General features: G+C 32.2%; 3 protein-coding genes and 1 pseudogene across 3 annotated transcripts; all 4 read left to right on the forward strand.

Moving 5' to 3' along the window:
* The first annotated feature begins 21576 nt into the window (after window positions 1-21576).
* LOC125072580 (glucose dehydrogenase [FAD, quinone]-like) lies at window positions 21577-26113 on the forward strand. The gene is made up of 4 exons (XM_047683211.1): window positions 21577-22002; window positions 23161-23318; window positions 24204-24318; window positions 24782-26113. Exons 1-4 carry the CDS (start codon window positions 21577-21579, stop codon window positions 26111-26113), a joined length of 2031 nt encoding a protein of 676 aa, XP_047539167.1.
* Window positions 26114-29873: 3760 nt separating this feature from the next.
* On the forward strand, window positions 29874-33062 carry LOC125072581 (annotated as a pseudogene).
* Window positions 33063-35357: 2295 nt separating this feature from the next.
* LOC125072582 (glucose dehydrogenase [FAD, quinone]-like) lies at window positions 35358-58099 on the forward strand. The gene is made up of 4 exons (XM_047683212.1): window positions 35358-35972; window positions 55325-55482; window positions 56429-56543; window positions 56774-58099. The coding sequence occupies exons 1-4, from the start codon at window positions 35358-35360 to the stop codon at window positions 58097-58099; spliced, it is 2214 nt and encodes a 737-aa protein (XP_047539168.1).
* A 4964-nt stretch (window positions 58100-63063) lies between these two features.
* On the forward strand, window positions 63064-71693 carry LOC125072583 (glucose dehydrogenase [FAD, quinone]-like). The gene is made up of 4 exons (XM_047683213.1): window positions 63064-63207; window positions 69306-69463; window positions 70173-70287; window positions 70371-71693. The coding sequence occupies exons 1-4, from the start codon at window positions 63064-63066 to the stop codon at window positions 71691-71693; spliced, it is 1740 nt and encodes a 579-aa protein (XP_047539169.1).
* Window positions 71694-72089: the final 396 nt, after the last annotated feature.

Raw genomic sequence — 72089 nt, forward strand, 5'->3', positions numbered from 1 at the left:
AAAATAAAAAAAATAGAGCGTGTATCTAAACGATTACGACGTAACCCTGTTAATTCTACAGATACGCTAATACGGGCAAGTAGCGTCGTAAAAATGATATATCGTCGCGCATTACGACTGAGTCACATGTGCTGCAGTGGTTTGTTTTCGTGTTTACATTTGTTACGTGTGGGGTCGGCTTTATACAGGTATATGAAGTGCTACCATGATTTGAAATATATACTCCATTATTGTTATTCATTTCGACTGTAAGGTCTAATTCCGGTTTGATTCAAAACACTGATATATCCTATCGGGAAATTTTTACTACGATTACAAAGATACTTTTATTAGATTGTGCCTGTAAAAATTGTGTAGTCGTTTAATCATAATATACAGAATAACCCTCTGTTTTTTTTACGTTCAATTTTGCATTATTAGCAGCCCGTAAATGTCCCACTGCTGGGATAAAGGCCTCCTCTCCCTTTGAGGAGAAGGTTTGGAGCATATTCCACCACGCTGCTCCAATGCGGGTTGGCGGAATACACATGTGGCATAATTTCATTGAAATTAGACACATGCAGGTTTTCTCACGATGTTTTCCTTCACCGCCGAGCACGAGATGAATTATAAACACAAATTAAGCACATGAAATTTCAGTGGTGCCTGCCTGGGTTTGAACCCGAAATCATCGGTTAAGATGCACGCGTTCTAACCACTGGGCCATCTCGGCTCTTACGTTCAATAATACGATTAAATATACACCATATATACACAATATATACAATGTATTGAGAAAATGTAGAGTCAAAAGAAGATCCGTTGTTATGATACAGAAATACCCCTAAAATAACTTAGTTTGTGGGATCACCGATATGTCTTTGAACAGATACTTTAATATATATAATCCTTCTGTACGTGTAACTGAACTCTTCGCTTGGATTGATTTTCATGATATTTCGATCTGAATGTTTTAAATTAGACGAAACAAATGACATTCCTATTTTAAAAAATAACTACCATTTTATTAATGTTTATGATGTATCCAGACGAAATTAAAATATTAAAATGAAAGCGTGCCACCTAGCGGACGCTGGCTACAACTGGCAACTACGTCACACATCGCGTGATGTCAGGTGGTGTGCTTCGACAGATTCGTGGTATCATCGGTCGGTTGGTCGCTGCACACATTTATTGCCTGTTTCTAAACCGATACAGATTCACTGAACTATAAATACAACTACAACGGAAGTCTATGTGTGAGGACTCCATTTATTTTTAAACATTTGTAGGTATGGACAAATGGGCCACCTAATGATAGGTGCTTAGTATTGCCAAAGGCAATTGGCACCGAAAGAAATGATATTCATCTCTTATATCACCAATGCGCTACCAACGAACATCCTTTAGACCGGAACACAAGAATATTAATTACTGCAAAAAAAACTTCAAAATTATATTTGTATTAATTATATACATATGTATATTATATACATAAAACCAGAAAATTTTTCTAATTATGTTAATTAGGTATATAATTTTATCATAGAACAGTGAAATATCATGTGACTTTTCACGTATCTTTATAAAAATTATTCAACAAACAAACTGAAGAGACTTATACCAGAATTTATTAGATTAAAGAAAAATCGAAATTCACTACAAAAATGTAATTTATGGACTATAAATTGGTATAAATATTATTGAATGAATTATTTTAAATACGCCAATTACAGCGGTAATTAATTCAATTAACTTTTATACAACGCTAGTTTACTGGTAAGCTGTTTAAATAATATATGTGTATTACAACTGTAATAAAATTAACTTATTTAATTGTCGATAAAACATAAAATGTCAATATTATAATAAAATAATTATATTTTTATGTCATACCTGTTTCGCCAGCGGCTAGCTCACTTTTTAAAGCTCGGTTGTCAGGCAAAAACATTCTGCCACATTTGTGTCAAATGTATTTGCTAAAGCACTTTATCTTCAACCTTTCTCATCAAAGGAGTAGAAATCTTTGCCAGCAGTGGGCACATTAACAGAATGTTACTGCTTTACTACTTACATAATAAAACAAAATTAAGATTTACATCCATCAACACAAATAAAAGCAATGCATATAATATACACATACAATGAGTATAATTTTGATAAAATTAAGTATATATTTTGTTCTAACGAAATGGCTTCCGATGTTCCTTTCGCAAACTTTAAAGACGTTACCGAACTTGCTCACGTACCCAACATCTTGTAAGAGTGATGAGGGAACAAAAAGTCTTAGTTTGATACTAGGAAGTTTTAAGTGCATCTGAGTCGAAGTAAGGACACTTATAACATGAACTTAAGAACTATATTTATCGATGAGCTCCTGCCGTTCAGTCTCTCATTTTGTTCGACAGTAACTTGGAAAATATTTAATGGAGATATATTTGTTTAATTTTTCTAATAAACGGTGTAAACTTGTAATAAAAAATTATCTGAGAGATATCCATGAATCATAGGAAGAAAAATAAAATACAACCGAGATGAGAATGATGAAGATGATGACGTCATTGTTTCGCTCTCATTATCAAATCGGACGCCTATTTGACATGTTCGGAGTGAATTAAGGTGTAGGACCGATCGCTTTTCATGCGTACCAAAGTACGTAAGTATAGGCACTTACAATTTCTGAACTCTATGCTGATGCTGAGAATAATTCGACGAAGAACCCCAATTATTTTTTAATGGTTCGACACAGAAACTTAGAAGCTCGGGATCTGGGGCCTTATAAACTAACCATTAAGTTTTATTTGATACGACAATAAAACATTTTGAATTTAGAACCTGAATGAAACGATAATTATTTTGCTTTGTTATCAAAATAAATAATCGCTAATAAATGTTAAGTAAAGTAGAAACAGCCAATAAATGAGACCTTAAACTTCCTCGATTCCATAACAAAACCCAATGCAATTCCACCGAAATTAACCGTGTAGTTTCATTTTTCCCAACATTTGAACTTGTAATAACGGCATGAAACCACAACGACCGAACGACCACAATTTTATGGACTATGAACAGCGTCGAGCCAAAACTGTTATGGCCCCTTGTAGACGATTTAAATTTCATACTCAGTGTATCCTATTTTAGGGTTCCTTATCTAAAGATTTAATCCTTTTGTCAAGTCTTCATTTAGAAAACAAATCTTTAAATGAAGATGAAAATATATAACAACTGTATGGAGGCCGTCAAATTATATTATAGTCATCGGTCGATCCTGACTCTGTTCACAGTAAATATTACTTCTAGTAATTCCTGGCAAATTGGTATTAGTAGTTTTTTTACTGAACTTGACTAATTGTTACTCAAAAAATAATAAAAAAATCCTAAAAAAAATTAAATAAATAATAAATCCTAAATGTCCGAAAATCCACAACAGCGCGATTTGAGACATTTTCTGCCTCGCACAACCACTCTGTGGAACCAGTTTTGCCGGCAGTTTTTCCAAACCGATACGACTTGGGAACCTTCAAGAAAAGAGCGTACTCCTTCCTCAAAGGCCGGCAACGCACTTGCAAGCCCCCCGGTGTTGCAGATGTCCGTGGGCGGTGGTAGTCACTTTCCATAACGTTTGTACAAACTTTAATTTGGATTAACAGAAACGGCTTTATCATCATCTACATAATTCTTAAAATTTCTTTTATACTTTTAACTACTTAAAAAATAACATACAAAACCCACAGTACGCGTGTTCATTGCACTCTTAGTGGAATTTAATATTCGAAAGATACTTGTAAAAGCACATGATTTTGTGACCTATTTTTGGGATTCCATGCCACCACAAAACGTATAATTTCTTTACACTTTTTGTTGTATCTAAAAAGAAATCTTACATTTACTGTAATAAAATTTGATATTAGTGTTACGTAATCACTATCTTAAAATCAAATGAACGTTTAATAAAATAAACAATCCTTCAAATAAGAAGTCGAAAAATATCCTTTTTTATATTAAAGCTTCGTTCAGATAGTTGAGCGTTTGTATCACGACGACGCGCGTTGGTACATTCAGATGACGAGCGTAGCTCAGACTTTGTTGAATATATAATATGGACGTGGAACTTTTGTATCATAAAAAAAGTATATCATGTTATAGAAAATCTCTCAATAAGCTTAGTTAAGACATTATATATACGTTAATGTCAATTTTATTATTGCTAATATCATCTCTAAATTTGCGTCACCGCGCGTTTACTTAATGCAGTGGTACATCGCGTTGACACGCGTTCATATATAATATTATAATTTTATACAACATGAATGTCTAGACGCACAATTTTAAAACGAGCGTCAGTTTTATTCAACCGTGAACATAACCTTAAATATAAGATTTAGACGATAATATGAATAGCTAGGAATTATATTAAGGGAACCGTGAACAGCATCGGCAGCGTTATTCCGAAAAAATATTCGACTTTATTAAAAAAACTCCTCGCATGGAGAATTCCGCAATTTTGCTACGAAAATGAAAACTTTAATTTCTTATACGAAATAAGTAAAATAAATGTCGCAATTTTCGCCCACTGTATTACACATTAAAATTTAAAACAAAAGTGTTCCGTAGCTGAGAATGCACAATATGCATCTTTCACACAAGCGTCGGATGTGTGACATTTTATTTAAGTTTTTGTTGAAATACGAAAATGAAAGTACATCGCATAATAGGAAATCTAGCAGATGATACGTTGAATACATCCATTCGTGATACAGATAACAAAAGGAAAACGCGTAATGTGCGAAACATTTTAATATGATAATAATTATTCGACTTTCTTCTTGGTCTAACTAATGAACTTTTGACTCTCAGGTCTTAACACACTGAGTTCAAACCAATATTCGGGATAATAAAATGTCGTTGAGAATATTCTGTCGAGTAATTCTCAATCGCTTATAGTCTGAATGTCAGCAGTACTCAGCCTCCTTATAAAGCATGTAATGTCTTTGGATATGCGCCTTTCCGTCCTTATCAGATACGCCAAATCGGATTATAGGAGCAAGGTAATAAAGATTGCACTTGTATTTGTATTATATAATGTATCCTAAGCAGTTGTATCATTTTCCTTAACGGGGTAGAGGTTCAGAAAGGAAATAGAGTAACAGCCCCCCCCCCCCCCCCTTCATTTCCCAAATGTTGACTTATTCGCGGGTGGAAAATAATATCAAATAATTAAATCGTCATCTTAAATCGAAATACTGGCATAGTTTTAAATCGACAGTTGGAATAAAAGTTGGTTAAATTCAACTTCTTAGACTAGCTTACAACTTTATTGGTTTTGTAATTAAATCTAAAATCAAATGTATGACTTATACAAGATAATATAAGTGACTTGACAATTGAGTAGAGCTGAGATGTTCCGTTGGTTCCAAATCGTAAAATTAACCGAAGTTTGCTGGTCCAAGTCAGGGCAAACATTGATTTTTCCCGTGCTTGATTTGTATTTATAATTCATCTCGTACTAGGTGATGAAGGAAAACATCGTTAGCCTGCATGTGTTGAATGAGAATTTGGGCCTTAACTCGCATTGGACCAGTATTGTCCAGTATTGCCAATGTTACTATAAGGCTAATCTATTTAATTTGTGGTGTACAATAAAGTATTTAAATAAATAAAATAAATAAATAAATATTGTCTCATAGCACAAGGGACGGCCTATCTTTTACTTTTACTATTTTTTAAATTTTCTTTTTTTGTATGTTATAGGTTGGCGGACGAGCATATGGGTCACATAATGGTAAGTGGTCACCACCGCCCATAGACAATGGCGCTGTAAGAAATATTAACAATTCCTTACATCGCCACAGCGCCACCAACCTTGGGAACTAAGATGTTACGTCCCTTGTGCCTGTAGTTACACTGGCTCACTCACCATTCAAAGCGGAACACAAAAATAGTGAGTACTATTGTTTGGCGGTACAATATCTGATGTGTGTGTGGTACCTACTACCCAGACGAACTTGCACAAAGCCGTACCACCAAGTTTTCATTAGTGATTTGATTGAGGCCTACTCTAGAAACTTTATGTATATATGTTACTTCAATTCTATACAGGTAACATTAAATAAGCCATTGTATATAATAATGTAATTTAATAAATATTTTAATTATATTTTTTCACAAAAGAGAGACAAAAAATATTTCTAAAGTTTAGATGCATTCATGTTGAAAAGAGATAGATTTACATATTTGTAAACAAGAGATACTCGTCATGTATAGAACGTTATTTGAGTGTGTGCGTTCGTTTTATATACAATAGATTTGCAATTTAAATATTTAGGAATACGGAAGTAAAATTGTAAATCTTATTCCTGTTCAATGTACTAAGCTAAGATTTCGTAACGTGAGCTGAAATTCAAAAGTTGGAAAACTAGTTTCAATATCTGTTCTACTAAGTTTCTGAATAACGTTTGCGGAATAGCGTTGACAAAACGGTTTCACGACATTCCAGTGACTACACCTACCATTTGCCCTTACTATTTGTTTAAGATGAAGAAATATATTGTAATCTCAAAACTTTAATGATGAAATCATTACCATGAAAATACTCCATACAACCGATACCGATACCATATAAGTACCGATTGATTTGTACAGTGTTCAAGGGCGAGTAAGACATTTGAATTTCAGGCAAATTATATATGAATATGATTATGAGCCGAGATGGTCCAGTGGTTAGAACGCGTGCATCTTAACCGATGATTTCGGGTTCAAACCCAGGCAGGCCACTTAATTAGCATGTGCTTAATTTGTGTTTATAATTCATCTCGTGCTCGGCGGTAAAGGAAAACTTCGTGAGGAAACCTGCATGTGTCTAATTTCAACGAAATTCTGCCACATGTGTATTCCACCAACCCGCATTGGAGCAGCGTTGGAATATGCTCCAAGCCTTCTCCTCAAAGAGAGAGGAGCCCTTAGCTCAGCAGTGGGCGCAATTTAAAGGCTGCCAATGTTAAAAAAAAAAATTGTTCTCCACTGACTGACGAACAACGCAGATATAATACCGATCTGAAGAGAGATGGAGTGAATATTGATATTTCGTCCTCCTTATGCTCTGATTGACGTATATACTTAGGGAGATAATAATGGGGTCATACCTCAGCTCGAAGCACAGTATTGTCGAAAGCGCTTCAGAAACATGACTAAAGATGAAGCTACTAATAAAAATTATAATGTAACAAAAGTATCTAAAGCCTTTGATTGTTTGTATGTCTAGACAGACTGGCAAAGCCGAGGAAGCATTGAAAAAAATAGAGGCCAACTGTTGGCCACTGAGTACACTCACACTAGTAAAGTAGTAGGCTCGTTTATTTTGGTTCCTGAGCGAAGCTCTATGCTAATATTAAAATAGTATAAGACTGTAAACGTCCTACTGTTTAGCTAAAACCTCTTCTTGTCTTCTTGAGGAGGTATCGACTTTATTCTACTATGCTGCTTCAATACGAATTGATGGATCGTCGACAGCGTAGATTGCTATGATTCCATTTTAGTTGAGCAAGATACAATATGAAACTGCTAAATTTATTTATTAGGCCAAACTGTGAAAATGCTATCTAAGTATACTTGGTGATTAAAACGTAGTATCTATTATTTTTTACTTTTTTATCATAAAATAATACGTGTTATACATTTTATTTAAGTACCATTTAGCTTTATATACTATCGTATATTAATACTTAGTCTGTAATCATTATGTCTGTAATACGAGATTCAATTGTTGTTCTCCTTATCAAACCAGTTACCTGCTTTTGCGGAACTATATAACACACACTGTGAGAGATTCAATAAATAAATTAAATAATAATAAACTATTTGTCACATGAGGTATTTTTATTATTTGATATATCATCCATGCACATGGTAAGGGCATTCCAATTCTAAAGAGACCCAGCATAGTTTTCGTCGAACTAGCTTAGTATCTTATTTTGCGTCAATTTTATATGCAATTGAGAACACTGGCCAAGAATATACATTGGACTATTGGAAATATCTAAATAGCTTTTGAACAATAGTTACAGGAATTACATAGGAAGCGTACGAAACTATTTGAAGATTTTAGCGTACGGGTCAAAGAGTGAGCAAGCCAGTGTGATCACAGATACAAGGAACATACGTATATATAAGGGATGGGGGATAAATGGGACTCTTAAAACGATATTATAACTAGCGTATTGACAAAAAAACGAGTTATAAATATGTATAAAAAGTTGCCATCAGGTCAATGACCCATTAGCTGCATTACACATACTGTTCAAATAATACAGATACACAAAATATTTCTATGATAAAAAACTGCTCAAATTGTACGCCTTCATTAGGCTCGACCTAATTGTCAGAATTCTAACCAATAAGAACATTAGTTAGATTTTTAAAATCTATACTAATATTATGAATACGAAAGTAACTCTGTCTGTCTCTTGATCTTTCCAAACCACTGAACAGAATTTGATGAAATTTTAAATGAAACAAGTTTGAGACTCAAGAACAACGACCGACCAAATTCTACAACGCCAATAAAGCCACAGGTGACAATTAGTATAATATAATATAATTAATACTCTAATCACTTTTTAAATTATAATAGTGTTGCGTATAATTGATTTTACACTTTGTAATCAGCTTAGATTTTTAATGTTAACAAAATCTAGATTTTAATTCTCTAGCATATAAGAATAGATTTTTTTTGTAACATGCTTATTGTTGAACTACTACGAAATCATATTGTTCGACAAGGCCGTTAACGCCGCAGCCACAGATCGAATTTTTTAACTCGTTGCTTAACTAAGCTGTGAAACGGCAAATATATAATTTATATTTTTATATTGGCATTGTTATAAAAATATTACAAACTAGCAACCAGCCCCGGCTTCGCTCGGGTGCAATGCTGATCCTAAATATTTTACAGAATGTCTTACAACGTTCACAGTTTTTCAGTCATTAGACAATACAAACCGCTATGTCCCTGCGTTTTAAATCTGTAATATCTACGAAAATATTCATTCTCTAATGGGCCTTATTGATATATATTAAATGCACAATGTATTTAAGGTACTTAATTGGATAAGGATTAATGTTGTATTGCTTAAAATTGCTCTGAAAATAAGCCATTATTTCTCATAAAAAGTAAACGATAAAAAATGGTTATTGTGGGTTATCCCTAAGAGAAAGACATATGCCATCGCAGATTTTTTGAAGACCTTTTTAAGGTGTAAAATACTGTACTAAATTATTTTGATCTATCTCGTATGGTTCAGCCAGCGTTTGCGATGTAACCGCAAAAAAAGTCTTTATTTACGAAATTAGAAACCTCTAAAATTATCAGTGTTTCTCTACTATATTGTGCATGTATTATACATTTAACCTTCATCTTGAATTAATCTATCTGTTAAAAAAACACATCAAAATCCGTTGTGTAATTTTAAAGATCTAAGCATACATAGGGACAGACAGCGATAAGCGACTTTGTTTTATACTATGTAATCGATAAGGTGCCTTTTAAAAATACATTTAATTGCGGCCGAACAATTAATTCGTATGATTGATGTAATTTCTTTGTCATTTAAATATGTAATAAAAAAACATTGTAGTTGCGTATTGCGAGCGACTGGTCACCATTTAGCGAGCAAATTCAACAATTGGTTTTCGTGTCATCCTGTAGAATAAGTATATCTTTAAAAATGTACTTCAAGACAATAAAGATAGCATACACCAACTCTATTCATTTTAATATATATATGCCCCAAATTAATTGAGGAATTACCAACATTCCAATTTACCCCTTTAAACTTATCACTTGTGTTACGATGACGACGACGACGATAACGGTAGCCCAAGGGGTCAAGATCGATCCTGCGAGTTTTTACATCGCCGTAAACCATTGCGCTATTAATGTTTACTTTTATTGATCGTTTTTTTTGCATTTAACTGCCGCATACTTGTACCAAAACATTGTGGTATAATAAGCTGCAACCTTTCGCCCTAATCACAAGGGCATCCTTTGCTAACACTCTTGAAATATTATTATTCTTCCACGGCATAAGAGTGTAGAGGCTTCCAAATTGCAAACTCCTCCATGAAAACTCTTCGATGGAAAAACCTAATAACTCTTTATCATACCGACCTGGTTTTTGAACCCGGAATCCCGAGATCTGTGACCTAGCCACTAGACTAGCGGGATAGAACAGTGATAATATCAATACACTTATTATACAAACATATTGTATACCGTAATTCGTCACTTACCACTAATGTCGGTATCCAATAAGGAATAGCAAATTACCCAATAATTGAAGATTAGATTGCTTGAAGGCATAAACAGTTGTGGACTTAGTAGTTACGATAGTAATGGAAATTATATCGATCATTACTGGAATTGATACAAGTTCAAACATGTCATGAAAATTAACTTAAAGTATATTAGTAATATCTTTAAAAAATTTCAACGATTCATCAACATGCGACCGAACTATGGAATGCTCTTGTCTTTAATTTTCAACAAGAAAAATAAGTTTTTATTAACTATGTGTATCTGTGAGTCTGCCATAAACGGTAAAACATATTTTTTTTAAAGTTGATTTAATTATTTTATGGTATTGTTTGGTGGACGAGCAAATGGGTCGCCTGATGGCAAGTGGTCACCACCGCCCATAGACATTGGCGCTGTAAGAAATATTAACCATTCCTTACATCGCTAATGTGTCCCTTGTGCCTGTAGTTATACTGGCTCACTCGCTTTTCAAACCGGAACAAAACAATTCTGCTCTTTGGCGGTAGAATATCATGACTGACTGACTGACATGACTTGATCGAAACTATTCTTAGCTTTTTTAAATTAAAGAAAATCTGTAACGCTGTCCGAAGATGTTGTTAACACCTTTAAAGACGTATCACTTTGTATGTTACCCAAGTCAGATATAAATTTTAAGTGCTTAGTGATAAGTTGATGGTGTAACTTTTCCAATAAATAAATAAAAATAAATAAATAAGATCATCTACTCTACTCTGGTTTTAAAAATATATATATATTTATGATGCTAAAGTATTTATTATTCTTGTATACGAAATATTTCTGCTAATATGTGTAATGCTATTTAACTTAGTAAAACAGATTTATTGGTATACATTGGCACAAACAAATTTGACAATTTAGGTCAAACACAATCCAACACGGATTAACAGTATCAAGGTTAATCTTGTACGTAAACGAAGAGACTAAAAAATTAAAAAAAAAAACATGAAAAATTTAAACAGAAACGGGGTACTTCATACGGCGCATGTTTTTTTTTATATGTAAAGCCTTACGCATATTATAATATAATATTTTTTTGTTCTTTTAAATCGAAAGATACAACCATGAAGAAACAATGAGAAAATCAGTAATTAATCTATTCCAACAATTCACATAATTAATGATATCAAATTACATTTATTAAATGAAAATCGATTATACTAGCACAGCGCTTTATTATCTATATCAATCTATAATAATATCATAAAAACGAAAGTAGTTCTGTATATCTGTCTGTTGTTCTTTCATGGCCAAACCTCTGAAGCGAATTTGAAGCAATCTGGTATGGAAGCGAACTGTACAGACATTTATCAAGTAATAAGTCCTATTTACCAATTTTTATTTGACATAAGATTTAAAAAATTCGTTGTGTTTTCCTAATAAATTTCAAATCAAGTCATATCATATCAATATTATTCAAGTAAACTTCACAATGAAGCGTTTTTGAATCGTCCATATTTAAAAACTACCACCGTTTCGGATAACTTTTAATTGAAACAACACTCGACTAAAAATGTAATTGCTTTTATTTTTAACCCATAATGGTGGTGTTTTGTAAGTTGTCCTTAAAAAAATAAAAATAAAATTATTTTAGTGTTTTTTAAATTATTATGTAGCTTAATTTGGATGTCTAACTATCTGATACGCTAACAAGGTATTCAGAATTAACATCAGAATTATAATTTATACACTTCATTTCCCTCCAACGGATAACTTCGAATAGCTGTCATCGAGTGTCAGAGTTAATGCAGTTAACATTAACTATTGAATGAATGTAATGGCTGAATGAACGAATGTACGTAAATAAATACGTACGTATGTAAATTTTTATACAATGTTTAAAGACGTGATAGAACAATAAAATACATTGTCTAATTTATAAGCAATACATAAGATACAACTGATATTGGAAATATTGAATTGTCATAAACTCGTATCGGACGAACTTGTGTGAACTCGTTTCATCTTTATTGGACTAATTTAAACGAGTTTTTTTATTACTTCGTACGATAGAATTCGGAAGTATCAGTTTTGTTGCTCAGTGTTGATATTGTTACGATTTATTGTGTAATCGTGTCTATAGACTTCATGCTGATATATATGTTTTGTAAATAAAAGAAATTCAAATAAACAATCAAACGAAACAAAGATTGAAATGTATTACATTTTTCTTTTTTGGACGAAGTTCTTTTACCAGACTTACAAGAAGAGTATATACAAGTAGAGGATCATGCCCACTTTCCCTCCCTTTCTTTTACTCTTTGTCTCTTTCTATTGTATACGTTTTTATTATTTAAGAAATTTTTTTGAGCGGTAAACCATAGATGAGTTCTGCATCCGATTAGAAACTGTCACGACCGTGACGCATTCGAGTGCATATTGCATATATCACATCTAAGGATTTTAACCATTTTGATATTAAACATCGCTACGAATATCTCTTTTGTTTCAAATATTTTTATATATTAATATTTTAATACCTCATGATGAATTTTATCAATAGAAACGTTTATTTCGAAACTCCATTTTATTTAATATCGCTCTTTCAATTTTGGATATTGGACTTACTCGCTTATATTTGTTTTATTATTTTCCAATGTCCCCATACTTTGACTACAAAGGTACAACGATATCATTTGGAATAAGAGACGAATACGTGCACATATTTCTCGTTTAACATTTCTTGCATGGTTTCCCTTAGAGGTAATATTTTTATGTTTTCGGACCGTTCTACTTGTACGAAACCTGGTATTGCTTTCGTGAAAATTTAATCTGAATGTCTAGTCTGTCCGCGCCGTCAACTTTCATGAAGATTTTCATCTTTAATGAAGTTTATGTTAGTACACGTTATTTTGCTTTCAAATGAATAAAACCATTTACTTTCAAGATGTACGCGATGTAAATCACACGTCACAATCGATTTGATAGCGTAAACCCGTCTGGATAGGTAGTCGTAATATATAGTCAAATAAAAAAATAATTAGTTGTGTTTCGGGTTTCCAATGAGTGAGCCGGTGTAATAACAGGGACAAGGGACATAATGTCTTAGTGCCTCAGGTTGGTTGTGCATTGGCGATGTAAGGAATGGTTAATATTTTGTACTCTGCCAATGTCTATTGATGATGACCACCTACCATCAGGTGGGTCATTTGCCAGTCTGCCTACAACTACATACGCAAGTGTTTTTAAATATATAATATATTTGATTAACCAAAACCAATATTATACTTTATTCAAGAAGGCATTTCACTTCTACTCATACTTCTACTCATAACGTTAAACTCTAGTCTCAAGACCCGTTGGTCTAGTGTATAAGGATGGAGGATGCAGAGCATCCTTAGGTTAGGCTTTGATTTCCAGGTAAAGCCAATAAGTGATATGAGTTCATAAATAGGAAAATGATTGAAACATTTTATTTAAAAATTTAAATGTAATTAGTTTGATGAAGTTCATAGTAAGTACGAGTATCTTAACAATAAATTTGCAATTTTGCAACAAATCCAGTAACTTCCATAATACGATGTAGAAGTTTGAAGGAGTTATACAGGAAACTTACCCGAGAAATGATACTTATAGATCATCTCGATTAATAAAGAAACTTGTCCACGAAGTACTTCATAAAAGCGAACACTACGTGCTAAAGACTCGGAAGAAAGCTAACATAAAGAACCTTTATATTTTCTCTCTTAATCTTGAAAACATTTATTTCCAATATATTTTAAATATTATTTGGTGGTAGGGCTTTGAGCAAGTCCGTTTGAAAATCGGAAGCGTATACATTCCCGTGCCTCGGAAGACATGTAAATCCGTTGATCCTGTGCCCTACCCCTTTCTGGTCGTGTCGAAGTCGTCGTATTATCAAATTATGAGAGAAAAGGAATAGAAAGTCCATCTGTGTTTGTGCACACATTTCTGCACCATATTATGACCTACGTAGTTGGCTGAATTCCCAAGTTTTAATAATCGTTGTGGTCGAGATAAGGTCTTACAAAAACAACTTCTGACATTTATTAGTGTAGAAGTATTATTATAATATTGTTTCTTGACTTCTTGGAAGGACTTTGTGTAAGCCCGTCTAGATAGGTACCAATCGCTCATCATAATATATTCCACCGCCAAACAGAAATACTAAGTATTCTTGTGTTGCAATTTGAAGAGTGAATTAACCATCATAACTTCAGGAATAAAGGATACAATGGCTTAGTACCAAAAGTTGGTAAAACATTGACGATTTTAGGAGTGGTTACTATTTCTTACAACACCGATGTCAATGACTGTCAATGACGTTGAATATCAGGTGACCCATTGGCCAGTCTGCCCTGCCTAATTCATAAGAAAATATATAACTACCACGTACATCGTGAGTATATGTTAAAACTTTATATTGAAGGATAAATAACAACAACAACGACCAATTCTTGTTTTTATGGACCACAACTCTCCAATTTTGGCGGCATTCTTATTCATTTTGATTAATACACATCTTTATATCAAGCGTACTTATGAATGAGAATGAGTCGTGTTTTTTTAAGATGGTCCACGTGTCCAACTTTACGGACGAAAATATTTCGTTGTTTTACTAAAGATCTCATATTTCTCTTCTATCTGTATCTGGTTCCGAAACTACAACAACTTGTATTTATCTATATATTAATTAGCTAGTTCTTTGAGTGATTCATAGTTTCGACGAATTTCTTATATTTTTAAAGAATACTATTACATATACTATACTTAATAAAATTGAAAAGGCAAATAATAAACCGATTCTAAACATTTTTTCACTAGTAAAAAGCTATATAACTCCTGAGTACTATTGGGTGCGTACAATGTCCGTATAAAAAAACAGTAAATCGCTGTGTTTATATTTTATTTTGAACTTTCGTTATTTACATTTCATACAATCTGAACTGCAATGAACTAAACGTGATGTACACTCATGCACACAAATGTCTACTTTTTTAATAATCACTACATAATTAATTGTATTGTCTTCGCTCCATTTTCAACAAAACATTGTATACATTTAAATTGAAACCTACCATATACCGAATAAAATTAACATTCCATTTAACAGAGTATTTTTAATACCGTTATTTAATATTGTCTGAATCCGAAAAACATTTTGTAACACATATGTAAATATTTAGATATATTGTATAAATAAATCAAATGTTTTGTATTAGGTAGGCGGACGGGCAAAAGGGCCACCTGATGTTAAGTGGTCACCACCGACACCCATAGACATTGGCGTTGTTAGAAATATTAACCAGCCCTTACTTCGCCAATGCGCCACCAACCTTGGGAACTAAGATGTTATGTCCCATGCTACTTGGCGGCAGATTATCTGATGTTTTATGATTATCTGATTACGAGTGGATGCTACTTACCCAGACGGATTTGCACAAACCCCTACCACCAAGCAAATCTTCATCAGTTTCTTATTATGACAGTGTTATCGGAATAGAGAGATCGGTACACATCTTTATTTTACGACAAATGTGCAACTGCCATTCTGGCAGCAATCAGTCCAAAATACAATGTTTTATTGTTTTTGATCACGACTGTACATCATCAATGCCATACCTACGTAGTTAATCATTTGTTTTTTCAACATTTGCATAATTTCCCAAAAACAAATAGCATACCGTAAACATGCAGCAGTGCTGTATTGCAGCATATTAATAAGCTTTTATTGAATAATTCAATGACGTCACACTGACAACATGGTCCAATATTTCAATTTTAAATGATAACAAACAAAAATATATTTTAAATATTAGGTCCTCACATAATATGAAATTGGCGTTTTGTACTGGAGGAATATAAAGTACTTTTTTTTGTAAAATATTTGTAAAATATATTTACTTAATCGAAGTATGAACCGTTGTTATCTATGAACTTTTGCCATCTTATAGGAAGTACATTGATCATTTTCCTAAAAAAAGCCATGAGGGCGAGAATCAAGAAACTCTTTGAAGGTGGTTTGGTCTGTCGCATTGGAGTTGATTTTTTTCCTAGTAAGAAGTCCAAATTCCGGAAAAAATTGTAATCTGTTGGAGCAAGGTCCGGGGTATGGTGGATGTCCCAAGCATTCCAATTGTAGCTCATCTAGCTTAGAGGTTATTCGTTGTGCAGTGTGTGGTCTTGCGTTGTCGTGAAGCAGCAGTGGTCTAGAGCGATTGACCAATCTCGGTTTTACGACAAAACGCTAATTTCATATGTAAGGAAATATAAAGCATATCATACTGTTGAAGGTAATCATTACAATCTATACAAATAATCTAAATTCGAAATTGACTCTGTCTGTATGTCTGTCTGTTTGTTGTTCTTTTTCGGCCAAACTATTAAACTGAATTTTATATACAATCCAATCATACAATCCAATTTTACATAGGATAATTTTTATGCCTAACACCCGACGACTATTTTTTTTTTTTTTTTTCGCTGGAAAAACGCGTTACGCGTTTCCCCCACGTGGAAGTGGGGGGGTATGTGGGACTCGCCGGTGCCCAAGATGTTAGGCCGCTAACACCGGAATACCCACTAAAAAACCAGCGGTACCCTCTCCGTCTCATCGGTAGGCGGACACCCGACGACCAAATCCTGAAACCAAAAACGGAAACAATTAGTTATATAAAATTATTTTAAACGTGTGTGTTTCTCTTAACTCCTAAACGTCTGGCTTTTGTTAGTTTTGGTTTGTGTTTGAGTGAACGATGTATGATTGAGATTGTTGCATTGTTGTTGTATGGTAGACTTCGATTGGGTTCCAAGAATATTTTACTACAAAAAAACTCCTGTAATAAGCCGGAGCGGGCAATTACGAGATGACAAAGAGCTAGCAGTTAATAATGGTACATTTTTATATACGTCACATAAATTTTACATAATATATAGCGATCACGTGTATATGTTATGTTTGAAGAATAAAAGTAACTAAGTATTGCCGATTTTTCTTGGACCAATCTACATTCAGAGGTGATGGGAGCTTTACGATTGAATTTAATAGAATAATGATTTCCTTGTAAAAGTCTACTTGAATAAAGTATTTTCTGATTTCGATACAAATCGTTATGATAAGTCACTTATTTTAATTAGTTTAGCGATTCAATAACATTCATCATCCTCCTGCATTTATCTCAATTTACTTGGGGTCGGCGCAGCATGTCTTCACCTTCCATACTTCCCTATCTGACGTCATGTCACAAGTAACATTGTTTCCAGCCATACCATCTTTCACATATCATCGCATTGCAACTAATTTTATTTCCTTATTTTAGCAATAAAGACGGGCTCATGAGCCAATAATAATAACTTATATGTTGTTATTGCCGTCAGCTACTTCAAGTCCACCTGGCTGGATGGCGTCATACACAGCGTTTGCGCAACCGTAATCTCCACTCAAGGAATCCACTGAATACATAAACATCGTCCCTGAATAGCCCACTGCCACTTTAGACTACTTATTTTAACTTTAATTGATATTATGTTATTAACACAACAAATTTAATAGACAAGTTAGCTTAATTGATGTTTGCAGAAGTATTTTACGCTTATATTAGGTAGAAATAGAAGGGGCGATAAGATGCCACTGCCTTTATAATTAAGCAGCTGTTCCGTGCGGTTTCACCCTCGTGAAACGTCCGTCCGCGTTGACTGTTACGCGATATTAACCTTTGTAATAACCTATAATGTTCTTCGAGAATTAGGCTGCCAAATGCAAAGAGAATTTTTATGACAAACAATCAAACAAATAATCATATGCTTCAGCTTTTTATATTAGTATAGATTCGAAAATTAAAATCTCTATATAACAATTATCATGATATATTTATTTCAAGCAACTTTCTTGTGTGGGGCTGGAGGAGCAGGGGTTAATAGTCTATTACTTAAGTCAGTAATAAGCTATCTCTATTCCAAATTAGAGCCAAGTATGCCGTTTTTGCTTTGCGTAACAAACATCCACTATTTTTATAACAAAAAAGAATCAATCACTTCCGATTAAATTTTTTGTCCGTAATAGAAATTAAATATTTTCCGCTTTACAAATACGATTAAATAAATCCGTAATTACGTTTTCCGTTAATTTAAAACATTGTGTATCATAATTAAATTGTTCCGGGAACGATAACTGTGATAATAAAATTATGCTCGTGGTTCAGCGTTATTTTGTTACGGCTGTTACGACTATTGAACGTAACATGACGACTACAATCAGTTATATTTATTTAAAAAAAACAATAGGTCTACTTACGTAACTCGATAATGCCTCAATTACGTTAGTGGCTTGATTGTCTTGTATGAAAATAAAAATAAATATGTTTATAAGTGCAAAAGTGCACCACCCATAGACATTATAAATTAAATAACATACTTTTTTACGAGATTTACGGGACAATTACGGGAAAAAATTCTTATTATTTAAATGGAATTAATCTCGAAAATAACTATTTTAGCATTAGCAGCCTGTAAATTTCCCACTGCTGGGCTAAAACCTCCTCTCCCTCTGAGGAGAGGTTTTGGAGCATTTTCCACCACGCTGCTCTAATGCGGGTTGGTGGAATACACATGTGGCAGAATTTCGTTGATATTAGACACATGCAGGTTTCCTCAGGACGCTTTCCTTCACGGCCGAGCACGAGATGAATTATAAACACAAATTAAGCACATGAAAATTCAGTGGTGCTTGCTTGGGTTTGAATCCGAAATCATCGGTTAAGATGCACGCGTTCTAACCACTGGGCCATCTCGGCTAAAAATAACTATATAACATATCCATTCGGCTTGCAGTCTTAATAAAATTTACACTTCAAACTATTTATATATACGATTATTATTGTTTATATCATATATATATATAAATATCTAACTAAACTGATAACCTCCTTCGTTTCTAAAGTCAGCTAATAATAAATCAACGAACACAATATAATTTCATCATAATTCGAACAAGACGTAGTAATCAGGGAAAATCGCTTGCGGTAGTCTATCATTAGCGCTAAATATTTAATCAAACCAGCCTTGATTGAGGTTTCTTTTTATTGCAACAGATATTTCGCGTTTGATTATTATGTACAATGAGTATCATATGAAATATCTGAAATTTAAAATCCTTTCTTTAAAAGACACTTGAATTTTAACCTTAAAGACTTATCGTTGGGGATTCTATCCAGGAAAAATCACTGGATTTTCTCGAGTTTAACGTTCACGATTTATCGAATAAGTCATAATAAATGTCGACTACTGTAATATCATTGTGACTATTATTAGTTCGTTTATACGCTACTTAATAAGGGGGACATATGTTCAAATTAGGCTTCTTTGGAAGAAAATTAGTCACGAAATGCTTTATGGTAATACTTTGACACTAACTACGAAGAGTTTAAAATTCCAATGGCATCGGAAAAATATACCGACTCAAATGAATCCCAGATCGGATCATTTCGACTAATTATAACATTCTTATCTCAATCTATGAAACGTTTTTGATGTAAAAAATCATTTCTTTAAATTAAAAATAACATGACATACTTACACCAGCATTGTCAAATACTTTACAAACATCTTGAAGTTATGAAGAATTCTAATTTCAAAAATAGACGTACAAATAAAAAAATCAGGTACAATGATTATCGGCTACATTAATTTACAATATTAATGGAATTCTACTACTGAAAAAAAAACCTATAGATTTAATTCAGGGTGAGGAAATGAGAAACAGCTGAAGGCTTTAAATATTTCGAAACAATTTCTTTATCTTAGGAAACTGTAAAACATATTTTCTCTTTAATAATAAAAATATTCAATACTAATATCGAATGAGAAATTATTAAACTAAGATGAAATTTCACTAAGTGCTGTTTTTAAAAAAAAAAATACTAGTAAAATAATAAAACAGAAAAAAAGCAAATATTTGTTTAAGAGACATAAATATGTCAGGGTCCTATGTAGGGATCGTATAGCGAATTCTTAACAAGCAGTTACAAACAAACGCTTAGGTGGGCAATTCTACTAAGCTATAACGATTCCCATACGTTCTCGATTCTATTCCGGTCCAGCTTTCACTATTCTTCATAAAAATATTTCTCAGCTCGGTACTAATCGGAAGCTCTAATCTCTCAGCTAATCGGGACTGATCACTAATTCTAATAGTTTACTATACATTCCCGATTATTTCGATCAAACTTCAACCGAACCACCACTTCATTGTTGTGTTAGTAGAATAGGAAAACGGCTAATTAGAAACAATTATGTTTCGATTCGTTTGCGATATAATTACATTTTGTTAGTAGAATTGACCCCATTGTATTATAGATGGCTATAATCGGTTGCAAAATGTTAAGCAAGCATACATCGCTACATTTAATTATTAAAGCAATTAATAAGATTAGATTGAATTTATTGAATAATATGATATGTCGAGCATATGGGCCACCTGATGGTCTCCACCGCCATAGATAATGGCGCTGTAAGAAATATATAAAATGTATAAATTAATTATATAGCAGATTTTACACAAATAAATAAGCGATGAGTTTAGAATGTCTAATATTTAAGAAGAAACAGTAGTTACGTTCTGATTGCTATATTATTAAAAGGAAAACAATTACAGATATTCAATGAACCTGTTGTCTAAATCCGCAATTTGCTATCAGTAATAGTAACAGTTATAGTATCAGCTATAGTAACAGTTTCAAGTACTCGTTAGCCTTAATGAGAAATTTTCACTTTACCTAGAACTGGATTATGTTAAAAGTCATCAATTTACCGGCATTTTTCCTCTAGTGCCAATTTTCCGCAACTTCTGAAGAAATAATTCATAGTACGTACATTTTTAACACGACAAAAACTTTTATTATTTTCAACAAGTAAATGTCTTGCGACGTTTCCATCGATAAGCATACCTAATTACAATGTTAATAAATTTATTCATAGCTAATTACTTGTTTAGTAATTATTTTTTAAATAACCTCTTTATATGCAGATAAGCAATTACATTTTACTTATCTACACAATATATACATTATATAAAAACAAAATTATTCACTCGGTGGGATTCACATAATTTGCATAAGTGCTCAGTGAAAATAAAAGTTTCAATAGATACGGAACAGATTAGTTTAAAAAAAAGCTTATCAATGTCCATAAAATAATCGCGATTATTTAAAGAGGATAAAATGACTCCTATTTGGAGCCCCAAGGATATAAGCACTGCATGTTCTCATCAGCAAGTTCCTTTAGAAGAATGTTCTCCAACAGGATATATGTTCTTATCCCTACTAACGCAACTTTTCGGTAGTGTATCATACAGTATATCATACACTGGGGGAAATTTGTATCCCAATCAAACTTTCATGCTATCATCATCAACCTCATTTAACTCTTCGATTACTTATCCTATAAATAATCAATCAAATTTGTCACTACCACAAAGCAATATTGGCCCAACACAATATCCAAATTCTTCGAATCAACCTCATTCAATAAATCTTGGCAATGGAAGCTTGTTATCCTCTTTAAATCTTTCACCAATAAAACCCAGTGGACAATATGCTGTTCCACAATTTTTTGCTTCCAATATGAGGCCAAGAAAACACAGGCATATGGAAGAATATGATTTCATAATTGTTGGTGGAGGATCAGCAGGCTCTGTGGTCGCAAATCGATTATCAGAAATACGAAAATGGAGAGTAAGTTACGATATTTATTTTGTTTAATTTAATTTTATAATTAGAAAAAAATTGTTATTTATCGTTTTTAATCTCAATGAATAGCTGCATCCAAGCAAAGGAAAAATCTCTTCTTAATTCTGTAAGAACCTCCTTGAAGCTTAGAGCGCTTGAAACTTTTTTAATATTTACTAAAAATATGATCTTAAAATAGCTGTAGTTCAAAAGAGGCTTAAAGAAAAGTTGTTTTTTAACTTATTAACAAGTAGATTTTAGCTCCAGGTATTTCAAATTATTAATATCCCCATACCTACTAATATTGTTAGTTATGCGTTGCATTCTTGTTCCTGTGAACTAAGGTTGAGTAACACAATACTCTTAAAGATCTCACGATTTATCTGTTTTCAATACACGCGAATCTTATCGAAGGTCGAAGTCTGAGTGCATTTAAGTGTAAAAGGAAAAGAAAATATCAAAACAACAATTATTTTTAATGATTTTCCTGGTCTATCTATAATAATGATAGCAGAGAGCCCACGAGTGCCGTTCCTTTAATTTTCCAATTACATATTTTATGGATTAATCATATATTAGGAATTTAATAAAAATAAAAATAATATGTCATCTGCATTAAAACAGCGTATAATATTTAAATATTGACATAATCATAATAACATTAATGGACTATCACGTATCCAAAATGTTGTTTCTAAAAAATACTTCTAAGCAGCCGCTTCTGACTAAGATCATTTAGATCAATTTTGCTTGCGTGTACTGAGCAAAAGATTCTTTGAAAACTTAAAATTTGATAACTAATTCGAATCCGTTTTCGTTAGATAGATTGAGCATAATTCAATCATACTTCGATCTAATTTCATTCGTTTTAATTAAAATACGTTTATAATAAATAAATTATAGTTCATGAAACACAATAGCTTCAAAAGTTTTAGTATTTAGAATAGAGCAACCCCGTATCAAACTTTGGATTGTCGTAAGATTCAGCTAGCGAACTTTTTTGTTACGCGCATCCATCAATTGTGTGTTTGAGGGTCTCAATCAGTAGGTCACAACCACCAATCGTTAATTGATTACATTTCTGGTTTAAATAATGGGCATGATTTTTGCGTAACATTTTAAGACCTATAAATCACTAAGGGCTTATGACTGGATTCATTATAGATACTTTTACTGGAAGCCGGTCCGGAGGAGCCAGATATTACTATGATACCAAGTCTTGCTTTAATACTCCAACAATCTAGTATAGACTGGGACTACAGAACTCAACCAGATAATATGACTTGTAAGGGGGCACCAGGGCATTCATGCAGTTGGCCGAGGTGAGTCTAAATTATATTATTTACTTGACGTATTTCTTTCATTCAACTCAACAAAACAGACTATCAAGCAGGTCACTTGATACGACTCCTTAGTGGTATTTTCAAATCAAATACTTGTGCATTAAAACCTCTTTTTATACAAACACTGTTTCAATAGATGCCTTTTTCTTAGTCCCAAGTCGGACCAATATGAAAGTTATCGAGTCTTACTGTCGATAAATTCCCAGTAGCATTATAGCCAACAGTCAGTTAAGCCGTAGGTTACACGCAGGTAGCTAATCTGCCTTGGAGAACGCCACGGTGACCAAAATCTCTCAAGAGAGCATAATCATCAAAATCTTTCCGTTAGTATCTAGGTTATACGACTACAGATAATAAGAATAGATTCAATATAGATATAGATAGATAATGTCTTTTAACTAGCTTTCGCATTATATTTATACTTAATACGACTACGAATTTACGACCATGTTTAAATCGTTATTATAGAGATTTGAACATATAGGTATCATTGGTTCGGAATGTAGGTAGAAGTACCAGCTAGAAACGTAGTCACGGTCTCGGCACGGTCGCCGAGGCTGTGATTAGAAAAGTTCTCAGAATAGCTCATACATTATTTTACATGACGTGGTGACCACGTAGTGACCTATGTGAAAAGGTTCTAAACTTATACAACAATAAAAAAATATGTCTTACATTGCAGCAGACCATCTGTTGAAGTGGTATGTACGAAATTACAGACTCAGATATTGGCACTGTCTTCAAAGAAATACTTTATTAAAAAATATACATAAGTATATAATATTTATTTGGTTGGCGATCTTAAAATCCGACGAAGTCTATTTAATTTTCAATTTAACTTAAAATTCATTTTCGATATTACAGAGGTAAAACAATGGGAGGAACTAGCGCCATTAACTATATGGTATACATGAGAGGAAATCAGCTTGACTACGACGGATGGGCAGAAATGGGCAATCCAGGTTGGAGTTACAATGAGGTGATATATATATATCGTATATTTTACTCTTATTTACATTTTATAAAATTATTTCATAACACTTGTAAATGTATAATTACTTTGACAAAAAGGAACACTGAACTAATTTAAAAAAAAATCAACGGAAACAATTACATTCAAAAATATTTTTTATTTTATTTTATTGCCGAGGTGGCCCAGTGGTTAGAACGCCTGCATCTTAACCGATGATTTCGGGTTCAAACCCAAGCAAGAACCACTGAATTTCATGTCCTTAATTTGTGTTCGCGAAGAAACCTGTATGTGTCTAATTTCAACGAAATTTTGCCACATGTGTGTTCCACCAACCCGCATTGGAGCCTGGTGGAATATGCTCCAAACCTTCTCCTCAAAGGAAGAGAAGGCCTTAGCCCAGCAGTGGGAAATTTCTAGGCTGCTAATGTAAAATGTATGTAATGTATGAAAGATGTTTTATAAATTACAGGTTCTTCCATATTTTAGAAAATCTGAAAATAATCGAAATATAGAAGGGAATGATACTGTTTATCATGGAGTCGGTGGACCTCTTAATGTAGAAAGATTTCCGTATACTGATGTAAATACACGTATGATAATAGAAGCTTTTCAAGAGAAAGGAGTACCATTAAAAGACTTAACACTACCAGATAATCTAGGAGTCAATTTAGTACAATCTACTTCTTTAAATGGTCGTCGATTTTCAGCAAATACAGCATACATAAGACCAGTACGCAACGTACGATCTAACCTTGACATTATTGTAAATGCCTATGTAACAAAAGTCATTATTGATCCAAACTCTAAAATAGCTCAAGGTGTGACTTACTTTAAAAATGGTGTTTATGTAAATGTATATGCTAAAAGAGAAGTTATAATTAGTGGAGGATCAATAAATTCTCCAAAATTACTTATGCTCTCTGGCATAGGACCAAAACAACACTTACAAAGCAATAATATACCAGTATTAGCCGATTTGAAAGTCGGTGAAAATTTACAAGAGCATGCAACAACGCATGGTCTTTCTATAGCTTTTTCTAATAAGACCTCTACAACGATTAGTCCTTCTCAACTATTTAATGAAATAAGTAACTATAGAAAACAAGACATTTTTAACGACGGACCTTTATCTACCACAAGTGTTGTTAATGCCATCGCATTTATTAAAACCAAATACGCTCCTGTTAATGCACCAGACATTCAATTTCATTTTGATGGCAGAAATGTAGAAGAGTTCTATGCAGATACTCAAACATATATTCAAACAAGTATATTTCCACTGTCATTCAGCAATGGTGTTGCAATTAGACCGATTTTACTTACACCAAAAAGTAGAGGATATTTACTATTAAATCAGACAGATCCAGTGTTCGGACAACCTTTGATATATTCTGGTTTTTTTACAGTTAAAGAGGATTTAGATACTCTAATTGAAGCAGTCAGATATTCTATAACTTTAGAACAAACAGACGCATTTAAACGTAATGGCGCTAGTATAGTTAAAACTCAACTCAAGGGTTGCGAAGAATACGCTTGGGGATCATATGACTACTTTGCATGTTTATTTACACATTACACGGGCATACTTTTTCATCCGGCTGGAACTTGTAAAATGGGACCATCGTGGGATAACGATGCTGTCGTTGATTCAAGATTGCGAGTGTATGGGATTAAACATTTACGAGTTGTTGATGCATCTATAATGCCTAATGTAGTTAGAGGAAACACAAACGCACCTATTATAATGATTGCTGAAAAGGCATCGGATATGATAAAAGAAGATTGGATGACCAACGTTTAATGTCTTAAAAAATACAATTACTGATTTTTTTGATGTGACACTGTACTTAACAGTTGAATTCAAATTTAAACGTCAATTTTAAGTGGTAATAAAAATCTATAAAATTAATTTTAGGAGGATATAAGAATTTTTAATATTAAGTCTTTAAATATATACAAATATGAATTAAAAATAGTTACTGTATAAATCATGTAATGGTATAAGTCACGTATTAAAGGTTTTCACAATACTATTTTTTCGTCATTATTTATTACTTTCACTAAATAAGAAACTTTTATCAAAATAATTCTTAGCAAAAGACATCAACAGATTAAATTTTATCAATAAGATACTTTATACTCTTTAATTTATACTCCTAATATATATACACATAATAAATAACCAAATAAAAAGAAAAAAGTCGGAGAATCCAACCAAAGTTGCTTCCCGCCGTCTGTACGCTTAGATCTCTTTAACTACGCAACGGATTTTAATGCGGTTTATCAATAAGCAGAGTTATTCAATAAGAAGGTACATATTGTATAACACGAGAACATGCATATCATAACAGATAAAAGCCGAGAAATTCAACTTTGGCCTGGATTTTTATGTATGTTCTTCAATCTAAAAATTGTACATAGATATTTACGGTACCCACGTAAAGATGGAACACTAAGCTAGTAAAGAGGCATTTTGTATTTATATACAAACCGAAATTCTGAGCAGCTATTCAAATGTATGATATTAAAACAGTCACCTACACCTGAAACTACCCGAAACGCTTCTAAAGAGAGTTTTTGAACTCTGGTATATTTTATTTTTGTACTAATATTATGAAACTATTAAATAATTAGGTTTTTAGTAAATAAAGATGTTTTTGCACGTCATATCGTTGAATAATCTAAACAACCATAGTAAAATAACGTTGAACCACGAGCATAATTTTTGTATCAAATTTATCCTTTACAGTGCATTTTAATTTACCGACACAATATTTTAAGTTACCGAAAAACATACTTAATCTATAAATCATTATTAATATCATTATATTTGTAAAAAAAAAATTAAAATAAATCTAGTAAATAGAAAATATTTACCAAGTGATTGAATTCGATTCGTTTACTTTTACTGACGTTTATGCGAATTATTATATTATGTTTACGTGATATTGCAATTTAAATATTGCTATATTTTTAAAGTTAAATATTGGCGATGTATGTCACAAATTGTTATACATATTAAATGTGTTTCATTTCAATAAATAAATAATATATTTCGATAACATCTTATCACATTAGGTGTGGTCACTCCTTGAAATAATAGATTATCTGTACGCTTCATTATGTTAGCCGGCCTTCATGTTCGGAGAATCAGATGGATCGTCGATGAGATCATCGCCTGTCTTGTTGCTTTGTCGATTTTCGCAAGTAGGAGTTCGATCGCGATAACTTTAAAATGTAATGTCTTGATTAATTCACATTAAACATTCCTTATTCTTTTAACTGTGTATAGCATCATGTTATATCAAGTTTCAAATACTAGCCCAGAAAATTTCAGTTGCAATGTCCGTGACCAAAAAGTGGTAATGAAATTGTTAGGTACGAGGCATGGGTGAATTTTGTGAGCAATAACCACCGTAACAGCGTAATTCAATATTGAAAATAACAAAAGAGAAAAGACACTTTGCCTTAAGAAACACTCGAGTTTCGAGCACAAATGAGTGTATCTTCCTAATATATGTTTACATTGAGTAAAATTCGTTGAATTGTATGCACTGTGAGCAATCACGAATATAAATAATTGAACCAGCAAACAGATATAAGTTTGAAATTTTCTAGACAATATTATTAAATTTTTTAAAGATAAATGACAACTCTGAACATAATATAATTAATCTCTTATTTTATCTCTATAACATACAATAGCTTAAATGTATATCAAAGTGTAAAAGGAATCTGGAGTAAAACTCAAGAAAAATAACTCTATATTCTTTCTAACAAAAATTGCAATCTAAACCTTTATAGAAACATTTCATCGACGGTGTTTTTGATAGACAATGTATATCAAAAAGACAGAGAAAAACCTTAAATACATAAAATTAAAAATGCTTAGTGGCCATGATTGCTGTTAAAAAAGCATTAAATCTAACTGTTTACGCCAATGTCAGAGTTATAAGTGTCTGTCTATTAAGATAAGGGTGACAGTGGCAGCAGTTTAATAAAAGATAATACATATATTGTTATCTAACACCGATAACATACTGAAACAATTTATTATTTTTTAATGACACTTCTAAAAGTATTAATAGAAACCGTCACGTGCTCATGGCAATCTTAATATAAGTAGTGCATGGTTCATGTAACATCAACTCAATTTTATACACCCATTCAGTAGTTGCAGCCTTCAATATTTTATACAATACTGAAAAAATTACCGAAATAATAAATCTAGAAATAACAAATGTATAGTTAGTTCCAGGCTTATCTCGTTGTTAAAACTCAAAAAAAAAGTTAAGTCATGCAAAAGCCCATCAGATTTGAATCTACATTTGAATCCCTCAGAACCGACAGTAACTGCGTAATAAAGAAAGATTGTGAGAAATATTGATGCAATATCAATGGAAGTCAATTGTGTGATAAATCATAAATACTTTTAAACTCATAATTAATAAATAGTTACCTAATATATCTCTCGCAAAAATATATTTAATGATAGAATTAATTAAGATGACATTTTATGCATGTAATTCATTTACGAACTTTGTTGCTTCCGCCTATGACTCAAGAGACCCCAAACCAAATCTCTTTATATTTAGAGCCATAGTTCCGCCTATATAGACTACTGTATCTGGTCTAATACAGGGTTCCATATTGGGACCATTTTTATTTATTATTTATATTAATGTCAGTTACCAAATTGAATTTAAATAATCAGTTTACCTAGATCTAGACATGTAGACTATTTAAGGCCATCTATTTACAACCAACGTTTTTTTCTTGATAATGGCTTAAAGATAAAAATAAATAACTTAAACAAAAAAACAAAAGTAATCATAGGATATACGCGTTCATTTTATGAACAGGACCTCAATTGTATTTATAAAATAAATGGAATTTTAATATATTTTTATCAATTACTATAGCTAATTACAATTTAAATTCATTTATTCATGGATTATGTAAAATGCATAGGATTAAATTGTCAGTGCAATATCCTTCGCCTAATACTTTAGATGATTCAGAAAATTTTCATTAGTACTTATACGGGAAATACAAAAAGTAAAAAAGTCATTTACAATTTCAAAAGCTTACATAGCTAAGTGCAGTTCAACAAAATTTTACTCATATATATTAAATAATAATATAGAAAAAAGAAAATGATGCCTGTCTGGATTCCAAGGGATATAAACGCCTCATCTCCCCAACAGCAAGTGCCATTATTAGAATGTTCTCCTACAGGATACATATTTTTGTCACTGCTAACGCAACTTTTTGGAAGTGTATCATATAGTATATCATACACGGGAGCCAATCTATATCCAAACGAAACCCTTATACAATCATCGATCCCAACATCACTTAAACCTTCAATGGCTGCAACTCAAAATCATCCAAACAATGTTCTATCAAATATGTCACTACCCCTAAAAATGCGAAATTCTACACAAACTGCAACTTTTTCAAAAGAATTAGGCAACGGAAGATGGTCACCAACATTAAATCCTAAACCACAAAGTATGTATAGAGAACTAAATACTGTTCCACAAATGAGTGGATCAAGTATGAGACCAGTAATTGTCGATACTGGTACAGATGAAATAAAAGCACAGAGGTACATAGAAGAATATGATTTCATAATCGTTGGTGGTGGATCAGCCGGCTGTGTAGTCGCAAATCGATTATCAGAAGTACGGCATTGGAAAGTAGGTCATGATTGTTTTTTGTTAAATTTTAGTTATAGTTAGCGTGAACATCTATATACTTAGGAAAGTAAGTTCAGATATACATTTATTTCTTTTATCTTGTATTCAGTCTTGTAATTTTTATTTATATCTTGTAATTTTTCACACTCTTCACTTCTAAGAGTTAATTTATATTTACTTCAGAATTTTGGAAATCTACAACATAAGGGGGCTGAAAACCAACTTAAGCTCTATTCACTTTCACCTTGACACAGCTAAACCAGCCTTGCTCTATCTTACCCAGACCCAGATATCCCAACCGACTAATATCACGGTTCTCTCCTACCTGGGGTACAAATTCGAACATTCCTTTGTACCGCGGACTTCACTGCATATATTGCATTGAAAACCAAATAATAAAAAAATATATATAGGATTATTTTTCAAGGGTTTTGTTTGATCCAAAACATAATACAATAAAATATTTTCGATGAAAAAAAATATCACAAAATATCCTCTAATTCTTTCTTCTTCTTGGTTAAATACATGCATTGCATAAATCTGCATGTATTGGATGAAAATCTGACACATGTGTGGCTACAAATTAGTACTGGTGTAATGCGGTGGAATAAGATCCTAACCATCTCCTTAAATGTGTGTCTTAATCTGCATTTTGAAAAAGTCCTATGAAGGATGCTTATAAATATTTTAACTATAGGTGCTTTTAATTGAAGCCGGTCCCGAAGAGCCCGATATTACTATGATACCAAGTTTGGCGCCAGTACTCCAACAATCCAATATAGACTGGAACTACAGAGGTCAACCAGAACATATGTCATGCAGAGGTTCAGAAAGTCATACGTGCGTATGGCCAAGGTAAATGTAAAGACTTGTTTATGTAACCTAACTGACTTTTTACAAATGTGAAAATGTTTCATTTCTACGCTTTTAAAGGCGGCACGTAAAAACACTAAGCCTGATCTGGATCCCTCTTCAATCATATAAAATTTTCGTTTTTTTTTTAATACGGCTTATGTGAGACTAAGAGAATGAGAAAATACTCCTACATTTGAGAATAACGGCGATATGATCTGAAGATCAATATAGTTTTAGTTTGGCTAACCAGACAATTTCAACAATTATTACGTAATCCAAAACCATATTTCAGGAGCAAAAATAGTAATGTTTAAGAATAGACTATCCGATACAAGGTATTATGCATTTCATCCGCTGATCGGTTTTGCGAATAATAGTATCATAAATAAAAAATACAGATACTTATTTTTTTTTATTTGGTAGCAGTATATTTTTTAATTTAATAAATAAAAAAAATTTCATCTAAATGACAATCTCAAAATTCAACGAAGTCGACTCAACATAAATTCATTACAAATTGTGTTTTCTATATTATAGAGGAAAAACAATGGGAGGAACCAGCGCCATTAACTATATGGTATACATAAGAGGAAATAGGCTCGACTACGACGGATGGGCAGATATGGGCAATCCAGGTTGGAGTTATAATGAGGTGATACAAATATTGTATGTTTTATTTTAGCCCACACTTATTAACATAAAACTATTTCATTACGTGTATAATTTCTGAAAAAGAAATAATTAAAGGATAAATTCCACAAAAACAATTAGATTCAATTTTTTTATTTAAAAAAAATGTTTTGTAAATTACAGGTTCTTCCTTATTTTAGAAAATCTGAAAATAATCGCAATATAGAAGCGAACGATACGGTTCATCATGGAGTTGGTGGACCTCTTAATGTAGAAAGATTTCCTTACACTGATGCAAATACACTTATGTTAATAGAAGCTTTTCAAGAAAAAGGACTACCATTAAAAGATTTAACACTACCAGATAATCTAGGAGTCAATTTAGCACAATCTACTTCTTTAAATGGTCGTCGATTTTCAACAAATACAGCCTTCATAAGACCAGTACGTAATGTACGATCTAACCTTGACATTATCGTAAATGCCTTTGTCACAAAAGTCATTATTGATCCAAATTCTAATATAGCTCAAGGTGTGACTTATTATAAAAATGGTGCTTATATAAATGTATATGCTAAAGGAGAAGTGATAATTAGTGGAGGTACAATAAACTCTCCAAAAATACTTATGCTCTCCGGTATAGGACCAACACAACATTTACAAAGCCTTAATATACCAGTATTAGCTGATTTAAAAGTTGGCCAAAATTTACAAGAGCACGTAACAACGAATGGTCTTTCGATAGCTTTCTCTAATAAGACTTCAACGGCTCTTAATGCTTCTCAACTATTTAATGAAGTCATCAACTATAGAAAACAAGATATTTTTAACAATGGACCCTTAGCTACATCAGGTGTTTTGAATGCCATCGCATTTATTAAAACCAAATACGCTCGTGTTAATGCACCAGATATTCAATTTCATTTTGATGCCAGAAATGTAGAAGAGTTCCTTGCAGATCCTCAAATATATATTCAAAGAAGGCTAACACCTTTATCTTTGTCCAGTGGTGTTGCTATATGGCCGATCTTACTTACACCCAAAAGTAGAGGATATTTACTATTAAATCAAACAGATCCAGTTTTTGGGCCACCTTTGATATATTCTGGTTTTTATACAGTTAAAGAGGACTTAGATACATTAGTTGAAGGAATGATGTATTCTTTAACTTTAGAAGAAACTGATGCATTTAAACGTAATGGTGCGAGAATAATTAAAACTCCAATTCAGGGCTGTGAAGAATACGTTTGGGGATCATATGACTATTGTGTGTGTTTATTGATGCAATATACAACCACAATTTTCCATCCAGCTGGAACTTGCAAAATGGGACCGTCTTGGGACAAAAATGCTGTAGTTGATTCAAGATTGCGAGTCTATGGAATTAAACATTTACGAGTTGTTGATGCATCTATAATGCCTACAACTGTAAGAGGAAATACAAATGCACCTACAATAATGATTGCTGAAAAGGCATCGGATATGATTAAAGAAGATTGGACGATCAAAGATTAGCACAATTCATGGGCAAAAAATATCGGAATTAAATGTGTGCTGTTTTAATTTATTCGACGATGTACTTAAATCAACTGGTGTTGATAAAACTAATGTTATATACCTTTTAATTTTTGTAACGATACTTCTTCGGGTTAGTTTTAACAAAAACTTTTTAATTCTATAACACTGCCCTTATAACTGGCCTTACCTGACTTTATGCTTGGAAAAAAAGTATTTATTTAAATTACAGTAAATTTTAGATTTTAGACAAGTTACTGCTTTGCTGTTGTATCTTAAAATATGAAGTACTATAATAACTTATGCCTTACTTCTAATGACTTCTACCATTATATTGTTGCCAGTACATAATCTCTTAATAATTTTGTAAAATTCAATATTGATACAGTCTCAGAGAAATACCATTAACCGACAACTAAAAGAAATACATGAAAAAACGATCCATAAAAACTACATTTCAAAAAAATTTACAAAAATATAATTATTGTTACACTGTTACAGTTTTATCAGAATAATTATATTTGCATCGTGTATTTATCTTTTTGGTGTATTAATTCATTGTAACAATGACAGAATTATTCCATATTAATATATCTTAAATCACTAATTCAACGAATCGATAAAAGACATCTTTTGATATAAAAAAAAAAAAATTCATATAGGATTCGATGGTTATTTTATTTTAAATAAATATTAAAATTTTATTTCTAAAATTAATCAGAACGTGACCTTGAAATGACCAATGCCAATTACGTTGAGATAGAACCGCTTTAGAGCTACACTGAACGCAACTCTAAAAGCATCATCAAAATTAAATCAAAATTTCAAAAGAGATACCCAAACATATGTAAAAAAAATATAATAAATCCAAACAAGAACCTCTTTTTACTCTGAAGTCTGTTAAAAAAGCGTAAACTCAGTATTTACGTTTCTCATACTTTTCATAGTTTAGAGTAGGAATTCATTGAATTTTTGCCGGTTCTCTTTGGTAAATTCGACATTCCGAAACGTGGTTAATTTAATTTTATCTTGTAAAATGACTATTTAAAAATGTTTGCAAAAACCTGCTTGAATAATTTAATTAAAATTAATTTGATTTAATTTAATTTTATCAATCACATATATATTTTGTTATATATCTATCAGAATATATAATATATATCCGATTTCCGATTATTTTAAATACTGTTAATAAACGTGCTAATATCGAATTGGGTCAACAATGTCCTGTAATGATATGACTGTATACAGTTTTGTATTATAAATAAATAAATTTGTAATTACAGAACAAGGGTAATAACAACTTAGTCCCCAAGCTTTGTCAGGTGACCTGATTGAAAAATAAAAATAGCTTATTTGTGGCAAAATATCCCAATATTAATAAGGCTCTTTGCTTTTATTTTATGTCACCGGCAGGCGGAGAGACAAATTAAATTAACCACCACCAACTTAGACATTGGCACCATAGGGAGTTTTAATAATTTTTTACATAGTCAATGCACCACCAGTCTTGGGAACGAAATGTTGAGTCTCTTGTGCCTGTAGTTACACTGGGTGGATGATGAGTTTGTAGTATCTATCCAGAAGGCCTTGCACAAAGTCCGACCACCAAGTAAATAGATATATTAATTAATTTTGCCTGTGGTACCCTAAGCAATGTACACATTAACTGCCTATTAATTTCCCACTGCTGGACTAAGGCCTCCTCTCCCTTTGAGGAAAAGGTTTTGGAGCATATTCCACCACTCTGCGCCGATACTGGTTGGTAGATACGCATGTGGCAGAATTGCGTTGAAATTAGACACATGCAAGTTTCCTCACGATATTTTCCTTCGCCGCCGAGCACGATATGAATTATAAACACACATGAAAATTCAGTGGTGCTTGCCTGGGTTTGAACCCACAACCATCGTTTAAGATGTTCTAACCACTGGGCCATCCCGGCTAAACAAAATGTACAACATGTAGAAATAGGTGTGGACGTTCCTAGTTGATCTTAGAAAATAATCTTGTTAAATAAAACTTATAAAAGAAATTATTTGATTGGCAATTTTATTCAAATATATGTCGTCGTATGCTTTGTTAAATTAAATTAAGAAAAAAAACGTCTTTGATAAGCGTCAGTTTTCTTTACAATCATTTCGAAAGACATGACCGAATTGCACTAAAAACCATTGTATAAAACATTTCAAGTACATAGTAAGCACCCACCTCTTTCACTAACTACACTGCAATCATTCTATTCTTAGCGTTCACGCGAGAAACACAAAGACCTAAGTCTAATATATTTAGTATCATGAAATATTTCTTTTTAAATAAGTGAAGTGATAGTTTCGTGGTACAATGGAGACAGTTTGGCGGCCTGCTGATATCAGCAGTATTTGTCCTGAACAGCAAGCACCTCTGACACAATGTTCGGGAACAGGCTTCATGTTTTTGACTCTCGTAACTCAATTATTTGGCGGTGTATCATATAGTGTACCGGAACTTAAGGAAAATCCATACCAAAGATATTTGTATCCACAAAGTTACCCATCATTTCCAGAAAGTTCCATAAGGTCAACCTATGATTATCCTTTACAAGCCTATAAGTCTGATTTCAATTTTGAAACATTTCATCCAATACCATCGTATCAAGGAAAGAGTTACCAATCAAAATCTTATAACCCGTACAGCCAACCTAGTTATAACGGTTTTAAAAATGACTATTCCAAATTCGAATCTAAGTTACCAGTTTTCGACTTCGATTTTCTAAAAAATTCATTTGATGATTTAATGACTGCTGGAGCAATGCCAGCACAGGTTGAAACGAAGTCAAAAATGGAGTCAAAAAGAACTAAGAGAGAAAGAAGATCAAGAAAGAAGAGACACTCCGAAGAATATGATTTCATTATCATCGGAGCTGGTTCCGCTGGATGTGTTCTAGCAAATCGTCTGTCAGAAGTAAAGAAATGGAAGGTAAATAATATATTTTATATTACGAGTAAACAAAAAATTATAAAAAGATAATAATTATTCAATTTAAACAGTATAGCTTTACTTTATAATATAAAATTAACGTAAATACTACTTTATGTATATAATAATTTAAAAATTAAAAAGTCGTTGCATCATTGCTGCTTAAACTATATGACATAATCATAGAGGTTGATTCCACTAGCGTGTTAAAGCGAAGCAGAAGCGTTTAATTGTTCTTTCCGATCTCTAGAAATAAAACAATGTCCCCCGCTTCTGTCTGTCTGAAAGCGATAAACTCAAAACCTACCGGACATTTTCATACGGCTTTCACCAATGGACAAAATGATTCACGAGAAAGGTTTAGGTGCATAATTCATTGTGAAACTTCGCTAAAATATAACCATACTTGTTGAAGACGTCGAAAAAAAAACATCCGATTGTGAGCCTTAGTGACGTGCGATGCGTAAATTCAGTTACGTATTTAGTACTACCACATAAATATTTTATTTAAAGTCTTATTATACCCGTGTGAAGTCGAAGATATTTATTGAAGCTACTTCTAGTTTCAAAATAAAAAGTAAACGATGCAATCTATCATTTCGACCTTTAAAAAGTTCCTTGAGATAACTACACCAGTTATTCCGTATACCATGTATTTAGACATTAATATTTAAATAAAATAAGGAAATAATTAAATTTTTCAATATGTCATTTACAAGCCGACCCTCTTCTTAATTGTTTTTTTTTATGAAATAGTTTGGCAAACGAGCAAATAGGCCCATCGGAGATATAAATAATCATCTATAATGCGCCACCAAACTAGAGAACTAAGTTATTATGTATCATGTACTCATGCTTCAAACCGAATAATACAAAGTATTGATGTTTAGGCGGTAGAATATATGACCTCTACCCAGATGGGCTTGCACAAAGCGCTACCACCATTTCGCTTAACTCGTTTTAATATAAAAATAAAAAATAATAATAATAATACAAAGAGAATTGACAGGCAATGGCAAGACCGTTAAAGAACCCCAAGCAAATATAGAACATAATTTTAGCAATGTTGTGACCTTACGCTTCACTGCTAATATCGTGACGTAATAATTAATTACATCCCCGCTTCTAATCAAGTGTAAATTACATATTAAATACATAGCTATGATAGATAATTTTAGCGTAAGCGTGAGTGTGTCTGTTCCTTTAGCGTGAGAGCGAAAACCGTTTTTTTATTCGATAAATACTAAGATCTTAAGTAATATACGATCGCTATAACAATGGTAAGCTACTGTAATGAGGTTAATATGGCTATTATTATTGAATATAATGAGTTCCCGGTAGTCTAGTATGAAAAGCTAACAGCAGCATAGGTACAAACCCGGGATAAGGTCAGCAAAAAGTCAAAGGAACTTTCTACCGAGAAATTCTTACAATCATCCTAAAGTTTGGTAAATTGCAGTGTGAATATTATTTAATAATGCTCTAAGTCCTTGTGAAAGTGTCGGGTTGTCAACCCATCGGATTTATAGTGTAAGAAAAAAAAGTGCAGTCTTTCTTAGCGGGAAGTAGTAGGGGGAGGAATGCAGGTGTTGGGTACAATTTTTCCAGGTATGCAGGCTGTAATCTATCTCTGTGCCAAATTTCCTTCCGATCCGTTTAGCCATTATAGTGTGCATTATAAACATACAGCCATCCAAAACTTTTGCATTTTTAATATTAAGATAGTTTTGATACTTGAGCAAATATAATTTCCTACGCAGTAGAGATTCTCTAATCTCTATTGAAAATTCCACTGTAAACGAATTCCGTCAGAAGGGCATCATTACAACTAATGTTGTATGTAATAGATTATGATAAAAAACTCACCTTAAAATGATATGATAATAAGATATAAAAGGGGACACATTAAACTTTATAAGTCGAAAGTATTGAATCAATCCCTTCCACCGCAAAAAAATGGAATTACCTTGAATTGCCGATAAAAACTGTTAGTCATGTTAATTCCTTAATTTATTTATACTTTAATCCAATATTAACTAGGCGGAAAAAACTACTAAAAACGCAGAAGCTAGACAAGCAAACTGTATTTTATATAATCGCAAAATAATATATTAATAAAAAAAAAGGGTTTTTCTATAATATTATTTCGTTGTGTTGTCCTAATGTATGTGTCCTATGTCCAACACTCATCTGTACCCTCAATGTACAATTATAGATAGCGTCAATCGAATAAATATTTACAAGACGAAAATGAGGACATCACGGGACTATTGAAAGAATATATTATAATTAAAAAGGGGTTAAGACTGCATAAGAGAATCTCAAGCCGTTTGCTATTACGGAATACGACTACGACGGTTTTACCCTCAAAGCGCACCAATAGGTGATTCATATGAAATTAAAATACTTTACGTACATAAGCTAGTACTGCTTTAAAATTGATATAATTCGTTTCCACAACATTTTGTCATACAGTAGAACCTCGATTATCCGAAGTAATTGTGACCGAGACTAGTTCTCATAATCGAAATGTGGGACAAGAGCAAACAAGATCAATTTTTTTTTATAAAACACCTAAAAAAGTTTAATACAATTTTTTTTTTTATAAAATCGTTGATTCTTAGTTGACAAACATCTGCAACGCGCCAACGTTCGTATAAGTATGCGTTCGGATGACTGAGGGTTCGGAAAATCGAGGTTCTGCTAATGTTTATTAAATCTGATAAACAATTATACAAGAAATGCCAAATTTTATTATAGAATCGCATATACAATGCTTCTATTGATATATTGACTTTACGCAGACGGAAATTGGGTGTTCTAAGTTTATTATTACATTTATTGTCACTATTAATACCTAATAAGCAACGATTATAATAAAAGCAAAGAAAGTATAATATTGTTGTAAATTTACTTATATAAACTTATTTAATGAATCTCAGAAGCGGATGTAATGATTTAGCTCCAATTTTGTATTTAAATAAAGTTTCGTTTCTCAAATTCATCTTTATAGGAATATTACCTGAAAAAAAAATGCAAAATTTAATGACTGTAAATGTTTGTATTTTAACAACAGATTGTAAAATATCAAAATTACTTGGTTAAAGGGATACAACATCTTAGTTCCCAAGTTTAGTCGCAAATCGCAGTGATGACAGGAATAGTTAATATACAGTATCGACCATTTGCAGCATTAGGTGACAGATTAGACCTTTGCCGTAAATTAAAAAAAATAACTATGGACGGAACGTTCGATATAGATCACAAAAAAAAAATAATATTAATAATCTTTTATATTAAGTTAGTGTTTTTAAAAGCGCCATTCATTATTATCCAACAGCTTATAATCTTGCTGGGTTCATAATAAACTAACTATGACTATACAATTATCTGGTAGCATTTTAACTATAAGAGCTCTTAAACAATAACCCTAATATACTAAAATGTATTGTTAAGGTAACCCTTGTAACGACCAACACTGTCCTCTAAACAACACTGGTATCATTGTATTAAATCTATATTTTAAAGTGTGTCATCGCACATATTTAATAGAACAATTACAACGTGAGAGCCGATATGGCCCAAGGGTTAGAACGCGTGCATCTTAACCGATGATTTTGGGTTCAAACCCAGGCAAGCAACACTGAATCTCATGTGCTTAATGTGTGTTTATGATTCATCTCGTGCTCGGCGGTGAAGGAACACATCGTGAGGAAACCTGTCTAATTTCAACGATATTCTGCCACATGTGTATTCCACCAACCCTGCCACATGTGTATTCGCTCCAAACCTTCTCCTCAAAGTGAGAGGAGGCCTTAGCCCAGCAGTGGGAAATTTACAGGCTGTTAATAATGACTGTTAATGATGATAATTATACACACATCATATGCTTAAAAACTTATTGTCTAACTTTTTAATTACTTAACAATTGAATATGTTACGGCCTTATTATTTTAATCATTCAAACTGCACAACACTTTATTTTTCACTAATACACTTTACTTTTCGACGTTAGGACTTTAATTATAATTAAAAACCATATTATTAATCAAAATAAATATTTAAATCTGAACGGAAAGAATCAATTGAAATACTAAAATATTTTTAGGATATAGTTTGTGATTTATTAAATATTGTATTTTTCGGTCGGTAACAAATAACTAGTACGATATTAAAGAATCTAAATAAAACAATAAAAATAAAATTAAGACGTATATAATTAAAAAAAAAAAACGTTTTTTTTTTTTAAATTTAGATAAGGCACTAGGAAATAATGTCAAGATTCGCAATTTTATATTGGAAAGTTGTCTATGTATTGAATGATAAATAATTTAATAGTCAATAGATAATAAATTATCTTGTACTGTGTAGTTGAGCTTAAGTTTTTAATACAATTTACTTTTGAAGTCTACTAGAAATGATTTATAAAGTAGGCGCTTTTCTGTTTGTATCTAATTTTATTATTGGTCGATTGAGCGGCAAAAAACATAAAATATTTCACTTACCAGTGATATTTGTGTGCGTTTAATTTAAATATGTGTATCTTCGAAGTTCAAGTGACACTTTGACTAGCATACCGATTGACGAAAATGAACCCAATTACATGGACATTATAATTAAACACCATTACAGGTATCATACTGCGATGTATATATTATAACTATATAAACATAATATTTCATATTAAACTGTCAGTTCAGTATTCTATAACAAGAAACTCGAATCTCACTGCAGGACACGATTTTTTTTTGTTTCTGTCTTTTATTTGTGCCAAAAAGGCTCAGATTATTTCGCCAATGTCACGTGCGAAAAGAACACGATTATGGAATGTCAGAATGTGACATTGACTATAATAATTATCAAATTTATAGGATACACTTATCAAAATCACTAAATCAATTGTCAACTTTTCACAAGTGAGATACGAAGTGAATTCTTACAGAATGGCACTGCTGGCCGTATTTAAGCCGTATTGGAGCAGCGTGATGGAATCCAAATTTCTCCTCGAAAAGAAGTGGAAGCCTTATCCCCGCAGTGTGTTTTTAAAAGACTGTTTCTAGATCATTCTAAAATAATATCATCTATAAATAAACATTAAACATACAATTTAAAAAACGATTATGAAATAAAGCCTATGCAGCGACGGTTTGTTCAAACTCCTTAAATTAGTATTGCCTTTGCAAAAACTTTTCAATGATAATAAACTCGATGTGTTAATACTAGAAGTGACACCATATTTATTTTTATACCAGCCTTACTTTATTTTATATTTATTATAGTGATATATATAAATAAAAAGATCGATAAAGTCAGTACATTTAGAATCTGGTTAAACGTACACGTTTTATATAATAATAATGAATTTATTGATTTCTGGCTGATGTTCAAGATTTAAACCTGATTTAATACTGAAAGTATAGACAACCTGTATCAAGCTTCTTCTTCCTTACAGAACTAATGTAAGTTATGTATGCGAAAAAAGCTACAACTTTAAAATAAAAAAATATCTTAATCAAAACAAAAACAAAATAATATCCAAATTAATAAACACAAACATGAATGGTAAGCTCTGTATTTTATTAATGTGGGTCTGTGAATATACAAATATCGTCTATACATTTTATAATTGAAGTAACAATGCCGCTTCCAGCGCTATACATCATTGGCAAAACTAAAACAATGACAGCGAATCCCAAAGCGAAAAACTTTCACAATCGTTTTCTGTTGTTAGTTCTTGGCGCTGTTTCTCGTCTGGTAATACTATCTTAATAGAGAACGTTTTAAGATATACAAACTAGTGGTTGATTGTAACTTTGCCGCTCTAAGTATATAAAGACAAGGTCATAATGTTATGAAATTTGCTCCTTGATAAATTTAACGCTATATTATATCTCTTCTTCTTCTTCGTGTACTTCATTATTGAAGGTCGTGCTTGTCCCGAAATGCTTTTCATAGTAAACATAGGTACGGAATTATGGTCGTAATTGATTCTTATTGTTTTTGCTGAAAAATAATCTACAGTACAGTTGTACACAAAATATAATATACAGGTACAGTGGTCAGATGATTGCAGGTTCAAACCCAGGTAAGCACCACTGAATTTCATGTACTTAATTTGTGTTTATAATTCAGCTCGTGCTCGGCGGTGAAGGAAAACATCGTGACAAAACTTCTATGGGTCTAATTTCAACGAAATTCTGCCACATGTGTATGCACCAACCCGCATAGGAGCAGCGTCTTGAAATAAGCTCCAAACCTTCTCCTCAAAGGGAGCCCAGCAGTGGAAAACTACATGCGGTTACTTACTTGTCATGTATATAATATCGTGTCAATTGTTTAAAGTGATAATCTTATACTAAAATTATCGTTATATTCAATATACTTTATAATAAATACGTATATATTATTGGTTAATAGATCATATAGTTACGCAAAGTACATAAATAACAAGTAAAACATTGGTATCTATGTTTAGCCCAACTCAAGCCAACTTGACGAACTTTGAAACTAAGAGATAGTTCTCTATCGAATGTTTAAGCTAACTGACCAGATATAAGTTTATATAAAGCTCTGCCCGCGACTTTGAGCGCGTTCGAATTTAACAAAAAAAGTTATTGTTGTAGCCTAAGCTACTCCTTGTTACATCAGCTAGTGAAAGTCCCGTCAAAATCGGTCGAGCCGTTCCAGATATTAGCCTGAACGAACTGACAGACAGACAAAATTTAAAAAGTGGTAGTAGTAGTTAGTATATGTACTGGGAATACATACATATGCATTCAGTAAAAAGCGGGTATTTTAATATTACAAACAGACACGCACTTTTTGTTTTTCTCACACACTTTTTTTGCCGTGCGTGGTAGAGATTGGAGCAAACGCGGCTAGGGAACTCAGTCATCACGTATTCTAACGCAAACAACAATTATTAGTGTTAATATTTTCCGGTTTAAGGGCCATTTGGATCAGTATTATCAGAGACAGGATCTCAAGATTGTTGGCGTATTTGCAACACCTTCCTTTATTTGCTGTAAAAGACGAACAAATATACAAAGAAGTATTAATAATTCCTTAGCAATTAATAAGATTGTAATTAGACCGGCTGATCATAAAATACAAACACATTCCATAGTATTGGCACGAAAGAATGATGAGTTGGGTTTCCATTCCAGCACCCAAACACCCAATAAACGAATCTTCAATACAGACAAATAATAATCGTTAATTTTATATAATTTTGTGACTTTAGAAACGTGCATGACGTTTCGTCAAAGCGTCATGCAAAAACTTGCAAAATTAGTGCAAAATAGAACGTGTACAATCGTTTTTACTATTTCGTTACTACTCGGTATCTAAATTGTTACAAATTGATAAACATATTTATCAATTACTCTTATATGTGTCCTAAATACTTTTATAGATATTAAACATATTCTTATACAACTTTTATATTCAATAACACCGTATACATCTACTAATGATTTAGTGATTAGATTTTGTGCAAGCCTGGGTAGGTACCATCGTACATCGTACATCAACATCTTGGTTCTCAAGGTCGCTGTTGTAATATTGGCAATGTAAGGAATAGTTAATATTCCCTGCGCCATTATCTGTAGACGATAACCATTTATCAGGTGGCCCTTTTGCTCGTCCACCTACCTGTCCGTCTGTCCGACCTGACTGAAGCAAGCTTGAACTATTTATGTCTAACACCTGACGACCAACCTCTAATACCCCTGACCCTTATAAAATTACCTACTTACCTTACTTGAAAAATTGTAATGCATTTCTTCCGGATTCTTGCGAAAACTTCTACAAAGTATATTTAATACGTTATTATTTAGTATATTTATTTAGTGAAGACTAATATTTATTGGATTGGCAAATGTATATATTTTATTCGAAAAAAAATAGAATGGTATAAAATCCATAATATTCGTTTTCCGTACGAAGTCAGTACTGATAGATTGATTTTTTGTTTCGCGTTATAAAAAATCTCGTGAACAGAGCGGACACTGTATCTCGTTATTAGAATGCTTGTCCAAACTTGTTGATTGCGAATTATATGCACGAATGAATGTTGAAAAATATTCAATATATTTATTTAGTTACGGTGCAAGGCTGATGTAAGAAAAACCACGCACAATTTGCAGTATTTTTGGCTACTATATTCTCAACTCCCTTTCCGTCCAACGTCATTCTAGTGGTTAACTAGTGCCCTGTTCCTCGTGCTGCCGTACTCATTATGGAGGAGTCCGGGGGCGGGGAGGTTTTAGTGACAAGTGGACTGCCAGGTGTTATTTAAAAATCCAATTTCTCCGATTGATGTATTTTGTGGTATGCGTATGTATTCCGACGCACTGATAACAAATAATAATATATTAGGCAAGTACCGCAATTTAATTTTCAAGGTCAAAGTAACTAATCGGAAATTTTAAAAAAAATATGTCTATTTTCTCATTTGGAACAACATTTTTTGGTAATTTTTTTTTTGGTTATTATTTTACTTCATTTCAGTTGTAACAATTTAAAACGGAATGTTTCAGACATTAATGTAATGAAAAAAATATTTACGATTACATTTTCAAAATTCTTAATTAAATTAAGCAATAGACGCCAATGCTGTGTTACTAAAAGTAACACAGCAGTTTAATCATAGTATTGTAATAGTATTTTAAAATACTAGAGCCGAGATGGCCCAATGGTTAGAGCGCGTGCGTTTAAACCGATGATTCCGGTTTTAAATTCAGGCAAGCACCACAGAATATACATGTGCTTAATTTGTGTTTATAATTTATCTCGTGCTCGGCGGTGAAGAAAAACATCGTGAGGAAACCTGCATGTGTCTAATCTCAACGAAATTCTACCAAATTTGTATTCCAACAACCCGCATTGGAGCAGCGGGGTGAAATATGCTGCAAATCTTAGCCCAGCAGTGGGAAAAGTACAGGCCGGGAAATGTAAAAAAATTAAAATGATTCCCTCCCTTTCACACATTTTCCCGTACGATATTTTTGTCGCATACGCGGCGTTAATCCAAAACACCACGGTATTATAACATTTAATAACAATCAATACTAATATTATAAACGCGAAAATACGTCTGCCTGTTCCATCACGATTAAGCCGCTGAACCGATTCAGATTTAATTTGGTATGGAGATAGTTAAAGGGGAAGGAGGTAAGATTTTGTAGGTGGATAGTTCAGGTGTGAAGTAGTGTGTAGAAGTGTAGGTAGTGCAGCTGCAGGTGCAGCTGGTATCAGGATTAATGAATAGAGGCTATACAGCTGCTAACATATGTACCTATTTCAAAATTATATTTTTTTTATTTATTTCAAAATCTTAGCTTAGTTTGTTAAAATGACGTAGGTATGGGTGCATTGGGCTCTAAATCTATATACATCTGTATAATAAAATAACAAAGTTAGAGAACGAACAAATGACAAGAAAATAAATTGTTATTAAAAATCCCGTATGAGTAAACGGATAAATAAATAACGTTATTCAAAACAGTATATATTAGAAAGAGACAGAGAAAAAACGGAAAGGTCACCTGAAATGGTCATATCGCTTTTTGCTTACATGAGGATTTCTACCAATTCACTCGACTGTAAGTCGTGTAAAAAACTTCATTCCAAAAATAACATAACTCAGTCTTTCCCAATAAAGAATCCAAGAATTAGATTTATATATCCCAAGCGATAATAGCTCTGCTTTACACTATAAACAATCTTTAATTAATATCGTATATAATAGTTACTATCATACATACGATACTTGTTGGTAGGGCTTTAACCACCCACACATCAGATATTCTACCGCCAAACAGCAGTAGGTACTCAGTATTGTTGTGTTCCGATTTTAAAGGTAAGTGAGTCAGTGTAAGTACATGCACAAGGGACATAGCATCTTAGTTCCCAAGATCTAAGGAATGGTCAATAGTTCTCACAAAACCGTTGTCAAAAAAAAATAGACCTCAGTGATATCGTGTCAATAGAATAGCCAAGTTATTTATTTGCCTTTAGTAGTCCTGATTAAATTAGGTACAACGTACTACACGAAAATTTACTTCCGTCTTTTATCTTGATAGAATTCATTTATTAATTACATAGATAACTGTATAACGCAACTCCGTTCGCGTGATAATAACGCATAAAACAGCTTTATATTTTTTCATATATGCAGGTGTTGCCTAGTGACTCATTCGATAATATTTAATACTAATAGTTCATCCCAACTTCTTACGTGTAAAATTACGATTTTATACAGAGATAATTTTTAACCAATGAGAGTGTACTTTGAGATTGAGAATTGTGGACGTTTTTTTTATGTGCAATCTTAAGAATAGTAAAAAAATGAGACAGAGAGAAAATTAAAATAAATAAATACATTTATGATGGCAACATTGCTACTTACCATAATTAGTAGGAACATAAGTGAGAACTATCCAGGTTACCCTATAAGTAAAGGGAATTATACATCGGAATTTTATAGTTGTCTCTTTATATTATGAATCGGAACTGATTACGTTATTGTATAATTTGTGGTATACCCGTTAATCTCATGAACCAGACTCCTATATATTCCTGACAGCAAACCCTTTCATTTATTATCCATAACATGGATTTCAAACAGCCAGTCCGCCATCTTGGGGAGGCCGCCATATTCGATTTATAATGACGTTTCTTAGCTAGTCATGTATTGTCATCAAAACTTGGAGCGTGTGCAAAATTTCATCCTAATCGAAGACCGGGAAGTGGGTCAAATTAAGATTCCATTATTTTCTTACACACATAGTTGCAAGTGAAGCTAATATAAGCGTGTTAAAAAAGCATACCAATGTAAAATGATAGACTTCAAGACCCATTAGCCGATTATAATGAAAGCTGTCAGATATGTATGTCTTCCTAGCCATGATTTCTTACCAGGGTAAAAAGTCTACTAGGGCTTGCTAGGTAGGATATAAAAAATAGCCCTAGATTGGATTTGATTTTAAATGTTTTTAAATGTTCTATTTTATTTTGTTAATATTATTTTTATTGTAATTTCTTTTTATTATTATTTTAAAAATTTTAATGTATGTTGGTCTTGTGTATCTTATGGGTTTGAAATTGTCTGGAATAAAGAAATATTTAATTTAATTTAATTTAATTGGTAAGGACGGAGAACGGATGGCATCCATATTGATAGCGTATAAAAACAGTATAGTTTAGATTAGTTACCCTTAATTCCTATGTTATATAACCCCTAAAAAAAAAATATTTATTTTAACACAGCTATTTTTTTTAATTTCACACTCTATTGGAAATAAAAAATTTAAAAGCGAGCAATACCGCAACTATTGCAGAACATAACATCAAAGCGAACTATTGTATTTGTATAAAAATTACAAATAAATATATTGGGTTCAAATCGTTACGAAAGACGATTGACAATTAGTCACGTACGAATTTCGCTTTAGTAACGCCATCTATTGTCGTGGAACAGAAACTCGTTTATTCGTTTACAATTAAGGTAACCGAGTTTTAGTTACGTCACTTACTTAATTCACTGTAATATTCCGTGGAGACCTTGAAAAAACTTTTTTGCCGTTTTTAAATTAAACGACTACACAATCGCCTGTTTTGTTGTATCCGATGGTTTTCTTAACTTAATATTGAAGTTCAACAATACGCCTCTTAGACTAGATTAGAAATTACTCATGCATTCATTCAAATTAACAAAGACTGATAAGGTTTGGTGATACTAGTTAGATAATAAGAATAATCTCTCTTTTAGGTTAGTATACATTTTTTTCTTACTGGTAAACGCATTACGCGTTTGCCTTTAATCTTAAGTAATAATGTTAGTTTATGTGTGAATTCGTGAATGTCTTTAACACGCACACGCATATTATACAGCTGTATAGGTGTACGTGTGCTTGAAGAAGAATCAACAGGTGAAATAAGAATGTAATATTTCTTCTGCGTCATCGTATGTTTTATTGATCAGCTAGATAAGAAATCACAGCTTGTTTGTCTAGGAATAGTTATATTATACATAATTAGTTAAGAATTTAATTAGTTGTAAAGTAAAGGCCTAAGAAAACAAAATCTCTTAGAAAGTATTCTTCAGCTTGAGAAAGGTACATTCTATTTACGTCTATTCGTGGTTTGAATGTTAGGTGTTTGTTTTTTTATACCGACTCGTATACCGTGACGGCAACCGCTGACTCTTGTGACGTCATGCCTCTTCTCCGTCATTGTCCTTGACTCCCTTATGTGAACGCAGCGCGTATACTACATATACGTTTATCTACACAATTATTATATAAAGAAGAATACGTTTATTTTTCTAATAATAATAGTGGTACTATTTTTATTAAAGTACTCCATAACTATTCTTGATTTAATTTACATGGTAATTACAAATTATTTTAATTACCACCAGTTCCGTTGTTTTACGTCACCTTGCGCCCCGTGACGGCCATTTTTTTTTTGTAGAATATTTATGATAAGATACTTTAATGGTGACCTTGGTATTGTTATTTTTTTATACTTTATATAGATCATTTAACCTGAATACAATTTTCCTTCCTCACATTGTCACGATTAAAAAGTTAACGAGGTTAATCTTTAATAATTTCAACTAGAGAATTGGTTCACGGGCAAAATGTTGCTAGAATTCCTGCCATTATTCCGCGCGACGATTATTTATACGGTAACTATTTCTAATTTGGATGGGTTATGCATATTTTCTCAACGTAAGCAAGGAACAGGAGGTGTATATCTAAGCATTACTCTGCTTTTAAGGGCATGATGATTTGTTAGTGGAAATACAGATAGTCACAAGATATTTTCTGACATCGCCGACCCCGGGTCTGAAACCGCAATCGTCGTACAAGCTTAACGCTTCACTGCAACTGTGCGAACAGTTCTTATGTAAATAATAATAAAAGTAATATGGACGATTTCAATTTACCATTTGGTGCCCACAAAGCGTTACTGAGAACATATGTACCCATTCGCTTAAAATAAATTAAACCGTTCATGAAATTAGTTTAGAATCGGTATTTGTTCTAACTATATGCGAGACCAAAGGAATCTTCACACGCTCACGTACAAACCCTCAAAAACCCTCTCGGAAATACCATTCAAAACAAAACATTTTTCATGTTGTTAAGTTCTCAGTTCCTGCAGAACGAGCAAGAAGCTCTATTGATATAATCTGTCATAATATTAAATGAAGTTTATCAATTTAAAAAAAAAACAGATTCAAGGTTGCAATTCGTGTTTCAACCATTCCAGTTTTCAATTAATAATATACTTATACGTAGACAATCGCTAAAATACCTATTTTTTTATATCTTTATTTAATTAAGGGACTTATATTTATACGAAATATGTCAGTCCCATTGTTCTCTTACAATTTACCTTATCTAATACAATAACAACTTATTTCTAGAGGTTACATGATAATTAATTAGCTATATCTTATATTATATTTTTAGAGAGGCTGCATGTGTGCCAGAACCATATCATAAATAGTTTTAGCCGATAATGTCGTTGGTTCTGTTAGGATACTTTGGAAAACACCAATATCTAATAGATTCATATTTAATTTAGTAATTGCTGTAGCTCTCTCTATTCTGTTCTTGGCACATTCTATTAAGATATGATAAATCTTCCACTTTGTTGCAATATTCACACCAATTGTGAATTCTACTTTCCTCATCAAATAAACAAATTTCTTTGATGGAATGTGTCCGGAGCGGCATCTTAAGCCTATCGTTATATACAACTTTGTCAATTCACAATTTTCAAACCACGGTTTATGAGGCGGGACATTCTGTATAGTTTTATACCATATTCCTTTTTCCGTTGATCTTACTTCCATATATTTTTTCCAGGTTTCAAAGCATCTACTTCTAACCACTTTTAAATATTGCGAGTAATATGGGTTAACTTCTATATCTGTTCCAGTTATTACAGCGTGCTTAGCAATGTCATCCACCTCCTTGTTACCCTTTAACCCAATATGAGTGGGTATTCACTGTAATCTTAGTGTGATACCTTTCTTTAATAAATGATAAATTTTGTCCAATATATAATATGCTACAAGAACACCTCTTGATCCATGGGCGCATTTCATGATATGTTGGAATCCGCTTTTGCTATCAGATAAAATCACGATATTGTTATCATTTAAATCAGTTGTATAAGACAATGCTTCCAAAATGGCGATAAGTTCTACAGACATAATGCTAATGACATTGTTCTTTATTCTGAAGCCCCAAGAATAACTCCTTCTTGCATCATAGAATGCTGCTCCTCATCCTGTGATATTCCTTGATCCATCAGTAAATATTTTAAAATACCTATGCATGTTAGGTAGTACTTGTGATTAAACAAAAGATATAATAAGTATATTTACATACAACATTTAAAGATATATTTAATTTATTTAGATAAATGTTAATACTTTGTGTCAATTTCATTATACATACTATAATGTAATTGAAGTACGAAATAGGTTATAATAATAATACTGAACTAGTGGGTCGCCCGCGAAACTTCGCGTTTATTTAAAATATTATTTAGGAATTTTGAAAGTTATGACAGTTTTTTTTTAATTCATTTTATTGTAAGCTGCTAGTCGTACATCTACATTTGGCGCAAAAATAATGACACCTTGTTTAGGGACATAACGGTTTGTTTTGTCTAATGACAAAAAAAGTTGTGAACGTTGAAGACATTCTGTAGTATATTTAGTATCAGCGTTGTACCCGTTCGAAGCCGGGGCAGGTTGCTAGTTAATATATGAGATAAGCCACTTTGAAGCAGCAAAAGTAATTAATGGAATATATATATTGATTTTCATAAGAATTATCAAATAATGTTGTCTTAGATTTTCGCGAGAGAAGCATCGGTACTAGGGTCAAGGAACATATAGGAGATGTCAAAAATAGGCGTTCTTCAAAGTCTGCAGTCTGTGAACATGCTCTGGATAAACCCAACCATTTTATTCGATTTGATAAACCACAGATCCTCGCTAGAGAACACAGATTCATTCCTAGAATGATACGCGAGGCTATTGAAATTCAAAAACATCCGAACTTCAATAGAGAAGATGGTTGGAGACTTTCTAACACTTGGGATCCACTTATTAAAAATTTAAAATCCCAAATCCAACAGACTGCAAGACCTAAAGATACAGTTAGTGCCTTCTGCGTGCAACCGGAACGCTACTCAAGATACCAATTAAGAAATCGTTGGCGGTAGTTGTAAATAATATTTCTTTTTAATTCGAACAGACAAATGTCACCTTAGTCTGCCCGTGACCACGAACACTGCAAAGTGCTCGAAACGTCGGGATGTTAAAATAAAATAATTAATATACGCGATTAAATCCGTTAAAAAAACTAGTTTTATTTCAAGAATTATCAACATTAAGGCCTTATATACAAATAAGAATTAAAAATAGTCACTATAGAAATCGCGACCGCGTGGACGCTGGCAAGAATTCCAGCAGCATTTCCTAGACTATTTCTTAAACCTTTCCAACTGGAGCTAATCAGTACAAATGAAATCATATCAACGTTCAGTGATAACTTAACCGGCTATAACCGCTTCATATGGGAACGATACCGTAGCGATTCGAGTTTGCGGAGTTTAACCGGACAGCCCTTTTCTTCTCTATAGGTAAAAGAAATCTGCTTTGACCGTTAGTTCTCTGCAGGAAATCGCACGTAATACGTCATCGACAAAAATGGAAGATGATGAATTCCTGAAGTTTTTCGCACATATCACGAGCTGCGTACGAGGCGTGCACGTACCGTCTTTAATACCGTCGAAAACTGACCCAGTCAGCCAGACGCTACTGTAACTATGCAAACCAAATCGATAATGCCTTATCGAATAGAACATGCAATTACCGCCAATCAACTGTGCAAATAAAATATCATAAACGCGTTCGAAGAAACTGTGCAAACGCAGTGCACAGATTACTCGCAACGATATCTCATTGCCGTATGTAGCCAACGTTATTCGATGATAGCCAAGCCTATACAGAGCACTAGTAAAACTAATTTTATTAACTTTTAATAAAAAAAAATAAAAAATACAGAAACTACACACATTCAGGTATTTCCATATTTTCAAATCGAACATATTGTACTCTCAAGATAGTTTTTCAATAACGGAAATTTTTTATCAAACATATTTTGATGTTTATTTTTCAAGTACAGTTAGTTTGCAATTCGTTTAGATTACGTTTTTTGGTAAATGCAAAACTTTATATAACACACGTTTAAAAAGTTAAATGTGTTAGCCTATGCATTCGTTTGTTGTTCGTTCCTGTTGAAATAATAATTCTAAAATAATATTCATGCATTACCACCATAGCAAGTAATATCAAAGTAATAAGCCTACCTTGCTTTGTATTATATAGTATAAGTTACAATCCTTTATATACATTCTTCCAAAAGCACTATTGCTCCATATTGTGGTATTTACATATTATGTCCATTCTCATGGTATATATACAAAGACGATGAGATTAGACAATTTTGATATATTCCTAACACTTTTTAGGACGTTACAAAATAAGCCTTTGCTCCAAATTTAAACTTTTAAGACTCAATTCGGCTGTGGATTCGTAGTAAGTCAGGACAAACGGTTTCATAAAAAAATACTGTCATTTTAAAGGAAATGAAGACGTCAAATTTATTAAATAAATTTTTTACTCTCTGCTATGTAATACTATACCTTTGTCAATGTTCTCATAACTTTCGTAGGCCGTTAAAATATATATAAAATACACGTAAAAATACACGTAACACGTGTAAAACACGTAACGTTACCATAACAGACGCTATAATCATAAAACACATGAAATCATGATAGCACTGTTGGAAATGGCATACATAGAATAAAATTTAAACGAAGTTATATACTGTTACGCGGTGAATTTTACAAGTTACGATATTTTTCGATGGTATGTTTTGATAACAGCTTTTGGTTATAAGAAGAGTACATACATTTTCACTAACAAAAATTAATAGACTGAAGGTAGTCCTAGTATGTATTCATTGTTAATTTTAGAGACGAGATGGCCTAGTGGTTAGAACGCGTGCATCTTAACCGATGATTTCGGGTTCAAACCCAGGCAGGCACCACTGAATTTTCATGTGCTTAATTTGTGTTTGTAAGTCATCTCGTACTCGACGATGAAGGAAAACATTGTGCGGGAACCCGAATGTGTCTAATTTCAGCGAAATTCTGCCACATGTGTATTCCACCCACGAAACAGCAGTGTGAAATTTACAGGCTGCTAATGTAATGTAATGTAAAAAAAAAGGATAAAATATATGAATATAATATTTATACTTTAAATCATAATTATAATGATAATGTTGTGGCCTAGTGTTAAAGGATCCCATATCAATAACCCTTACTTTATTTAATCAATAGTTTCAATGAATAGATGTTTGTTATTTTATATAAAATAATTTTTCATAATACTGTTAGTATTGTCACTTCATATTTCTTATTATTTTTTTAAAAAGGAAATTCAATACTTTATTAATAAAGCCTATTCAACACAAGATTATATAGATGACAGAAATCGTGGAGCTAATACTTGTTGAATTTAAGGCCGAATATATTATATGTAGTAATTTGTTTAACTATCATAATTTTGTATTTTAAATGTTTGAAAAGAGTAACTACTGCGTTTCTTTTCGGTTCTTCTGCGTAGAATCTACATTTCGAACCGGTGGTAGCTTCAATTAATATAGTTTTTAAATTACCATTCAAAAGTGCTATGTATATATATAATGTTTTGGCATTTATAATCTGGTTTACATTTTAATCAAAAATGTACTTGAATCTTTTTAACTGCAGGTCGCAATTGTGTGCGCCTGACGTAAAATCTATCAATGTTTTTCAAATATGGCACATCACTATAATAAAATTAGTTTTAAATATCGGGCTTCAAAAACGTTAGGTTTACAACGAAAATAATATACTATAGGCGAAGTTTTCGAGAGTAGCATATTTAATTTTGTATCTCACGCCCGCTCCAGCATTTCATTCAATTTTAATAGTTCAGACTCAATCAAACTTTTCGTTTACAGATTGGAGCACTCATTTTTCATGTTAATTGTTACTGGTACTTTTTGTTCCGTGTTTAAACGTATTTTTTGAAAATATTCGGTTTTCACGAGTTACGTATAAATTATTAAGCTTATATTGTACGATGTACTCCTACAATATAACCCTAATGTTCTAACTTTAAGAGAAAATAATTTACTTAGTGATGTATCAGATATTCTACCACTAAGCAACTTAACACTTTGTATTGTTGATGGAGTTTGAAGGGTAAATGAGTTCGTGTAAGTAGATGCGCAAGGGATTAAACATATCAGTTCCCAAGGTTAGTGTCGCATTTGTGATGTAAGAAATGGTACGGAGCTAATGTCTAGGGACTGTGGTGACTATTTATCATCATTTGGCCCATTTAACGGTCAGACTACCAATGCTGTAGAAAATTGTTTTTACGACTAGAAAATAAAGAATATTTAAATAAGTAAAGTAACCTCTAAACGGCCCATTGCTGACCTCCTCTCCCTTTTGAGAAGAAAGCTTGGAACTTACTAAAAATATATATGAATACGAATATAAATATTTCAATAATTCCAATTATTATAAAGACAAATTGAACTCATGAAAATTTGGAGGCGCTTGCCTTAACTTAAAGTCGCCATCATTCGTTAAGATTTACATCTACTAAACAACCGAGGATTTCGGCTCAGATACAAAATTTACAACGCATTATTCAACTTTATGCTTATCGGTACTTAATATAAATTACCGGCTCGAAAAATACCTGAGAAGGGCCGATAAAGTGTTTCCAATTTAATAAAGATACCCACAAGTGTGAACTAATAATTGTGTATTCTTAGCACAAAATTAATTCTTCATAATTTTTATATTTTCAGTTACAGAGACACTTTTTGATATCTGTATTATGTTTACGTACCTCTAATACAGAAAATGAAACATGCTGAACCTTAACTTACCCAAACCGCCAAATAGACGGCTGCACATTTTCAAAATATAGTAACAGCCAAAATTCTACAGAAATATTTTTAATGTTTAGGATGTTTATTCAACGCATATAAATATAATTCTAATTATTATCTATTTATTACGTTTTATTAAATAGTAACTTCCCTCGATGAAAAATATAATTATTATTATTTATCTAGTATGCTACATACATCTATGTGCTACATACATACATATATATGCTACATTGAAAGAAAATATTGGCTACATTAAAAATAATATCTACATAATGCATTTAATTGTTACAGGTGCTTCTAATAGAAGCAGGACCTGAAGAGCCAGATGTAACAATGGTGCCTGCATTTCCCCCCGTTCTTGGAAGATCTAATATCGACTGGAATTACAGGACACAGCCAGAAAAACTAACTTGCAGATCCATCAGAGGTCAAACATGTGCCTGGACAAGGTAATATATTCCTTTGTAATTGTAATTGTTAATTATGAGACACAGTTTAGTTTCTTTTTTTTTTTTAGTCTCAATATAATCTCGTTACCTACGAATACGATGTAAAAAAGAAAAAAATAAATGAAAAACCAAGAAAGAAGAATAATAATTGAAGTTTTTCAAAAGGCTATAAATCTATCTTTATTTAAGCAAGTAACAAAAGAATAGATTATTTGTATCATAATCTTAAGTATCGACATTTTAATGTTTAATCAATCACGACTTTATAACTTAAAAGTAAATATATTCAATGTTAAATATAAAAGAATATCCAAATAAGAACATTTAGAAACGAATACGCAAATTTTACAAAACGCCTTTAAAGGACTGTGTTTAAGCCAAATATATTTGCACCTTTTCATAGTAACGAAAAGGGCCCATTAGGGTCTAGGGTCGGTGAAGATAAATCACGAGTTCAGGATTGCTACAACTCAGCGGTCGAGTAATGGCTTTTCTTAAGCCGTAAACTATACAGAATTCATGAAAGGGATAACGGGACTAGATGACAAGTGAATACTTAAATATAATAGTTGGAAAATTAACGGAAATAGATATCTTTTTTTAAGATATCAGTAGCAATGTGTGCTCATAAACGCTGACTTGTGAAATGCGATAGTTATCATGTAATCTGAGTTTCTCTTGTAGCTAGCTTTTTCGATTTTAACGAAACAATGTTTTAGCCCTTGCAATTAAATCTGTATAGATAATATACTCGTGTATCTTACGACATCACAACTTAGCAATCAAATTGATCGTAGTAAAATTTTACATTGAAGCCATAAAAAAAGTATATAGATTTGGACAGACAGACAAAAAAAACAGCGAGTTTTGTATATTAGTACGATAAAAATATAACTAAGACAATTATTTAAATATTAGTATTAAAATTTTAAAATATATTTTACAGGGGCAAGACTATGGGAGGATCCAGTGCAGTCAACTACTTAGTGTATATGAGAGGAAACAAACGCGACTATGACAACTGGGCAGAACTCGGCAATCATGGCTGGAGTTATCGAGAAGTAATATTTAATTTACTAATCAATTCGCATTTTTTCTTATGGTTAAACATAACAACTTATAACAATATACAATAATCTACTTTCCTATGAAGATATAAGTGTTATTCATGTTTATTTCATTGCTATATGTATCGACGACGATTCACTTATATCTTTGCATTACATTAAAATGCATTAAAATTCAGCTACTTTGGACAAAATGACCTTTATAATTTTATTTCTTTTTGCAGGTCTTACCATACTTCAAAAAGTCTGAAAATAATAGAGATATAGAATCTCATGATAAATATTATCATTCAGTTGGTGGTCCCTTAAACGTTGAAAGATTTTCGTATGTCGATGTAAATACAATGATGTTAGTTGAAGCCTTTAAAGAAAAAGGTTTACCAATAAGAGATTTAACTAAAGAAGATAATATCGGAACTGATATAGGACTATCTACTTCTAAAGATGGACGACGAGTATCAACAAACATTGCATTTATCAAACCAATACGAAATGTCAGACCTAATTTACATATCGAAGTAAATGCCTTCGTTACTAAAATTATAATAGATCCTCATACAAAGACTGCTCATGGAGTGAATTATATCAAAGATGGTATCGAGCATTATGTGTATGCTAAAAGGGAAGTTATTCTCAGTAGTGGAGCAATAAATTCCCCAAAAATACTTATGCTGTCGGGTATCGGTCCTAAGCATCACCTAGAAAGTTTAAATATACCTGTACTATCTGATTTAAATGTAGGTCAAAATTTACAAGACCATGTAACCACTGAAGCCTTGACTATATCTCTATCAAACAAAACTTCAACTTTAGTAAGTGAGCATGAATTATTAAATGAGGTTTATAAATACCAACAACAACATCCTAAAAAGCATGGACCATTGGCAACAACTAGTACTTTAAACGGTATAGCCTTCATCAGAACGAAATATGAATATGAAAACGTACCAGACATTCAATTTCACTTTGACGCAAGAAACGTTGAAGAATTTTATTCAGATCCCACGACATACATAGCAACGAACATACTGCCTCTGTCTTTCTATAATGGTCTTGCAGCGAGACCTCTCTTACTTGTACCAAAAAGTAGAGGAATTATTCTATTGAATCATACTGATCCAATTTTTGGACCACCATTAATATATCCAAGATTTTTCACGGTAAAAGAGGATTTAGATGTATTAGTAGAAGGTTTACGGTATGCTGTTAGTTTAGAAGAAACAGATGCATTCAAGCACAGTGGTGCAAGTTTTGTTAAAATACCAGTACAAGGCTGTACAGAATATATTTGGGGGACATATGACTATTTCGCATGTTTGCTTATAGAATATACTGGCACGATATATCATCCAGTTGGCACATGCAAAATGGGCCCTGAATGGGATACAGACGCAGTTGTTGATCCGAAATTACGTGTTTACGGTATTAAAAAATTAAGAGTAATTGACTCTTCTATTATGCCAGTTATAATTAGGGGTAACACGAACGCACCAACAATCATGATAGCAGAAAAAGCATCAGACTTAATCAAAAGAGAGTGGTTATCGTAATTAAGAAACTAATAAAATATAAACGTAGAAAAATTGTAAATAATCTAAGTTTAAACAAATATTTAAGAAGTATATTAACATGTTTAAATAAAGAAGTACATGATTTTTTGAGACTCATGACGAGTAATAAGTATGTATATGTGCTATTGTAACATATTCTTCTTCTTTTTTATCAAGAACTGGCGACATATTTTTCTGGCAACTATTTAAGACACGTCGTTGTTATGGCAACCTATATGTTGTAAAACTACATACCATGGTCTTTTACACCTTTTTGGAAATTAAGTTATTAAAGTAAAGTAATCCAATTAAAGATTCTAATGATCTACATAATATAATGTCCAAGATATTATTTTATTTTAATATTTTAGTACTCTTTTACATTTGTGTCCTGTCTAATGTTTAACAAACCTTCATTACAGTATAAAAATATTATACAATGAATTTTGAAATAAATGTTTAGTCTTCTTGTTTTTATAGTAGTGCGTTCTTTTTATTTTCAAATAACTCTTATTCGATGACAATTTGCTTCTTGTTATGTGACATAATTAATAATATCACATAACAAGAAATTAAATTGTTTTAGCTTATGTGCACACATCAACATATTTGTTATGTAAAATAAATTAAATTAATGTTTATATTACAACGATTGGTCGATTTCAAAACCTATTAAAACATATCATATTAGTTAGCAATTCTATTTAAGTAAACAAAACTAAAACATTTATTACAAATTTTTCAAACATTGAATATGTCAAAATAATATCTGTTACTAGGTTTTGAAATTTGGCAGTGAAATACTACAGGGGCTTAAATAAAATTAATTAAATTATGAAACATGTAACAAAAGTGTTGACCTAATTTGACTTAAATCTGTGTCAGCTCGTAAAAATTCGTTCAAATATTTTGTAAAACGAGAACGTAACGAGTACAATAATAATTACAAATAAAGTTAAAAATTAATTATCACAAATTATATAAACACCAGTGATCTAACGACATTCTTTAAATAACAATATTAAAAGTAAATAAAAACCTACACTAAAAATATACCTATATATATTATGCTATGTTTTTCAAATGTGCATCCTAAGTGAGAGCGTTCTGCAAACGCGGATCCACCAGAATAATACAAACGCTCGCAGTCAGGACGCAGCTAACTCAGGTTCAAATATTTCTACTATCTGTTACGTGCACGGCGAACAGCATTCCGTCATTCAGAACGCACACCGAGGATCCATGGAGTTAGTGAAGAGAAATTGACAATAGCAATATTTGACATAATATCTTAGTTCCCGACGTAGATGGCGCATTTTCAATGTGAGGAAAGATTCACCTTAAACTTCAAATTTGTAGGTACGATCCACATCAAATACTCTTCCCCCAAATGGAAGTACTAAGTATTTTTGTGTTTGAAGGTTGAGTAAGAAAATTTAACTACAGACAGGCCTTGGTAATTTAAGTGGTTAACATTGCTTATGGAGCAACTTTCAATTGTGGGTTGGTGACTACTTATGATCAGGTCGACATATTCATTAGTCAGTTTACCAACTTATATAAATAAATTATAATAAAGGTTACTTGTATTTATACCTTTATTTAGTGATAGGACTTTATGTAATCCCGTCAGGGTTGGTACCACCCACTCATGAAATATTCTACCGCCAAGCAATACTGAGTGTTGTTATGTTGCGGTTTGAAGGGTAACTAAAACAAGTGTTACTAAAGGCACAAGGGACATAATATCTAAGCTTCCAAGGTTGGTTGAGCGTTGGCAATTTAAGGATGTTTAATACTATTTGCGTCACTGAATCACAAGGTCGTGTCCAAATTCCATCAGGTGGTCCGTTTTGCCTTCCGCTAACTAGACTATAAAAATTAACCTATCGGATAACAATGCTTTTTGACTTATGACTTTCTTACCATCATCGTCATCTCGACGAAAGTTATTTTAGTAAGTTAGGTCATCGTCAGAAATAAGAGATGTATGTATCGATTATATAATATCGATAAGCAATGAAATTCAGTAAACTGATTTATTAAATTTAAAAATACCTAAAGCATATATATTATTTTACCAATCAAACTTGTGCCTTTGTTTAGTGTTGCCATAAAAATAATCTAAAAGTAAAGCCATGCAATCCTCGTAACGAGTGTTGCGTGTAATCGCCCTTTTTTGCTAAATTATAAAATTAATCTATAGTACAAAATGAGTGTTCGGATGAAATGAAAGTTTTTTTTAACAAAATATTTAAAAAAATATATGGCAATTTTATACATTCACGTATTTATAATACCTGTTATAAAGAAATATCGTAAAATATAAATTCTGAACAAACCCATACCCAATTCAACTGCTGGGAAAAATCATTGAGTATTTTGCCTAAAATTTAAAATACAAACTAATTAAATGGTAGATTTTTTTCCATGAAATAAATAACGACCAGTTCTGATTAGTTTTTTTTAATTATTTGTACATGTTTCTGTAAGCAGTTCTCTATGATACAGTTTAATTTAAGCTACTATGAAGGTATTATATATATCTTTTTTAATGATTGAGCAACTGAGCAGGAAGTGTTATTGTGGTACAGTGTATGTAGACACAGGTGCCATTTCTATTCTCTCACTATTACAATTTAATGGGACCGAAATCCAACCCGACCGGTGAGATATGAGGCACAGGATCAACGGCTTACGTGCGTTCTTAGGGAGTGTAACAATGTCTTAAGTTTGGACAGCTACTAAGAATTTTACGTCAAAAAAACCGAACGGCTTTTTCGGTTCAAATCACGTTTTATTTCTCATATTCATTCTTTCTTATCTCCATAAACATTTTTTGTTTTATTTGATTGAGTTTAGTAGTTTGATTGCGTGTTTTTATTTCCAAGCAGAATCACAACTAAAATTTCGGAATTTGTATGTATTTTCTCTATTAACGTGTCAGATCATCCTCATAATTGATCTGGATAGATTAACTCTCGGTCTAGACCTTGGATATCGAGATCTGTCACCGTAAAAGCTTGCTAATTATTAGCTAGTCACTGTGTCAAGGGCGAGTAGTTGCAACTTCGAAAACCATGGTAAAAAATGGCACAATTTCAACATAATTATTGACTTAGCGGAGAATATTTTTTATCCGGAAACAACAAAATGGTGTAAAAACATAAAAAGTATATTGAGCTAATCTCACTTTGTTTGTTATTGACCTTAATAATATTGACATTGAAGAAGCTAATACTTGGAAATAAATCAATGAACAATAGAGCTTTTCGAATAACGATTCCGAAAACCTATCGACCATCTTCAAGCAATATTGTTCTTATATATATAGTTATTTCTTATACTACTAAAATGTGGAATCCAAATGACCATTACATATAATTTATCTAGAATCATTGACGATGTTCAAGTTTCATATGAAAATTTAGGTGTCTGCCAACACGAGTTTCTTGATAACGATTTCCGTAACTATAAAACATAAAATTAATTATTATAAGTACAATTTGATTACTTGAAAAGTTTTTAGTTAGTGGTTCTTATATGGGCTTATACCCACAATAGTTGTATTGTACTTAGTCATATATTTTTAATGCCAAATCTTGTTCTGTAATGGGGATTGGAGTGAGAGTTCTAGGTAATTATAAGCACAAGAGATGTAATTAACATCTAAGGTTCCATGGTTGGTTACGCTTTGACGTTGTAAGTGATCATTTTCTACAAGTGGCTATATCACTTACCCCCAGATTGCTTCTTAGTTGGTTTGCTTCCTATTATAAATTAAAACAAGAATATTTGCAATATTTATCAACAACTTATTACCAAGTAGTCACTTTCCATCAGTTAAGCCTCCTGCTCGTTTGCGACCTATCACATAAAAAAAAAAACATATATTCTCGGCTTATCTCTTCTATAACATGGATGTATAATACATATAGACCTTAATCTTGAATCACTCTGTTTACTATCGAAAAACTGAATATAATCCGTTGCGTAGTTTAAAACATCTAAAAGTATCCATCGTTTATCATCATACCTACATCTACTCTGTTTTACACTGTCAATATTTTGCAAATGTACATACAATCTAAAGATTTCTATTACAAAATCATGTAATATTTGTCAGTAAACTATTATAAGTCAAATGTTTCAAAGTCAGTTAATTTTTAAAGAAATAGGTTTTATTGTTAGCTATTCTATGCTTGAGTAAATATAGCACCTGCTATTTTTGTTATCAAAAGAGTTTAAAAATTGTATTAAAATTGCTTCAATGACAAGGTAATAAAAAAAATCTCAAAGAGAATCGTACACTTTGCATAATCGAAAAATATTCGGACATTTAATTTGTTGCATTTATCTAAGAATTCATTTGATCGTTAAAATTGATAAGATGAACATCGAAAATAATTAAACTCGAATAAATATTAAATCCGTTAAAATGAAAGTTTTGCCAACCAGTGAGATGTGTATGTAACAGCAGATAGCGTTATCAAATTAGTGTTAAGATAAACTACTATTGCAAGAAACAATAAACACATGTTTATATAAAAAATTTACTGAGTGATATAAATATGTCGTCTTGGGTACCATTAAATTTAAGTGACGTTTGCTTAGAAAAACAAGCTCCTTTGTCGCAATGTTCTTCGACAGGGTTTATGTTTTTGGCATTAGTGATGAAACTCTTTGGTGGTGTCTCATACAGCGTTTCATGGGGAAAGAAGAAAGCTTCATCCATATCATTGCAACCAGAATTATTCCAAAGTAATTTGGATTTGACTTTCAATCGTTTAGATACGAAATCTACATACCCATTTTCTAGTGAAAGTGACGCAAATTTTACGAATTATTTTTCAACGAATTCTTTCAAAAATCCTTTTTTGGATTATATATACAAAAACCCAAGTTATGGACAAAATCAATTAAAAAGTTCCAAATATTTTGATGTTGGAAATTCAAATTTACGCATGGATACATTACGGATAAAAAAGAAAAAAGTAAACGAGCGAAGAAATCAGAAAAAAATCAAAGAATACGACTTTATAATTGTTGGTGCTGGATCAGCTGGATGTGTTGTAGCTAATCGCTTATCAGAAATAAAGGAATGGAAGGTAAGTCACTATATATGTAATTATAACACAAAGTTTCCGACCCTCCAAAGTCAATAGCATTTTGATATTTCTTCTGCAAACATTTTTAAGTTTGCAGAAGAACAATTATTATGCAATTTAAATCTTGACTCAAGCCACTTCACAAATAAGGTAACGAATAATATTTAACTAGATTATATGGATGATTGAAAAAATTTAGTTACTATATCAGGATTTTCAGATGGAATAAACAAATTAAATTCCTCTAGATAGAATCTACATTCCGAAACAGTGGTAGCTTTACTTACAACATAATCTCGATTCAAAAGTAATTGTAAGAGGTTACTCAAATAAAGTACCTTTTAAATTTTTTATAATGCAGGTATTATTAAAAAAAAAAAAAACAGAAAAATACCATATAGTTTCCAGTACAGTACAACAAATCCTTAACTAAAGCTAAACTTTGTCATTTTGAAGAATTAAGAATGGGCGTCATAAACATGATATAAAAACTTGTTTCAGATAGGCATACTAATACTTTCTGGAACAGTATACATAGGTTTAATGTTGATTATGCATCATAACAATTACTTAGATATCGTGTTAGGATCGTAAATACTGATTACAATGCGAACTATATCGCTATGAGGTTCAAAATTCAAGACAAGATGGGCGGTAAGCAAGAAATCGAAATTTGTTTGTTGATATAAATAGTGTTGATAATTATTTTAAACAAATATTGCTTAATCCATTATTACTCAATTTTAGACTTTAATACTATGAAAACGAACCAAGCACAAGCCTAGACTAAATTCATTTAAAATAACTCCTTCAATTAAATATGTCTTATAAGTGATAATTTTAATTATAATAATAATGAACCAATAAATATTGTGGAATATTATATAAATGTATAGACATTACCAACCACAGGAGGATTTTATAATAGATTATCTTTATAATCTATTTCGAAATTAAATCGACAGGTATTTGTCGAAATATTGTATACTTTGTTCGTGTTAATTATGAATTTGTTAAGAAATGGCGTTTCGAATGAAGGCGACGTTGTTAATCAGAACATTAGAAGTAAACCTTAAGTAGATACCTATGAACAGTCAAGTGGTATATTGTTGTATTGTAAATAAATATCTATTTATCAAGAACTAATTGTAATGCATTATACAGTAGATCTATTAGCAAATCGTATGGAATATGTAAATCTATTTATCTTATTGTAATTGTCTATCTCCTTCGATTTGAATAGGTCATAGTGCGTAGGCGACACATGTTAAATTCAATTCAACCACAACTATAAAATATCACTCTTAAGTTCAATAATTAATTTCCAAGTAATTAAATATATTATAAACCGTTCCAAATAATAAACACGGTATAATATAGTTTAATAATATTATGATATTAATATCACACAAAAACCGATATCTCCGTAAAGTACCAAATTCGAAATCTAAAACAAATACATTGACAATACGTGATTACGTAATTATTGCTGAAATATCAATGAAAATGTAATTATTCCATTTAATTGATAACTATTGTCACGACCTCCCTTTAAACGGGTAATAATTTTGGTAAACGTGTTGTTTTTTGATTCTCCTTCTTGTGCACATAATATGTATATTATAAGTATACAAATACCCCAAACAAGCATCTTTTCCCCTCAGAATACTAAGGTAGAATTTATCACCTTTAGATTTTACTATAAATGTCAGGACTTCGATAAATACAATTCAAACGTAACAAAAAAAAACATAATTTTCGTATTATTTTATCTATTTAAGAAGGGGACAACTTTTTTTAACGATATTTACAAAAACAGTAATTAAATTTTACAAACTCCTTTTCTAATTTATTCTTAAATCACGATATCTGTAAATGAAAATGAGTATTAAATACTGAGATAAACGTGAATACATACAATGAAAAATAAAATACTTAAAGTATTTTATTTGTATAAAATGGATACAGTGGTATATATAGGTCTGTGTCCCTGGATATGGCTCATCAACCAAGACACAATAATGGTCTCCAATAAATCGTGAAACTATGCAAACTTGAACCTCAATTAAAATTATTTACATATAAACAGCGCAAATTTTCGCTTGTTAATCAAATTGTAATCGCTTTGCAGTAGAAACACTTGGAGTCGAGCCAAGTTCTTTTTACTTACTTTAAGTTCTCGTATTGCTTGCAATTAATTAGCTTTTATTTTGACGTACATGATATCCAAACGTTTTGCCCATTGATAAAGATTGAGAATAAAAGATATTTTCAATTAAAATCTATTTTCGTTCGACGGATTTCAATTTTATTTTTAATTCAACTCCCGAAAAAATCCAGTGGAAAAAATCCATCAGAAAAATCGGAATTACGATGCAACAGGGAATAAGCAGAACACATTGATCCTTAGCGAATTTTTCTGACAAAAATCCTAAGGAACAGAGCGGTAGGTATGAACATCAATTGATAATAGAAACTAAGTGAGACAGGCTACCTATTACACAAATGAATGTATGAAACCGCGAGACCTAGGTAGTTTGAAATATATAATTAGCTATCTGCTAGATTTAACCTGCATGTGGAATGAGTTTAAGGGCTAGGTATCCTTTTTTTATACCCCTGACAACTTGTATGCAAAATTTTCTTGATGAACAGTTAAGACGTGAACCATGCCGGTGTTAGAGGGAGCCGCAAGAGCACCAAATTTAGGGGATAACCTATACATAACCTCAATACCCTCATTAGAGTCGGTCCATGTTTTCTAAGGGGCATCTTTAACCTTCCCATTCCGACCCTGGTCGAATATAAAAAGGCGAAATAACTTCTGCCCGGGACACCTAAATGGTTAAGGGTGACACTGGACGTGAAAGAGTAACAATCAAACTTATTTGCGCATTTATAGTCTTAGTTATGATCTGAGCTATTATAGTTCTTGACATTATAATTTGTTTTGCTTTTTTAATTGTTATTTTAACAAACGCAACGGCCGTGAAACATGAACGAAGTGAAGCGATTAAAATGAATTATGTTCGGCACTTTTTATTTCGTCCAATGTCATCTTTGTAAATAATAAAAATGATATATTGTTTATAAAGACAATATGACATTAAAAATGCCGGATTCCATTCAGTTACGTAATTAAGTCAATACTACGATAAAAATCAATACGTAATCAGGCTATTAACCAACGTAGATTTCAAAAAAAGAATGAGTTAATATACATAACAGTTGTATTGCTTGAGACAGTTCGTATAACTTAACTGAAAACACTACTACCACTTTATACTAGAAGATATAGTGCGTTTCGGTGACGGTGTTTTTGCTTGTATCGTACAAGCTTATAAAAAAATTGACCGAATTCTCTCGTAGTACGCAACTGTTTATATAAAAATGGTAGGTACTGTTAATTTGAGCTATTTATGCAATTTTCTTGCGTGATTATCTGTTTTTAATACACCACGGTATTAAATTATATAGCAGTTAAGCTTAGCGTGGGTCTCTTAGAGTCAAAAGTCGGTTAAAATTCATATAATGGTAGATATTTTACTATATCAGTGGAAATACCCATCGCGATTTTGCAAGATACGCTGAAAAATGGATATATTGCGTGCATTTTTAAAGCGATGAGTTTATCCAATCGTGAAAGTAAATATAATCATAGTTATTTGTTTGGGTGTGTTTAAAAGAATGACACTTTAAGCGGTTCGAATGGATAAAGTTGACGATTGGTGGATATTTCAACCCATCTAAAATAAATATTTGCCAAAATCCTCTCTACGCCCATTCTTAATACGCAACGAATATCTTGCGTTGATGGTTTTTCATTCAGATCATTGACCTTTTTTATCTCATTCTATCTTTGTATATAGTTATAATAGATAAGCTATTAGTATAATAGTATAATAGATATTAGTATAAGAGATATTTTAAAAATTAAAATAAATATAAAGGTGTAAAAATGACAAACACGACATATAATTTAAATTGAGACGTAATAGAATTTTAACAAAGGTGACCAGGAGAAAAAGACAGCTGATATGATAATTGAAAACTTACATTTTATAAATCAGTCATAATCATGATCATTAGCATTTTTAGCATTAGCCGCCTGTAAATTTTCCCACTGCTGGGCCAAAGTCCTCCTCTCCCTTTGAGGAGAAGGTTTAGAGCATATTCCACTACGCTGCTCCAATGCGGGTTACGGAATACACATGTGGCAGAATTTCGTTGAAATTAGACACATGCAGTTTTCCTCACGACGTTTTCCTTCACCGCCGAGCACGAGATGAATTATAAACACAAATTAAGCACATGAAAATTCAGTGCTGCCTGCCTGGGTTTGAACCCGAAATCATCAGTTAAAATGCACGCGTTCTAACCACTGGGCCATCTCGGCTCTCATCATCATCGGCAGTCATGATCAGCCGCTCTTAATTCACATAAGCAATTGTTTTTCCCGAGGTAAACAAGGTCCCGGTTCTCCGGCTTTTCATTCATTTGACTTCCACCACATTTAGATAATCGGTCTGATGACTAATAAGTTGATAAACGTCTATACTGATATTGCATTATATATATATGTCGGATTATCTCTATTTTCGATAGTCTGATCCATAATATTTCTCGTATTATATACTGTGAGCTTTATGAGAAGTGTTGGTTCAAATAACAAACAATTGACAATCAAAGATTTTATTAATAATTACTATTTTATTACGAACACAATTAATAGACACAATCAATTACAACACTACAACACTGGCTCTAATTTCTTTATTCAAAACACTTCACTTCCACTATGTACAGTCTATATAGAACGCGAGACAGTTTGTAGAAGTGTACTGTCCGCCTGACCGAGCAGAATTAAGCTCAGCCCGGTGGACTGCCACGACGTAGACTCTGAACTCGAACTCCTGCTGGCGTTCCAATAGTTGTGATTATGACTTCATTTCCGACATATATATGATATTGATATTGCATGACATTATAAATGCGAAAGTACTCTGTCTGTCTGTATGTTGCTCTTTCACGGCCAAACCACTTTAGCATGATGCAAGAATGACACCTGACGACCAAGCCTTAAAACGAGAGCAAAGCTGGGGGCGATAGCTAGTGATACTATAAATGTATAATATATTTATCATAGATTTCATAGAAAGTTCAAATACCGACAAGGACAAAATATCCTAATTGAGTAATTACTAGCTATTTCTCATGCACTTTGTCGGATTGAAGTGTATTATTTAATATAAAGGTAAAACATTCAAAACAAGCCACAGAACAACAATTTACAACACGTAAAGAGTTCTATAAAGTTTTGGGACTGTTGCAATCGAAACAAGTTTCTGTTGGATCTCGGAAAGTTTTGATATTAATTGAGAAACTATTAAAGCAAAATAGACCAATATTGAAAATAACTAAACTAACTCGAAGTTGCGAAGTTCGTATTCACAACTAACGAAGTAAATAGAAATTGTGTTATTTTCTACTGTTATAATATACCTGTTACATAAGTTTAACATTAATAAAAAAAAAATTATTCTTCGATATCAAAACGTACTGTATTAACACCTGCAAATCGTATTCTCTTTAAGCTAACAATGATTAATCTTGCAAAACTTTTGACAAAATGATAGGATAGTTTAATTAAGCCTCTTCGTATCGCCTAATTCACGTAGGGGGCACGTAGCTCGTGTTGGAATATTACATTACACTAGCTGCCTGTAAATTTCCCACTGCTGGGCTAAGGCCTCCTCTCCCTTTGTGGAGAAAGTTTGGAACATATTCCACCACGCTGCTCCAATGCGGGTTGGTGGAATACACATGTGGCAGAATTTCCTTGAAATTAGACACTTGCAAGTTTCCTCACGATGTTTTCCTTCACCGCCGAGGACGAGATAAATTATAAACACAAATTAAGCACATGAATATCAGTGGTGCCTGCCTAGGTTTGATCCTGAAATCATCGGTTAAGATGCACGCGTTCTAACCACTGGGTCATCTCGGTTCTTGTTAGAATCTATCGTAATAAACTCGTATTAGAGTATAATGACGTTATTCATTCTTCTAATGATATGATTAATTCGATATAATTTTAGATACTACTTTTAGAAGCTGGAGGCGAAGAACCGGATGTAACAAGTGTTCCCGCATTTGCAACCGCATTAGGAAGGTCTAACATCGATTGGAAGTACACGACACAACCCGAAAAATTAACCTGTCGCTCCTTAAAGGGCCAGACTTGTACTTGGACAAGGTAAACAGTCACAAAAATGCATAATAACATTGTTTATATATATATATAGTATATTTAAATAGCTTCCTCTTTTTCGATTTTCACAACCCTAGTTTATAAATACATCACTAGATGTCCTCTGTAATCTTTGACTTAACTCTGTTATCTGTGGTCGAACTTGTATTTAATAAAACATAATGCAACTTATAATTACGTTTAATTTCACTAAAACAACAAATATATTATTAATAAATTAATTTATCTTTATAAAGCATAACCTACATAATATAACACGCGAAATATTTATTTCCAATTCATTATTAAATCTTGTTCAGGTAAACATATTAGTTACCTTGAGCATTTCATATGGATTAAAATTACACAATACATGTAATTCGAATGAATACTTAAGAAGACATCACCGTTTCCAAATTACATGCAGCCAAAAAGTCGTTCTCTGTGATCCGATAAACAGACGTAACAATACAATTTTAATTTGAATTTTGCGGCTACTATGAACTATGTTTACATTAAAATTGCTATTCAAACTAATTAAATATAATTTTATATTTTAGTTTTGACATACATGCAAAACGTATAAACGTTATAAAATAATTAAACTTTCTTAATAGTTTCTCATTAAGCGCAATTATCATATTTATCTTATAATCGAGGTGGATCACTGGTATAGTATTAATACAAAACTGACGTTTTGTCAAATTCTTTGTAGCGGTAAAACTATGGGAGGATCCAGTGCAATCAACTACCTAGTCTATATGAGAGGAAATAGTCATGATTACAATAACTGGGCCGAAATGGGTAACTACGGCTGGACCTACAACGAGGTTAATTATACTTTTTACTCTTATTCTTGTATTTCTATTTGTGCTTCTTTCTTTTTGTTTAAATAAGTTTTTCTTGTTTTTAGGTCCTACCTTATTTCAAAAAATCTGAAAATAACCGTGATCAAGCATCTAAGGACTCATATTATCATTCAGTTAATGGACCATTGACTGTTGAAAAATTTTCTTACACTGATATAAATACAGTTATGCTGGTTGCCGCTTTCAAAGAAAAGGGGCTACCCGTAAAAGATTTAAATGAAGAAAATAATTTCGGAACAAATATAGGCCTTTCGACATCCAAGGACGGCCGTAGGGTATCAACTAATGTTGCTTTTATCAAACCTATTCGAAATGAACGTAAAAATTTACATATAATTACGAATGCACATGTTACAAAAATCAATATAGATTTAGAAACGAAAGTAGCCAAAGGTGTTACTTATTATAAGAACGGACTACGTTACGAAGTAATTGCGAAAAAAGAAGTAATTGTCAGTAGTGGTTCACTAAATTCTCCAAAACTATTAATGCTATCTGGGATAGGGCCTGAAGATGAACTACAAAAATTAGATATACCTGTTCTCTCGGATTTAAGCGTTGGTCAAAACTTACAAGATCATGTTACAACAAACGCTCTTATTATGTCTATTTCTAATAAAACATCGACAGTAATTAGTGCTCCCAAGATGCTGGATAAAATCAAAAGATATTATAAGCAAAAACATAAGAAAACTGGACCAATTAGTTCTACAAGTCTCCTTAATAGCATAGCATTTGTAAAAACTAAGTATGCCACAGATAATGTGCCCGATATTCAAATTCATTTTAATGGTCGAAATGTAGAAGATTTCTACTCGGATTCCACAACTTACTTGGCAACCGACTTTCTTCCTCTACCTTTTTACAATGGCATTGGTGCTAGGCCGCTCTTACTTGTGCCAAAAAGTAAAGGGTTTATTCTATTAAATAAAACAGACCCTGTTTATGGACAACCTTTGATATACTCAAGATTTTTCACAGTCAAAGAGGACGTTGATGTATTAGTTGAAGGTATGCGATATGTTGTTAGTTTAGAAAACACAAAAACATTCAAATATATTGGTGCGAGGTTTGTTAGAGAACCAGTGAAAGGATGTACTCAACACGTTTGGGGTACTTATGATTACTTTGCTTGTTTACTTACTCAATACACAACAACCATATTTCATCCTGTAGGAACGTGTAAAATGGGACCAGCATGGGATAAAGTTGCGGTTGTCGACCCCAGATTAAAAGTATACGGAATACATAATTTAAGAGTAGTTGACGCGTCAATAATGCCAGTTATCGTAAGAGGGAACACAAATGCACCAACAATAATGATTGGTGAAAAGGCATCAGATATGATAAAGGAAGATTGGTTATAATCATGTAGTAATTTATAAAATATCGGCCAAACTTGGAGTATCTTATACCATTATTATTAATCAAAAAGTAAGTTTTCACCACAAGTGTGTTCTCTTAAGTAAAAAGACTTGACGAAATGTTGAAGAAATGTCATCATACATCAGCTACGAAACAAAAGGACACTTTGAATATTTCGAATCCTACATCTATTGTGAGTAGAGAGTAAAACAAGAAAGTTTCAAACAAAGACCAACGGAATAATTTCTCCGGCTGAATCATCTCGAAGGAATACGAAGACATTATGTAAATGTGGCCATTAAAATAAAAATAGGAATGCTTTAGTATTTCACACTTTCTTTAAACGTTGAAATTGTATTGTAAACATAAAAGTTTTGTTCGTTCGTTCGTTGTTAAAA

This window comes from Vanessa atalanta, chromosome 22 (assembly GCF_905147765.1).
Source record: "Vanessa atalanta chromosome 22, ilVanAtal1.2, whole genome shotgun sequence".
Taxonomy (NCBI): Eukaryota; Metazoa; Arthropoda; class Insecta; order Lepidoptera; family Nymphalidae; genus Vanessa; species Vanessa atalanta.

Coding starts and splice junctions, on each gene's coding strand:
- LOC125072582 (XM_047683212.1), top strand. CDS start 35,358: ATGGAGACAGTTTGGCGGCCTGCTGATATCAGCAGTATTTGTCCTGAA. Junction 55,483..56,428: donor CAAACATGTGCCTGGACAAG/GTAATATATTCC, acceptor TATATTTTACAG/GGGCAAGACTATGGGAGGAT. Junction 56,544..56,773: donor ATGGCTGGAGTTATCGAGAA/GTAATATTTAAT, acceptor TTCTTTTTGCAG/GTCTTACCATACTTCAAAAA.
- LOC125072580 (XM_047683211.1), top strand. CDS start 21,577: ATGTTCTTATCCCTACTAACGCAACTTTTCGGTAGTGTATCATACAGT. Junction 23,319..24,203: donor CATTCATGCAGTTGGCCGAG/GTGAGTCTAAAT, acceptor TCGATATTACAG/AGGTAAAACAATGGGAGGAA. Junction 24,319..24,781: donor CAGGTTGGAGTTACAATGAG/GTGATATATATA, acceptor TATAAATTACAG/GTTCTTCCATATTTTAGAAA.
- LOC125072583 (XM_047683213.1), top strand. CDS start 63,064: ATGGATACATTACGGATAAAAAAGAAAAAAGTAAACGAGCGAAGAAAT. Junction 63,208..69,305: donor CAGAAATAAAGGAATGGAAG/GTAAGTCACTAT, acceptor ATATAATTTTAG/ATACTACTTTTAGAAGCTGG. Junction 69,464..70,172: donor CAGACTTGTACTTGGACAAG/GTAAACAGTCAC, acceptor AATTCTTTGTAG/CGGTAAAACTATGGGAGGAT.